At 36.2% G+C, this 60,948-nt stretch overlaps 2 protein-coding genes and 1 long non-coding RNA gene across 3 annotated transcripts in view; 2 read left to right on the forward strand and 1 right to left on the reverse strand.

Moving 5' to 3' along the window:
* The window catches only part of traf2a (Tnf receptor-associated factor 2a), a 9,533-nt gene extending 7,367 nt beyond the window's left edge, over positions 1-2,166 (forward strand). Inside the window, exon 11 of the mRNA XM_052556571.1 lies at positions 1-2,166. This exon is cut by the window's left edge and continues 893 nt beyond it. The gene's annotated coding sequence lies outside the window, so the exon portion shown is untranslated.
* A 6,710-nt stretch (positions 2,167-8,876) lies between these two features.
* Positions 8,877-10,813, reverse strand: LOC127958549 (atypical chemokine receptor 2-like). The gene has a single exon (XM_052557447.1). It carries the CDS (start codon positions 10,766-10,768, stop codon positions 9,860-9,862), a length of 909 nt encoding a protein of 302 aa, XP_052413407.1. The 5' UTR covers positions 10,769-10,813; the 3' UTR covers positions 8,877-9,859.
* Positions 10,814-57,419: 46,606 nt separating this feature from the next.
* On the forward strand, positions 57,420-59,052 carry LOC127957295 (uncharacterized). The gene is made up of 3 exons (XR_008153760.1): positions 57,420-57,470; positions 57,600-57,669; positions 58,376-59,052. It is a non-coding gene; the product is annotated as an uncharacterized LOC127957295 (long non-coding RNA).
* Positions 59,053-60,948: the final 1,896 nt, after the last annotated feature.

Here is a 60,948-nt window from a genome sequence, read left to right on the forward strand (position 1 = left end):
AGTTGAGGAGTCTGTGTGTGAAGGTGTGATATGTTTTTAGGCCTTCGTTTCCATTTTCGGTGTTCTTTGATGTATAAGTTTGCATGTTGGATCTGTGGAAGATACATTCAAGTTAGCAGCAGACCAGGTTTTACACCCTAAGCCTGAGAAGCGAAGGCAGTTTCATTGTAAAATCGCTGTCGAAGAAAACAATGAAATCATGCTGGTGTCAAAACCATCTAGTTTTTCTTTGGACCCCAAATGCCTCATCAGCCGACGTGGTTAAACGTGAATAAAAGATGCAGCCTTTGGCCTAAAGGTAGTGTAAGTAGGACAGATACTCTCGTGTGCTTTATTGTGACGTGGAAAGGCTGATGTTTGTTAGCATTTTGATGTTTTCCTGTGTTTTTGGGTGTTCCATTGATATTGTGCTGCTTTGAGCAAACATTATGGATGCCGTTAAATCTATATGACTTGCTTTGGACCGTGTCGATCAGTATAAACCAAGCAGATGTTTGAGAACTCGTAGGTGGTGATTCCTGACGTCTTTTTCGCAGAAAGGCTGTGGGGTTTGCATTCTGTAAATGTGCTAGAAAATGAGGAATGTGATTTGTTATGCCATTTTGAAGTAGCCTCAGTCCTTAATAGACAGTCAGTTCAATGCATTTAGTCCTTGGGATTTCTTTTGGTTCGTTTGCAACCAGAGAAGGCATTAATATACATATACAATGCATAACTCCTACATAAGGGCTTTTAGTATACAGTACGTCTTCCATGTGAGCTTTTTGGTCTGGTTATTTTCTGAAACCGAGTCTGAGATGCTTTTTTAAGATGCCTTCATGCTAACAAAGCACCTGGACCCAGCCTATTTTCAAACCAGTTCCCACAGATATCGAAATCTCTCTGTGCATGAGATGTTTTGATAGAGAAGAAGAAGAAAAACCATATTGTAAACTATTGGTTTACTTTGTAGACCACCATTTTATTTGTATTGCTTTATCTTTTTTATCTGTTGATTGAGATCCAGTATATAAATGTGAGTGTGGTATATTGTTTATTTAAGTATAAATAGATAAACTATACAGTGTACACGGTTTTACGACTGATGTAGCTGTGGATATAACAAATATGAATCATAAATATATATATATCATAGATTTATATCGATAATACATGTACTATTTCCTGTTGGGATGGTTTCAAAATCTGTTCGGGCTCTTTTTGGGCTTTGGTAAGTTCTCCTTCACTTTGGCAGCATCCTCTGAGGGAATGAGATTCTGAAAGATCTTCCGGATTTTCCTCTTTCTCTCGAGATACTGTCTACATGAATAACTCTCACCGCCGTAGATTTCCTCGCTTGCTTTTTGCCCCGATGAGATTTCCAAGTACTCGTTGTGAATAGTTCTACAGATGTGACGTGCCTCTGTAGCATAACTGCTTCTATACAAATGTTCTCTCTATATAGCTTTAGCTAACATTGCATGTGGCCAGGGTGTTGTATTGTAAATCATATTAAGGAGATTCTTTGAGAGTTTTGGAAAACAACTTTTTATTTGCCTATTATTTTGAGTAGATGTTAGTAGATGATTTACTAGTAGTAGTGCACATTTTAGCTTGTGCAGTTATACAAGTGTCCTTCCTGTTCTTGAGTGTGAAATCTACTGTTTGCATTCACTCAATCCGGGCTCATGTTCATATGCTGAAGAGGTGAAATGCTTGACTTTATGTGGGTGAGAGCCCCCTTTATCTGTAAGGAATAATATGTTAACTGACTCTGACTTGCATTTTATTTTTGGATAAGCATACACTAACACTAGAAATATGCTATTTTTTACGTTTTTGCATACAGTTGAGATTAAAACTCAATAATGATTTATGGAATCCAGGACTGATTTTGTTTTCTTCTTCAGCTGACTTCAGATTTGTATACTTTTTATTTCCGAGGTTGCATTTCATAGAGGTTACTTTAATAATCCGACTTTCTACGTAACTTTGTATGCCTTTCTCATGGTGTCTCAGTGCCACTGATCTTCCCAATTCTGTTTTACAGAGCTAGAGATGTTACTGTGAAGGCACTGTGGGTTTCTTCCGCTAATTGTTGTAGTCAATGTGCCAAGGAAGGAACCTCTGTGTGATTCATCCTGTGTTATGATTTAAAATAAAGTCTTTTCTGTTCTCCTTTCTCCAGTCTTGTATCGTGGTATGGTCTGTTGGATCACACTTGACCTCATGGGGGTGCTCATGCACCATTGATCATTTTGCACTGTGAGGGGTTATTTTAGGAAGAGTTGAGCTTAGCTGAGATTTAATTCCTGTTAACTGTGATTTATTGTGTACATATAATAATGAACAAATCAAAGGTACAGTATGTGTCCAAACGTTTTCTCTTCTTGCGTAAATGCATTTCTCACTCTGTATTCCAGGAAGTATCCTATGAGCTGTTATGGGGGTGTAATAAAAGGGCTTCTCGGACTGATTGCTTTCACAGAGTCCAGTAAAGTGCTCTTGAGTTCAGGGCTTCCCTGTTGGACTGAGAGCTACAGTATGAGGTGAAGAGGGTGATGTCTGAGCAAAGGCACTTCTGGCCAATCTCACAAATCCTGCGTTGCTTGATGTTTAGATGAGGCCCAGCTGAATGTGGTATGTTTTATCTGGTTAAAAAGTATTCAGCCACAATTCTTCAAGGTGATATAATCTCTGGAAAAAATATTTCGTAGTTCAGTAGTAGGAAAATATAGTAGATTTTTGTGTAAATTTCCAGACATGTAGGTCTATACTTAATAAAGATTTCAAGAACGCCAGTCATGATGAATCCTAATAGCTTACAGTGGAGCAAGTGTAGGGTTTATAAATTAGATTTTCCCCATTCCTTGAGTCTGTCATTGTACAGATTCAGTCTTTTGGTTTATGAAACAATTTTAATGAAAGTACAAGATGGAAGATTGCCTTAAAAGGGCTGTTCTGTAGAAAATATGTCCATGAACAAAGCCTTGTTAAACTCTTAAGTAGAGTTGCAGAATGGCAGAAAATATCTTACCATGGGAACTTCATCTTGGGATTTTTGGAAACATTCTAATTTTGATTTGAATTTATTGGGAATTTGGGGAAATGTATAAAACTGTATACAAACATAAATAAAAACACTTCATAGGCTCACATGCATGCAAACTCTGATGCTTTTTTCAAGATTGAAACAATGTTTATTTAAAATAGAAATCTCTTCTAACAGTACAAGTCTTTACTATTACTTTTTATTAATTTATCACATCCTTGTTGAATAAAAATATTAATTTATTTAAAGAGAGAGAGAAAGATACTGACCCCAAGCTTTTGAATGGTAGTTTATAGAATCCTTTAAAAAATTAAATTAAATTTATTAGAATGATTTCTGAAGAATCATGTGACACTGAAGACTGGAGTAATGATGTTTAAAATTCAGCTTTGCATTACATAAATGCATTTTATTTTAAAGCATATTAAAAAACATTTTAAATTGTAATACTGCACAATACTACAGTTTTGTTCTGTATTTTATATTTACTAGTCAAGCTTGAATCCCATAAATCAAATATATTTAGAAAATCTAAATCTAAATGTTGTTGATGTAGTATTTGGGCTCAAATGCATCAAGTGTTGCTTCAGTGAAAATGGAGGGGAATCCCCCTCAACTGTGACTGGGGGGATTGTGTGTGGGGGAGGGTCATTTTTAGACTTGTTTTATTATCTCACCTATGTTTGTTCAGTCAGTGTATTTGTTTTTAAAGCCTGATTTAGTTGCACAGTATATTACACACAGCACAATGAAGTTTTAAACATTTATTGTAATATTCATATCATTTACATGAATACTTACCAAGATAGACATTTTGTTAAGGATTTAAGAAATGATCTGTTCTTCATGTAGGGGGTGTGGCTTCAAAAGGGTAGAAATCTAGTTGTTTTAACTAAGATTATGCTGCAGGGTTTTTTTTTCTTTTTTAGGGGAGTATTCCTATTTAAATAATTTTTGTAGTAGCTCAGGATATTTTGCACACACAGACTTCATTATTTCCCCCCTATCATGTTCCGGTATAAAAGGGCAATGCCAGAGATATTTTCTTACTAGACAGTGTTGACTTAGGCTTTTTGTCCATGACTTTTCCCCTGGGCAAATCTGGAGCTCTGTATCACAGTCAACAGACCCTAATCTTAGGATTAGCAAGAAGGCATTCCCTCTATCACATCTTCCTCTCTGTGTGTAGTCGGCAGATAGAAAATGATGGGTCTGAAAGAAACAAAGCTGTCCAATGCCTGAGGCTCATCAGCACGGCTGGGTAAAAAAAAAATCGGATTCATCGCAATTGCTTCATTTACATGGCACTGATTTTTACAAATTCTAAGAGATTTTTTACTCTGTGGCTATTTTTAGTGGCGGCATGTTAATGCATTTGTATAGCGGTGTCTGTCCTGCAGATGTCACTGCGTTCTTTTGAACTACCCCCCCCCCCCCTTAACTGCATAGTTTGTGCCATATTGTTCATTTTGACATCCTCTTCACCATCTTCAGAAATCATATTTAAGCTGAGTGGTGAATGCAAGTTCACAGTCTGTATTGAATTCACAATTGAATTGCATGAAAAAGTATTTTCTTGATGCAAAAATAAACCTCGTGACCAGAGTAGTCCGATTCTTAAACATGGAAATTCCATTAATTTTCAACTCAAAATCAGCATAATTTTTAAACTAACTTTAATCTAAATGGGATTGAATAAAAATCTGAAATTAATTTAGTTGAATACTGTATGTCATTACCTAGCCTACTCATCAATGATAGCAAGACTGACTAATGCAGCTCAAGCATATGTAAGGCACAAGTTTCAATTTTCTCCTCTTAAACATTTTGCTTGATTATAGGCTCAGTGTATTGTCACATGACCAACAGTAGCATTTAAAAAAAAATAGCCACATTAGGATATGTTTTAAATGCTTTCATGGTTGCATGTAATAATGTGAAGTATGGTGGGGGTTTTTCTATTTCTTCTTGTTTATTGTGCAGAAAACGGATGACCTGAGTTTTAATCGTATGCTGTATTACTGAGTCCTGTTACATCATCCAAGCAGAGAGACTTCCTCTGAGTCTGTTTCCCCTGTAACATACTGATTTCCCATCATCTCAGCAGCCCTAAAGACATCCCCTGTGCTGGGGGTCAGGTTACCATTTAGGGATATACAAAGAACACCTCAGACATCCTCCTGGAGCCCAGAAACTGCTGATTTATCTTAGCAGTAACAAATTACACTTGCTGTTCCACAGGCTCCTTTAAGTATTGCACCTGATGCCAATGTCAACCAGCAAATCCTTTCAAAAGGAACAGTTGAAATCCTTAGAAAAATAAAAGGCAGTAACCACTCTTTGGGCTGTCTTTTATACAGCGACTTTTACAGAAGATAATTAAAAAATCAAGTTAAGTCTGTCTGATTGGAGATGGCTAATATGCTGTATGATGAATATGCACATTGTTTTCTTGCACAAAGTTACTATTTCTGGGTTATTCTTGGGTTCTTATTAGTGTTATTGTTGTTAACCTAAACTGCAACTATTGAATTTTTTTTTAGCTGAAATACAATGATAAATTTAAATGAAAATTTGAAATGTTGCCTTTGGAACTAAAACTATAATAAAAATATTAATAAAAATGACAAACGCTCACAACAAAATTACAAAAAATGAATAAACTTTTTCAAAATATTAACTATGCCGTAGGGCTGAAACGATTCCATTTTAAACAGAAACGCTCACCTTTTTGTAAACGGCATTTGACTTAGTCTCTGTACGTTCGAATTGTAAACTCGGAGTCGGTACTTCTGCCTACGTCAGGCATGACCCTTTCATCATAATTAAGTGTAACATGAAGTCATGGACGTGCATCGCAGAGCAGTGCAAGGTGAGCATTACTGTTTATTCTTTAGAAAATGGCCTATCGTTTCACTAGATAAGACCCTTATTCCTCATCTGGTTTCGTGTAGGGCCCTTTGAAGCTGCACTGAAACTGTAATTTTGACATTCCACTATAAGGAGAATAATCCTGGAATGTTTTCATCATAACCCTTAATTTCTTTTAGACTGAAGAAAGACGTAAAAATCTTGGATGACATGGGGGTGAGTAAATTATCAGGAAATTTTCATTTGAAAGTGAATTAATCCTTTAAATAGTGTATAAATAGGCCTACATCTAAATGCCTCTTCAGATTCAGATAAAAAATAAAATGTGTTTAGATATTGTGTATGGACTCTTGTTCCAAGTTACCTTCCTGTCCACTGATTTTTGCATCATACAAAAGCCACAAAGCCTTCCAAGAAGACAGTGACAATGTCATGCTTGAGCTTTAGTTAAGCTGAAAATTCAAAGTTAATTTGCGCAACAAATGCAATGTTTAGGACTGATGATGATGATTATTTTTATTACTATTTTTTTTTATTTATGACTTCGTAGATTTTTATATTTCTTGTTTTATGCTTTAGTTTTAGGTTTTAATGTTAACCTTTAAAAAAAAAAAAATATATATATATATATATATATATATATATATATATATATAGATATATATATATATATATATATATATATATATATATATATATATATATATATATAGATAGATAGATAGATAGATATATTTGTATTTGCATTTTGAATGTAATTTGGCAATTAAATGCATTAAATGAGTTTAGGTTTCACTATTATTAATGTATGCAATTTCAGCAATAAAAATAAAAAAAATTCTAGTAAGTTAACAAATTATTTTGAGATGTGTCTTATTTTCTCTTTTGTATTAAATATTGTTCTTTAATAAAGAAAAAATATGTTTTATCCAAATGTTCGATTAATCGATGGAATAATCGGTAGAATACTTGATTACTAAAACAATAAATAGCTGCAGTCCTACTATGGTATAAATAATACTAAAATCACACTGATTGTAATAAGACATATATAATAACTCCCCAAAAAGCAACCATTGTAGCAGAGTTAATGAACAGGTCCCACTAGCAGTCTGGTGCTATAAACAGCCAATTATTTCAGAGTATACTGGTCAACCAAAACCACATTAGATTGTTTACGAAAAGCAAGTCATTTTGTTTGTATATTGCTGCCTTGTACATCTTTTTGCTGCCTTGTACATCTTTACTAAAAGTGCAGTGAAAAGTGCACAAAAAGACTAGTTAACAGTATCTAGACCTATCCTCACTGTCTGCCTCTACGGTAAAGGGATAGTTCCCCTTAAAATAAAACTGTCATCATTTACACACCTTCATGCTATTCCAAACCAGTATAAATTATGCATAACAAATGAAGATGTTTGTAAAGTGATCTGTGGGGTCCAATCTTATTTGGACCACAGGTTTGGAACAACAAGAGGGTGAGTGAATGATGACTGAACCTTTATTTTTAAGTGAATTATCCCTTGCATGTGGTTGTAACTCTTACCTCATGGAGGCAGGGCTCTGAGGGATAACATGGCATGATTATGGTTCACAGTGGGGAAAGTTAGAGTGGTCTTTTGGGGAAGGTGACTGGACAGAATGGATCTACCTGATGAGAGAACATGGCTCTGCATGAATGAGTCATGCTGAGAGTGACTGGGTTTGCTAAGCCTTTTCCCACATGGAGTTTCCATGCCTTTGATGGCTGCTTTAAAATGTCTGACGGCAGCATTTGCATGTTTGATGGAAAATGTGTGTTCTGTAATCATGCCCTTTCCTGTAATACATCTTCATAGTGTGTGAGATTATGTGACTGTTTTATAAATGTATTTTATTATTCTTTAGTGACAAAAAGATTGTCTGTTGTCCATTCATCTGTGTGAAATAAGATATGTTATAGTTTGTTGGGAAGTTTTGTGTCAGCATCTTAAAACTGTAGGAGGCTGTCTTCAGGGAAAAGTTCTCCACTAAACCCTGGGAGACCTTTTCATGTGGTGGACCTCCAGATCTCATGCATTTTTCTTGGCTGACTTCACTTCCATGGCTGCTTCCAGTCTGCGGCTCTACCTCGTAGTTCTTCAGAAGATTTGGTAAGGCTTAAAAATGAAGTCTCCTTCATCTCCCTGCTTGTAATGACCAGTGTGGATTTTCATATGGCCATTGCCCCCCAATAAGCCTCATTAATCTATGGAAATAAAACATATAATTAGCTTTTCAAAAGAAAAAAAAGTGTGTCTATCTATCGCACCACTGTGTTATTCACTGTTGTCACAAATATGAGTAATTATAATGGAGTCTGGAATTACTGGACGTTTTCCCCTCATGCCACATAGAGAAACGTGTATTTCAGTATTTTGAAAGTTCTGATGTGTTTCAACAATTTTAAGAAGAGATGGGCACTTGAATTAGTGACTTAAGTTGCAATAGTCACTTCAGACTTGACTTGACAATAAGAGTTTAAGAATATTTTAAAGGGGTCATCAGATGCTAAATTAACTTTTGTTTTTGTTTGAACATGAATGTGTGTGTACACATCCACACTATAATGATCCCTATATTTATCCCTATTTTTTAATCCCCGTTCTCAAATCAGGCTGTTCTGAGGTTCCTGTCAGAATGATGTAGTTCTAAACAGGCCCCTCCCACGATAGTTGATTGACAAGGATGTCTTACCCTAGACCTGCTCTGAGTGAGCTGAGAGCTGTCGGCCATTGTGTCGACTCCAGTGCAGGGGAAGACAAGAACATCTCTGATTAAGCGATTGAGGTGTTTTGAAGCTGCATGCGTGCTGAAAACAGCTTATTTTGACAGGGTAAAGAGGGTGTTTTTTACACTACCACTGAGAAATTTTAACCAAAGTATATTATAGACTTTTCATTAAGACCCTGAAGAATCATATCATCTTGTGGAAAATTGGCATCCGATGTCCCCTTTAACAACAACTCGGGTCTTTTATAATTAACTACTAATATCATAAAGAATTTGTGATTTATTTGTATGGATTTTATTATATCCATGCCACGTATTTCCTGTATGTAGTGGTAGATCGGACCTATAACATGTCTGCATATTGTGTGTAAACTCCAAAATGGCAGAAGAGTATGAAATATGAAAGGAGTCACAATGCCATATGTTCTCACATTTCATTATCATGTCATTAGCAAAGAATATGGAAAAACAGAATGTATGAAATTTTATTTACAAGGCATAATTACCACCACCCCCGCTCCCAGCTGAAATTAACCCAGGTAATGTGAATAATTAAGGCTAACCACCACCATTTTCACTCATTTTTATTTTATTTTTTTTATTTATTTTTTTTGCTACAGAAAAAAAAATATTTTATTATTTTAATATATACATTTAACAGATTTTTTTTTTTTTTTTTTTGAAGGTGACAAAATGAAATTTTTACTTGAATTATTAGCTTTATTTGATTTACTCTACCAAACGGTACTTTTCCTCGCTAGATGCTTCATCAGTATGCTTGAGTTTTTCATGAGCTGAGCGATAAAAGGAAACAGCCAAACCTGAATGATGACCTTTTTCTTGCAAGAAAGTACATTTTCAAAACTTTTTGCCACAAATGCCACAACATTTAGAAATGAGGAAATCTTGAACAATGGGTTATAAGAGCCAATATTTATACACAATGTTAAGTTCAAAGTAAGCTATAATAGTACACAAGTAACACTGTAAGAAAAGCCTGTAAAAAGTAGGGCTCAATGTACTTTTAAAAGGAAAAATGTATTCAAATTGAGGAGACATGTTGAGGAAATGATTATGATGAAAATGAGTATGAAGAAACTCTTTGTATGCACTTCCCTAAATACAGTAAGTTAAAAAAAGAAAAACGCATAAGAAATCACTTAAAAAAATAAAACATAAAATACCCCTGGAAGTGCATGTTTTTAATCAGAGTGTGTTTTCTGTTATATTCTGATGTTGTTGCTCGTCTGAATGCTGTTTTCTTCTGCATCGCAGTGTACGGGCCGAGAAGGCGTACAGAAAGGGGTTCACACAACTGTTGATGAAGAAAAGAGCCCCGGTAACATTGTTGCTGACATCTGATTCCCATGACAATGCCATTAAGACAAAATTGTTGATCATACAGGGGGTGCTGAATATGAAGAAGGCCATTACGATTCTGACGGCCAGTTTTGTCAGCCTTTGGCTTTTGAAGGAAGCTGACTGACTTATCCGTTGATGAAGTCGAAGGTAGAAGAACAACAGGCTGAAGAGAGGCACAACAAACATCAATAGAGTCTCTACGAGTAAGACAGCTAGTTTTTCTTGATTATTTCTATAATCCTGATGACACTCTGGAAACCTGTCCTTCTTCTGCTTCACGTTTCGGAAATAAAGAGCATAAGAACCCAGAGCTCCACTGGATGTCCATATCCCAAAAATCAGCCCCTTTTGGCCCTTCTGTCCAAGTTTTGCCCATCTCTGTGGATACAGCACCTGCAGGTACCTTTGCACACTCAACAATGTGACAGAAAGCACACTACTGTAAAGGCTACAGTAGACTACATATGAAAATAACTTACAAAGTTCGTCACCAAAAACCCAGCCATTCAGTAGGGCATAGATCCACACAGGCAGAGAAATCAGACTCAATAGATCCGAGACAGCCAGACTCAGCATCAGTTTGGGGGTAAAACTGCCCTCCTTCAAATGTTGGGTGAGGATGACCAGCACCACTATATTACCTGGTACACCCAGAGCACAGCACAATCCCAGAACAGTGCTGGATACTAACTCGTCCACTGAGGTACGGGCGACCAGAGAGCTGTTAGAAATGTTCTGGTACTCCATCTTCATCTGCCAGTTGCTGATGTGAATATGAAGGTTTGCCCAACAACAGCTAAGGGAGATGATCGCTTTTACTCTTTTTAGTTTTAGTCTGGGTGTATAAGGTGCATGAATGTGGTTTGTAAGTTGCACTTCCTTCTCTCTTAAGCATCTAAAAATACAATGCAATACTGTGTATTTGGGAGGGTGCACAGAGGCCAGCTGCCGCATCTGTCAACATTATTTGACTTTTATCTAGACAAAAAGTTACTGTATCGTTCTGAATATATAAGGTTCCATTTTCAAGAAATGCATAAATGCTTTTTGATGACCGAATCCTGTCTCTTCTTGATCTTATTCCTTAAAACGTAAAAATTGGGAAAAATACACTAAAACTGGCAAATTTCTCACAAATTCAAGAAAAAGGGGAAAAAAATTATCCTGCACAATTAAGCAATTGATTATGGCTGTTTTCAACTTAAAAGAGCATAAAAAAATCTCCAAAGTTACAAAGCTCAAAGTCCAGTTCAAAAGGACATGACAGGAGGTTCCGGTTTAGTAATTGTATACTTGAACAGAGGAAATGTTTTTTTAAAAAGTAGTATCATTGTATTAAAAACAGTTTTGTTGTAGTTGTAGGCTTTATTAACTTATGTTAAAGTAGTTGTCAGTTCATACAACTGGATGTGTCAAACCGGACATGACAATATTCTCTTCTCTGGCTGGCTTGTGAGACAACACATCATGCACATTTCTCGCTGTTGGGTCAGGTTTTCAGTTCCATTTTCAGAGTATCTTAATTTATAGGTTAACTTTGAGATTTGAGGATATGATGACAGATGCAGGAGAATGGTGCCTTTTTATTCTATTATTATTTTTTTTTTTGGAGAAAGGGTCCTTATCAGAAGTGTGTATTCCCCAATACATTTGAACTTTTTTATTTTATATATATATATATATATATATATATATATATATATATATATATATATATATATATATATATATATATATATATATATATAATATAATTTATTTATTTATTTTGTGCTGATCACATAATTATTGAAGATTTTACCTATGCACTCAGCCCCAGCTCAGACCATCTAAAAGAAACTTTGAGGTTGCTAAATTGAATAAGTTCTGTCAAAATGTTGGCCTTCTTATGCATAGAGAATCATAAACCCTAAAGTTAGAGACTTTACATATTATTTGCAACTGCAATGGATGTTCAATAGATTAGAGTATCCCTGCATCACATTATTGGTGATTACAATCTTCACTGCTTAGTAACCCTAAATTCTTGGAGTTTATTGAAAAAGAATAGGTGTTTTTATGGAAACCAATAAGCAGCCTGATATATATGCATCTCTCCTCTGGGAAACAGTGAAGGCTTATGTTAGGGGCTCAATAATATTTTATTCTGCTGCATGCAAAAAAATTCTTCTGGAAAAAAACTTGAGTTCTCTTGTGTTTTGCAGAAATAATTAGATGCAACCTGCTCAGCCTTAAATCAAATCCTAACTAGTAGAATGTAGGATGAATAAAAAAATTTCTTTATTCAAGATAAACTTAATTTGAATGCTGACTATCACACATAACGAAGTCCAGTAGCCAAGGTATATGGTTAATACAATAATTTAATAATTTAATATTTTCTATAATAAATGACAAATTAATATAATAAATAATAAATGTGGCCCTGACAAAACTAAGTGAACCGGCTATGTCCTCTCTCCCGGGCACCGTAAAATAAGCACAGCTAGCGAAGGATCGAACACACCTGTTTCGTACATTTTTTAACAACCAAAACGTTTTGTTGTCTGTAGCGTAAGTACAGACATTCCTCTCGTTGATAGCAGAGGAGTGGCCAGCAAGAGCTTAATGGGGCGATGTGGAATGAAAACGTTTATTTTAGGAGTCATGGCAGTATAGGCCAGTGACAAAAGTGTATGCAGATTGTCCAAATGTTGGAAAACATCCCGATGGGAGAAATTGGTTCTCTAGGAATGACCCTGCTCACTGGATCCTAGAACTACATAGTGCAAAAGCCTCTTTATACAGAATGAGATTGAACCAAATGAATGGTAATAGTTGTATAAAAAGGATTATGATAGGCTGAGTATTTTCTTTTTCTTTTTCAACTTTCAGCTTCCTTTAAAGCTCTGTAAGGTACAGTACACAACCCTGCTCTCAAGGTCAGAAAAGTTGAGAGCAGTGCAGTTTTTCCCAGGAGAACGAGAGTAACTAATGACATGTCAGCAGGATCCTGGATTGGTACATGTCTGTAAAAATGGGCCCTGAGGTTGTCTTGGTCATTTCTCTTCTTCCTCTGCTGCATTCTAATTGGACAGGTTGGCAACAAGTGGTCTGAATTCACAAACATATGAAATGTGAAAGGGTGTAAAGCAAGGTTTGATGTGATTACTCCATGTGCAGTGGGTGGATATTACTTTCCATGTTGTTATGGTTCTTGACTGCAAAAATGTTTACACTGAGCACTTCAGTGATATCAGACATTAGCATCAGAGTTAAAAACTCCAGTATGTGTTCTCACGTGACCACATTCCTAATGCCACTAATGATGCCATTTAAATCCAAACAGAAAGCTGCGTTTCTTTTTTTTCCAAGGAAGAGTCTCACCAGTATGCAGATCACAAAATGAACAGTCTTTAAAGACCGCATGTGTCTTCTACAGAGTTTTTTTTTTTTTACCCCCATCTGGCAGTGTCTAAATTTACTATAGACACCAGAAGCTCCAATAAAGAAATTCCTTGCAGGAAGGGAGTCATTTGTCATTTTTAAGATTAGAAGCATGGCAAGAAATCTAGCATGCCTGCGTGGCAGAAAGGAGTAAATTATGAGGCTATCGGAGGGTTATCCATTGCATTCTTTCAGGACGGGCAGCTCACAGAGCTCATGGAAACTTGTCTCTGTGCTTGAGAGGAGTAATATTTATATCTTTTGAGATGACTGCCCACTGAAGGTTGTCAGTGAATTTGTATTCCACAGCTGTATATACATAGGTTTTTATTGTAGCTTAGCATTGCACAAATGGTCTGTGTCAGAATCTTTCAAACATATTTTAAGGCATTAGATAAAATAGGCAACTTGTTTATGCTGTGCCTTCTTTTAGCCAGATTTTAAGTCTAAGAACAGACTGACAAGCTTAATAGAAAAAGAAAACAATATGGCAGAGAAGAAATGTTCATTTAAAATATAGATACCCTAGTGAAACGTAAATATACTAAAATATTTTGAAATGAATATATATCATGCTAACTATGCAGCAAATGCATTTACATAGTTATGTACTAAAAATAAAATACCTTGCAGTTGTACTTTTATTATATTAAACTGGTATACTTAAAGTCTGGCACAAATTGGAGCATATCATTTTTTTTTTTATCTGAATTTAGTGCTTAATGTATTTTAATAGTGCTGAAGTCCAACTAAAGATATATTTGTGCTAAAGTGGAACTAAATGGCTTATATGTTAATAAATGTTTTAATAGCTTAATATGTTAATAGATTTGAACTATACTCAGTATGAACTAAATGTATTTTAAATATATAAATATTTTTTGTTACTAGGCTACTGATACCTTTCCGTACAAGAAAAGTGGCCATACTTTATTTTAAGGTCCAATTCTCACAATTCAACTATTAACTATGACTCTTGCCTCAAACTCCTAGTTTGCTGCTTATTAATAGTTAGGGTTAGGATTAGGGATGTAAAATATGGTCATGCAGAATATATGCTTTGGAAGTACTAATAATCAACCGATGGTAATAGGCATGCTAATTAGCAACTAGTCACAAGTGAGAATTGCTCCCTATACTGAAGTGTTACCAGTACCAATAAACAGTTCAGTGTTCAGTTTTGTAATTTATATTATATTTTTATGCTCATGCCAAAGGCGTCTCCTATAAGTGCTGCTTGCTTGTGAGGTTCCATGAAAATAAAGATGCTGCCTAAAGGTGCAGTCATATTAGCAAAAAAGGTTAATTGTCCAATGGTGTAGGAAGCACAGCTTGCACAGAAGTCACTTTCAAATCAAACAACTTTCTAGTGGCCGATGTGGCAAGAAAAAAAAGAAGCTTTCAATCACTTGCGAGCAATAGTAATTGCAACTGCAGCTTTAGAAGGATGACCATGACTATATGGGCTGTCGACAGCGAGGCAGTGCAGTAGGTTTTGGAACAGAACTACACATTGTATGTTTCATTTATGCCTTTGCCAGATGCTTTCTTGCTAAAGCATTCTGCAAATTGGCTTATTCATTTAAAACCATGCATTACGCACTAAAATACAGAGCCTGTTGCAGATCTGTTCAGCATTGTTCGTGTTGAGAATGACTTTATGAAAAGTTTAAAACCAACTGGAAACTGACAAGTTTTGGCTTTTACAGTAGACTGATTTATTGAAGAAAACCTGAAATGTTCTGGACCACCAGATGGTTGGAATGTATAGCTGGAACACGGCAGTGAAAGTAATTTTTATAAAGAATTCATCCAAGAAAATGATCTGTAGAAAACTATGTTTTTATCTTTTCTCTACTTGAAAAGCATTTTTGAAATGGGATGACTACTACAACCATTCACTCTATATTTCCCATTACAAGTGATTTTAGAAAGCATCAAGCAAATAAAAGATAGGAGTTTCATGATGATTTAATGCTTTTTTTTGGAACTTTGTTTTCCTCGAGTCTTCAAGAAGCCCTTTAAGCTCGCTATCAACTGATTCTCCTTGTAAGATGTCCTTGCACTCAACAAAGAATCCATTCTTCAGCGGTTTTATAACCTAGCGGAGGTTTGTGTGGTTAGATGTAGAGGAGGCTCTGTCTCTAAACTCCCTGGATCACCAGGCTTTATTTTCCTTTCAGGAACACGGCTAGTGTGAGACAGGAGGGCCTCTCGAAAAGGCTGTGTTTTTCTTGTCAACGGCTACTGTTTTTGTTCGAGGGGGCTTGTGTTCTCGCTGATCGAGCGTTGCTGACGTGGAGAGGCATGGTGCTAAATTAAGAATTTCCCTTCACATCTGCAAAAGCCTGCGAGAAAGGGGAAAATCATTCGAAAAAGCAGTAACTCAATATGGCTCTCATTAGGAAGTGTATTATGAAGGGGTTTATTGCAGGTCTGCAGTATGTTCAGCTTGGCGCAGACAGTCTAACAGATGTTAGCACTTTGTCGCATATCGCCGCCTATGTTGACTGTGATGTAAAAACTTGATCTTTATCAAGTAACATGCTTTGTCTTCACAGCTACTGAGAAACTTTATTTATTGCCTTTAGTCTTTGCTCTATGGGACAATGAGGACTAGACAGGAAAGTGGAGAGAGGGAAGGAGAGAGAGGGGCAACAGGTCCGGGAAGCGGCACAGGTCAGAACCAAACCTACGTTCCCGTGAGCATGTGCAACCACCCACTGTGCCACAGCTTCAGCCGCTACTGAGGAAATCGAAGGGGACATGAAAAACACAACTCAAAAAGTGGGTCATTAAGAAATAAAAGGGACGTCTGTTTTAAAGAAAGAATATAAATGCAGAGCAATGCACAGAACACATGATGTTGTTCCTCCTCTCTTGTCAGCTCTCATGAGGTATTAGGACGGAATGAGGACATGGTCTTACAAGGTGAATGGTATGATTTAAGACTGCAAATATGAAAAAAGTTAGTTGAAAATCTTTTTCGTTTTTTGTCTTTAAAGCTGAAGTAGGTAACTTTTGTAAAAATGTATTTGTGAAACCTGTCATTATGTCCTGACAGTAGAATATGAGATAGATAATCCGTGAAAAAATCAAGCTCCTCTGGCTCCTCCCAGTGGTCCTATTGCCATTTGCAGAAATTCATCTGCTCCCGGTAAGAAACAACCAATCAGAGCTGCGGTCCGTAACTCTTTGTGTTCAAGATTTACAAAATGTATATAATAAGCAAGTACACCATGAATCCATTTTCCAAACCATGTTTTTAGCTTGTCCTGAATCATTAGCGTGCACCTATAATAAGTGTTTATATTCTGACTATTTTAGATTGCTTCGGGGGTACCGCAGCGGAGTAACCCAGTACCGTTGTGATTCTTCATAGACATAAACAGAGAGAAGTAGCTCCGGCTACAATGTTCTTCCGCAAGACGCAAGCAGTTCTGTTTATTAACCGCTAGAGCGTCAAAAGTTTTTGACTACAGCTTTAAATAGGTATCTCATTTCAAATTACACTTTAGCAGTGTAGAGGAAGCTAATTTGAAAATACAGTGAAGATACTATTTTGATGTAGTTAATATATTTACATAATACAATTGTACTCATAAGTTGACATGCCCTTTGCAGAATATGCAAAATGTTGATAATTTTAACAAAATAAGAGTGATCATGAAAATTGCATCTTATTGTTTATTTAATACTGTCTTGAATAAGCTATTTCACATAACAGATGTTTATGTATTCTCCACAAGACAAAATAATAACTGAATTTATACAAATGACCTCGTTCAAAAGTTTACCCTTGAATCTTAATACTGTGTGTTGTTTCTTGGATGATCCATGACTGTTCTTCTGTTTTGTGATAGTTGTTCATGAGTCCCTTGTTGGTCCTGAACAGTTCAACTGCCTGCTGTTCTTCAGAAAAATCCTCCAGCTCCTGCACATTCTTTGATTTTCCAGCATTTTCTGCATATTTGAACCCTTTCCAACAGTAACTATGATTTTGAGATCCATCTTTTTACATGGAGGACAATTAGGAGATCCTGTTCTTAATGCATTAAGAATATATACTTTTTTTTTTTAAATTATGAATTAATTAATATATTTTTTGGTGTTTGGCAAACTAAGGTGCTTTTTTTTTTGTTAAATATCAGGGTGTTGATCAGCAGAACACAAAACACACCTGGTAAATGAATAGAGAGCCACATGCACTTTTTTATTTTTACTTTTGTGTGCTTTATTTAGCTTTAAAGTGAATCACAGTTTTCTGCTATTCACCCAACCGAATGTTCATTTTATTATCTCCCATTGTGTTCTACAGAAGATGTCATACTGGTTTGGAATGAAATGAGAGAGAGTAAATGATCACAGAGTAATTTTTCAGCGAACCCTTTGGGTTAGCCGCATTGCTTTTTTCATTTAGTTGAAAACTGCTTATTACTTTCAACACCTTCTCTTAATTTTTACAGATTACCTCTTTAGTTCTCCAGACGTAGCTTACAGACAGCGTTACACCTTTTAAAATAACCCTGCGCTTTGATCATGTCACTAACATAGTTTTCAGGGTCATGCACCTACATGGGCACCTGGAGCACGTCTGTATTTTGCATGGTAGGATGTTTTGTACATGATAATGACAGTTATTTGGTGGCTACACTTCTGTTTTGGAGGTCTGAAGTAGAGGCGTTTAAACAGTAGCATTGAATTATATAACAGAAGGAGGCTGAGAAAAGGAGAGGACAGCATACAGTAAGTGGTCCCTCTGTGGTTCCAGGAAGAAAGAGAGAGAGAGAGAGAGAGAGAGAGAGAGAGAGAGAGAGAGATGTTGAGTAGAGGCCTAGACACCTCTACAACATGGTGAACTCATTTTGCCCCTCTGCTGGATGCGGTAATAGATTGGGGATTTCACAGACCCAAAGCTGTGAATGCTCCAGCACTAAATTTTGTTTCAGTTACTCTGAGAGAAATAGTTTTCATAGAAGACAGCTCGAGTCGATTTCCCTCCGTCTTGAAGCCTTGTGGGACTTGTGTGAGGAAACAGTTTTTGTGTGAAACATTTGTTTCTCCTCATCTTGAATCTGAAACCTTGGGATGTTGTTATCAATCATCTCAAAAGAACCTGAAAATTAAATAAAACTAAAAAGTTAATACTGTAGGACTTTGTATGTGTTTGAGAAACAAGTGGTGGCCTACAGACAGAGGAAGTCAGAAATAGACATTGATGGATGACTAAAGGTCTCAGTAAAAGCCTGTAGCATGGCACGATGCTTTGTATAAACATACATAGGGGTTCACCTAGCCTGTGAAATGTATGCAAACCTTCTGGCAAGCCAAAGCAGGTCATGACCTCAGGGGGAAAACAAAGATGTACTGTTTGCTATGTATATGCTCTGAATTGACTCCTTCGATTAATACTATAAGTTTTCAAGTTAGTCAGTTTTGCTTTATTTTCACTCAGATACTTCATTAAAGAAGTTTAAATATGATTTGTATGTCAGTAGGTCTTGAGCTATATATCAGTGGAAATGTTATATTTTGTAATATCAAGGCACAAGAGCTCTTGGCTTATTATTTAAAACTTAATGTTAATCAAGTCATGATTTAGCCTTGTCTCAGTGCAGTTTTAAAACTCATGGCATGTCTTTTCCGTTTATTCACAAAGTACAAACTAATGTCTGTAGACATCTTGCTGAACTCTTAATTGGTGCCATGCGCGCTGACCCGTGCTAGCAAGTGCCCCTGTTTTACACCGGATTGACCCCACGAGGAAGGATAAATAGTGAGAAAGGTCATAGATCTCCATTTCTCTTTCAATCCCCAACTGTGTTTTGGAATCCAGAGGACTGTATAAAGATACCTTTTCTACAGGTTAACAGCTTCCTAAACCAGTTTCAGCTGCTAGACCACTGGGTAATATCTGCTGGCTAAATATTTAAATACAGATATAGCTTAGATGGACTGACTGAACTGAGTAAACCATATGTTTGTAATATGTCAGGATTCAACACCATTATCACATAGTTGACATTGTGTCCAAAACGTGAGAAATGTAGGGGAACTGCATTATTTTCTGTCTGCCTGCAGTCTACCCGGATAAAGTTAAGCCTGTGAAATTATATGTCCATTTACCCCTTTAACTTTCTGAAACTTGATAATTTCCAGATGCCACTATGGTTCTGGCCCCCAGCTATGCAACTTGAATGCAGATCACATATAAGCACTTCAACACAGTATTTTTATTATTCATGCAGAAATTTCCTTTTTGACAAATTATGCTTTGTGACTTTATTCTGGATGATGATGGATAAGAGCTTAATTTCTCTTTCCTATAGAGAAGGACAATTAGGTACTTATGAGAGGACACAAGGAGTGAAGACGCATATCTTTGTGAACACATTAATAATGGCAGGTATTCCTACAGTATGTAAACTGCAGTATAACATACATACATTTTCACACATTTTCTTTACACATAAATGTACCTTTACCCATACTGACAGAATGTCAAAGGTGTTTTATACATTAAGCCTACAAATATGAACGTGCTCTACTCCTGTGATGAGAACTGGTCCACACCAGTAGTATCGATTAACTTTTGCAGTGTTCTTTCATTGCAAAGCAAATCATTCCTATACAATATCTAATCCTTTGTTTCGTTTCCTCTCTTTTTCTTCCTGTCTCTTTATTTCTGAAAGCAGTCTATGGCTCCAGGCCTGAGCTTTTAAAAGCTCTCAAATCTGGAGCAGGAACAATCCAGCTGGGTCACTTTATTGTTGCGCTTCCCATATTTCCAAATTCCCTAAAACTAACAGAATTAGATTAGCTTGCTGGTCATAGGACATGGCCCATGGAATATAATTGATGGTTAATATAATGTGGATAATAGTTTAATATAATAGTGGATTACTTGAGGGTTTCTTGTTTCTTTAATTTCATTTGTTCAAACGCATGGGTTAGTAATCAAGTGAAGCACTCTATTAGTAATGTCATGTTTTGAATTCTTTTTTGAATTTTGAATGATAAAGGAGCATTCACAGAAACTGACATTCAGAATAAGGCTTTCCATCCTTTTAGTCCTTTTGTGACTTGGACTTAAATTCAGGCTCATGTCTGTCCACCAAATGTGAATGGAGAGCCTGTGAGGTCTTTTTGTCTCCCACGAAATAATTAAAACTGGGCGCTTAAAATCAGCTGAGCAGTGATGTCATCAGGGAAGCCCTGACCTCAGACAAAGCCCGAGGAGGGGAGCCCAGCCGTCTGGAACAGAGCGCTATTGTCAATGCGCCACTGTATCGAGACTTGTCCGATGGTTTCAATTGGATTGTGCTGGTGCTTTTTCGATGAGTCAGTTTTTCTGTGGTATCGGCCTCTCTTTTTCCACAGACAGTTTACTTTAGAACTTGCTTACACTAGAGAGAATGAATGAACAGACTATGAGTAAGGAGCAGCAGGAGTCATAAAAATCCAGCATGAGCGTAAAAGAGACAGAAAGGGACAGCTGTGTTTCCTGCAGTTTTCTGCTGGTAGTGATTGGGACACATTCCAGTGGTGCTCTGCTCCTGTGATTAGAACCGAAGGAGCAGCTGAAAATAAATCACCTGGCCTTCTGATGCAGTCTTTGCTCTGCTCATGTGTGTTTTCACCCAAGCATTTATATATATGCTATATAAACTTGAAGGCAGGAAGCATTCTGTCTTTTTTCTTACTTCATGGCCAGTTATGCAACTGTGTTTGGATACTTAGTTCACTAATACAATGTTCCAGCTTGCTTTCAAGTTCAGTGACAGAATATGTGTTTCGTTTGGCATCATGGCAACATACACAAAAGCTTGTTTTGCAGGAAATAAAGCAATAGATAAATAAGTCTCAGAATGAATTCTAAGATAGACGCAAAACCTATTAATCAGAAACAGAAGCCAAAAATCACTTTAGTAATTGAAAGAGATGGCAGGAAATGGGCAGTCAGCTACTGTAGTTATTGGATGCTTAAAGATAGTTACAATACTGTTCAAAAGTTTGAGGTCAGAATCTATATTTAGTTAGGATGCATTAAATCAAAGTGACACTGAATACTTTTACTGTTTTTACAAATAAATTCTGTTGAACATTCAATTCATCAAAGAATCCTGAAAAAATGCATCATGGTAGTAACAAAAATATTAAGCAGCCCAATTGTTTTTAACATTAATAAGAAATCCCTGAGCACCAAATGCCACAAGATCCTTCAGAAATCATCATTATATTCTGAAAATTAGAATGACTGAAGGATCTTATGACACTGAAAATTCAGTTTCACCATCAAAGGTATAACTTTCACCAAAAATTAATTGTCATCATTTATTCACCCCAAGTTCATTCTCAGACATATGACTTACTTTCATATTTGTTGTGGGTCATTATACCTTTCAAGTGGCAAAAGCACCATAAAGTATCATAGTAGTCAGCTCATTTGAGGCCAAGTCATTATTACTGATTTAGACTCGATCCTCTTCTGGTCTTCTATTTTGGACTAAAACACTGCCCTTAGATAACGTCACAGTGTGCCTCATATTATTGTAATTGAATGCCATGACTGTTATAGCACAGGACGACTGTATCTTCAGAACACTGACAGTGACTTTAGCTAAAACTGAAGAGACCGGCAAAACAGAAAAACTAAGGGAAACCTGGTTCTAATTATCGGAGTATAGACCTGTCTTTTAAAAGATTCTTCTGTATAAATGAGTCATTATAGTCTTGTTTTAATTTTCGTTTCTGTGGTGTGTAATGCATTTACTGGAACTTTTACTTTTCCGGTGAACACTTCTGTTTACATTTCTTTTCAATGCTTAAGTCATTATGTGCAATGCTGTTGAACCACTGAAGGATTGATATATAGTTTCTTGTCACTGAAGGTTTGAGATCTGTTTTATTAAATAACATTATATACTCGTATGTATAAATTATATATTTAAATACCATATACAGTGCCTTGCGAAAGTATTCAAACCCCTCAATTTCTGTCTTATTTTGCAGCCTTATGTTAAACTGCTTTAAATTCCTTTTTTTCCCCACATCAATATACACTCAATAAGCCATAATAACAAAGCAAATAACAGGTTTTTAGCATCTTTGCAAATGTATTAAAGATAAAAACTTAAATAATTCCATTGCATAACTATTCATACCCTTACCTGGGACAGTTGAAATTCATCTCAGGAGTATTCATTTTGTTTTTTAATGTTACCATACTTTGAGTGAATCTAACCTGTGGCACATTCAATAGAATGGGTATGATATGGAAAGGCACACATGCCTTAATAAAAGGTCTAACAGCTGAAAATGCATATTAGAGCAAAGACCCTGAGGTAAAAAAAAAAAAAAAAGAAAAGAACCTTCCTGTAGAGTTTAGAGACAGGATTGCATCAAACCAAACATCTGGGAAAGAGTTCAGAAAAAAAATTCTGATGCACTGAAGGGTCACAGAATTCTGTTGCCTCCATTATCCATAATGGAAGACGTTTTGAACAACCAGGACTCTTTCTAGAGCTGGCATCCTGGCAAAACTGAGCAATTGATGGAGCAATTGATGGAGAAGGGCTTTGGTTACGGTGGTGGCCAAGAACCTGATGGTCACTATAGTTGAGCTCCATGATCATACATGACCTACAGAAGGACAAACATTGCTGCAACACTCCACCAATCTGTGCTTTATGGCAGTGTGGCCAGACTCAATCCTCTCCTCAGTGAAGACACATGAATACACACTTGGAATTTGCAAAAAAAAAAAAAAAAACACCTAAAGGACCCAACTCTGAGAAACAAGAATCTCTGGTCTGAAGAGCCTCAATTCCAAGCATCCTGTTTGAAGGAAACCAGCTCTGCTCATCACCTGCAGAGTACCATCCCAAAAGTAAAGTGTGCTGGTAGCAGCCTCATGCTGTGGGGCTGTTTTTCATGGGCAGGGTCTGAGGGTCTTGTCAGAGTAGAAAAAAAGCTCAATGCACCAAAATTCAGAGATAATTATAATAAAAACCCAGTCCAGAGCATTCAGAACTTCAGACTGGGCATAAGGTTCACCTTTCAACAGGATAATGACCCCAAGCACACAGCAAGAGTGGCTTATAGACAACTCTGTGAATGGCCTTGAGTGGCCCAGCCAGAGCCCGGCTTGATCCCAATCAAATATATATTTGGAGAAACCTGAAAATGTGTGTCTGCCCCATCCAACCTAACAAAGCTTGAAAAGTGAACAGGTGAGGTGAAGAATGGCAGATAATTGCCAAAAGCTGATGTGCAAAGCTTGTCGCATCATACCCCAAAATACTTGAGGCTGTAAAGGTGCTTCAGCTAAGTACTGAGTTAAGGGTATGAATACTTATGCAATGTACTTTTTTTTTTTTTTTTTTTTTTTTTATATAATGCCTTTGCCATTATGGTGTATGGAGTGTAAATTGATGTGGGAAAACAATAGTAAAGTAAAAAGAAAAACACTTTAAAATAAGGCATAACAACAAAACATTATTGTTTTTTTTTTTGTTTTTTTATTATTTTTATAATGGCTTTGCCATTAGGGTGTATGGAGTGTAAATTGATGTGGGAAAACAATAGTAAAGTAAAAAGAAAAACACTTTAAAATAAGGCATAACAACAAAACATTGGTGTATGGAGTGTAAATTGATGTGGGAAAACAATAGTAAAGTAAAAAGAAAAACACTTTAAAATAAGGCATAACAACAAAACATTAAAAGAAATATGAATACTTTCACAAGGCACTGTATTCCTCATTAAGTCTTTTCAATAGATCTGATCATTTTTTCAGCATGAATGGATTAGTTGACTCAGATTCAAAGAGACAGAATTGATTTGCCACTTCCAGCCCAAACTCAATCTCCCACCGTCATGAGTGTGAAAATGTCCATATGCTGTGCACTACAACTGGCACTGTATGTGCACTCAGTTTGGCTCTTCTGCACACTGATATCATTAATCTGCATTAAACTTTCATTGAAATCACTGTTCACTCAATCAATAGCATGTGTTTCATTTACACTAGAGGAGGTCTTCAATGATGATATCAACCGTGATGGTCCTTAGATACACCACTTGTGATTGGTTGCTTGCATTTTGGTTCTGTCACTTGTTTACCCATGAGTCTTCACATTTGTAAAAATCCTCCAACCTAGAACAAACAATTATAGAGAATCTTTGTTGAGCTGTTAGAGATGTGGGTTGACAGGAAAGAAATGTCATCCATGGACACTCAGAATGTTGCTGGCAATTACAATGAAACTGGGTCATTCCCCACGGCTAGTTCAATACATAATTATGCAGAAACGCCTTGATCCAGCCTCTATTCTTACAGGCTCTGCAGCACACTCATGTGCTGTAGGAGTCACGCCTGGAGTGAGAACATTTGTTAGAGGTCCAGCTGTGCGTGTGCTCAGGGATGATTTTCACTTGAAGTACCTCTGCCCGATTATGGGCCATTTAGGAGTTCTCTTTTCTGTGCCAAGACTCAAATGACTGGGTTAAGTTATCCTAATGAATAAATCACTGTAAGATGCAAAAGATTTAACTTGGGGAGAGTGAGATAACCTGTTCCACTGTTTGCTAATTCAAAGAAAAATAAATGGATGTCCACTTTACATAAATATAATACATTTGCTATAATTCTAATATGTAGTAGATCTCCATTTAATTTTAATTGCTACTAATTATATTTATAGGATGCATTTCTGGATCACATATAACAGTGTCATCTCTTTTGTGCATAAAGGGATTCTAGCACATGTAAATTACATGCTATATTTGCACTGAAGTGTGCACTATTAATATTATAACAGCAGTGTTTACTGTATATTATATTTATATTTTAATATTTCCATATTGTGCATTTCAGCAACATTTCCAAAAACTTACTTTTACAAACCACAAGACCATAAGAAATTCTAATTGTAACTTATTCAGACAGAGGCAGCTATTATTTTCTACCTGGGAAGTATGAGAAACACCATCTGGTTTGAGTATCCTTTGACCTTTGATCTGTTTTGGAAGCACACATCTTTGAGAATTTAAGCACTTAAACTCACTTCCTTTTCCATCATTTAACAAGAGCCATGACAGGACAACATCTCCCAGTGATTAAAAATCTCTCCCGAGCACAGTATGGCTGTTGATAACAGAAGCTGCAAACATTTATGCGAAACAGATGTGGCTCTAGGCGTAATTATCGTTATTGACCATTATGTAAAAAGATCCCTTGAAGAGTTAGAAAGCCCATTTGAGATGGTTTCCGTTTCTGTTCTTTGATAACATTAAGTTAAATGTTATCTCTATACTAAAAGCAGATTAAACTTAATAGCTCAACATATTAAAAAAACTGTTTGACCTTTACACAAGATTACACTCCAAAGGATGAACACGTGTACCGGTTTATCAGATGAGCACTTGTACTCAACAGCATAAAAAAAGCTTTCAACACAAAATGTCTTTTTTTATTAAAAGATTATTAAAAGATCTGTCTCTAAATTCCACTTTAAAAGAACTAACCCTTTAACAGCCCTGACTGGGTTGCTACATGTATTTATTATATTATCCCTTTTGTTGTGTAAATCATGTTGGTCATAAACATAAACACAACATAAAATCCTATATGTGAGATTTCAGGAATACTGCCCCAAAAAGGAGATATCCTATTAAGAGAGCTTAATAAAATGTATTTAATCTAACAAATCAGTAGTGGTAAACAGACAGCTGCTTAGCTCATTCATATTGCCAATTCTTCCAGCATACCTCATTCACCTCTGCAGTCCCGTCTCTTGATGGGAGAGGAAGTGAGCTTAAGTTGTCAAGATGTTTCAGCCCCTCCATTTCTATGGTTTTTCACATCTGTTTCATACATTATATGATCATGTGAACACTTGAAATGTGTGTTTGATAACTTTGAGATGGCATTATAGAGGGAGATGATTCGCAATGAGAGAAATTCTGCAAGATTCAGATGGACTGTTTTTGCATATCGGGTTTGAATTGAGTCTGAGTCAAGCTTACGAGTTAGGCTTGTCTGTTTAAAGAGATTTCAAGAAAATATATATATTTAAGATACCAGGAAGGCTAAGCTATAGAAATATAATAGATATAGAAAATGAAAGACAGATTGAAAGTTATAATACTCTACACAAATTTTTGTATCTAAACAGATTTGGGAAATATACTTTTATTGGATACTTTGGTACTGGATATAAATGTCAATTGTTTTGATTTTTTTAAATTGATTTATTCTTTTGAGTTTGTTTGCCAGTGGTAATTGATAGGCCATTGTGAAGTGACACCCTTTCTCTGAGGTGACTGACTGTGTCCAGTGTCAGAGGATGATAAAATCTGTGTGTACTCTGAGGTGTGAGGTTAGCTGCACTTTCCTGAGGGTCTTAAAGGGCAATCAGGAGCTGAAAGTGGAGGGGCTGATCTCTCGGGAGCTCAAATTTCCATGTGTACACAGTGACTCTATTGAGCCCAACTATCCACCAAAGCACCACAAGCTCTCGGCGGGGCAGCAAAGCAATAAAGTAAGATGGATTGTAGTGTTTCATCAGAGAAAATGACCATTTATGTGTGTTCAACTTGGACATTTTTAGGATCTGAAATTTATGGAAAAGTTTGACTGGAAAAGGCTAATTAAGAAAAAGTGGTTTGAGTGTCTGTTCAAAACTCTCCATTTGGACAGATTATGTAGCAGTTTGATTATTCTTTTATTTATTTATTTATTTTCTCATTTTTCTTTTCACAATATCATTCCTAGAGCTATTTTGATAAGAGTGTTACGATGTGTATGTGTATAAATATATCAGATGACAATGGCGATGGCAGGTAATTTGGTAACATTTTACACTACATTATAACGAGACAAATCGTTGCAAAACAACTTTACAGAAAATTAAGTTTATACAATATATTTAGTAGCAGTTAAAGTACATATGGCAAAACATTTAAGGAAAAATCAATTAAAGACATAATCAAACAGAAGGTGAACACTATTAACAGAAATAATTATGTGATGCAATCAAACTTATAGCAATATTAGGTAGTTCTGTGTGACAGGTGACATAGTTTGCTAATACAATAAACGCCAAAACCAGCAACAACATTTGTAATGTGTTCGTTATTAAAGTGTCCTATGCTCACCAAGGCTGCATGTATCAGATAAAAAATACAGTAAAATTATAGTATTGTGAAAAAAATATTACAGTTTTAAATAACTGTTTTCTATATGAATATATGTTACATTTATTCCTGTGATGACAAAGCAGTCCAGTCTTCAGTGTTACACGATTCTTTCAAAATCATTCTAAAATGCTGATTTGGGCCTCAAAAAACATTATTAACATTGCTGAAAAGAGTTGTGATGATTCATATTATGTTGAAACTGTATGATGTATCGAAAGTAAAAAAAGTGTTTTTGAAATATAATTATTTTGTAACAATATGCATGATTATATATATATATATATATATATATATATATATATATATATATATATATATATATATATATATATATATATATATATATATATATATATATATATATATATATATCAATTTAATGCTTACTTGTGGAACAGGAGTATTAATTTATTTTAAATTAATCAAACTGACCCCCAAACTTTTAAACAGTTGTGCATATAAAAAAAAGTAATTCTAAGTAATCACATATTGTTAGCCATTAGTGTTAATCAGTTCAATAATCAGTGATTCTGTTAATCAGACTTACATTAAAACTAAAATGTAAATTAGTTTCAAATCTGCTTGTCACATAATGCCACTATTTAGAGGAATGGATCTTCTGGTGTGAACTCTTTTTCTACTGAGATAATTAATTATTACGTTTCAATTGTTCAACCATGGGAAAGTTTCAGGGATTTTCTTTGAGCACAGGAGCGAGAGGGAGTTTATTCAGCTTGATCTCTAAAAGACATTTCAGGAGATCTCCCCAGGGAAAGGGTACTTCCTCCAGGTCTGCAGAGCTCACTGAGGGATGTTCCTGTAGTGTGTTCTCGACAGCGCTGTAAGCTCGTCTGCTGATGAGGAAACCAGGTTACCTCAAAAATGTAGTGCAAGAAGTAGGAGTAAGATGTTAAAGTATTATTAATAATCATTTTATAGATACTCCCCTAAGTGAAAGAAATCACATACAATTGTTCTAACTGCATTTTCATAGTCATTTAGCCATCTAATGGGCTGATAGGCCTAAATAAGATATATGATGACTTTAGACACAATAATGTTGGTCAGAACAAACATTTATCAGTGCTGTGGAAACTATTTCTTATTTTCGGCAGCATAGTCAAAATTGCCCAAGTACACAGCATCTTTACTTACACAACAGATGGTGGCCCTTGAGTTATGATGATATGATGTGCTTCCTGAGATTTCACAGATGCTGTTGTTAAGAACTGTGAGCAAAAGACTTTGTCTAGTTAATATGTAATTCATGTCATCATATACATGCATCTTAGGAGGAAATAGAGTCAGTGCCTCCTCAAAACAATTAGAATGAGAAAATGTGTAACATAATAATACCACAATGGAAATGCCACAAAGTATATGTACAATCACAGAGTGTATAAATATATTTTGCCTCATTTGACATTATTGCATGCTCATTGAGATTCTAATCATGCTATAAATGTGAAGGGGATAACTTTGAAAACCAGCCTGAATTGCTTGAAATTAAATGTAGATGAGTAAGTTTTATTTCCTTCGATGGATTATCCTTCCCTCAAAACTAGAGAGGAGGCTTAACTAGATAGAGTTAATTTGTGTGTGTGTGTGTGTGTGTGTGTGTGTGTGTGCGTGCGCTCATGTTTTTGTGACATATCAGGACACAACTGTGTATAATGACATGGGTATGACACAGGTATTACAAAGGAGAGGGTGACTTGTGAGGACATAACCCATGTCCCCATTTTTTCAAAACACTTATAAATCATACAGAATGAGGTTTTTTTGAGAAAGTAAAAATGCACAAAGTTTCCTGTGAGGGTTAAGTTTAGGGGTAGGGTTGGTGAAGGGCGATAGAATATACAGTTTGTAAAGTATAAAAACCATTAAGCCTATGGAATGTCCCCACTTTTTACAAAAACAAACATGGGTGTGTGGTAATAGCTACTTCCCTTCCCTTCAGCTCGGGACAACCTCTGCATTGGCTCCTGGGCATGACTTGTTAAAAGATGAAGGAGAGGAAAAGTACACAGATGGGATTGTTATTGCACATTGGATGCCATGGCAACAAAGCTAGAGATTTAAAGACAGTAACTCCCTCGATATTTTATTGTAACACAAAGTCCTACGTACTTTCATTCAGGTGGGATGCATTGTATTAATCAAAATGGACAGTTAAGACATTTGCAGTGTTGTAAGATTCAAACTTACTATTCATGAAAGAATTCTGTGGGGGAAAAAATATGTTTCACAGTTTACACATAAATATTAAGGAGCACAACTGTTTTCAGCATTCATAAAATTAAGAACCGTGTCCTAAATTCGAAATAAGTCTGTAATGATTTCTGAAGACTGGAGCAGTGACTGCTGATAAATCAGTTCACATTCATCATCACATGAATAAATTACATTATATTTCATAATATCAATGTTTTTACAACCTTGGTGAGATTGTTACTTGTTTCAAAAACTTTAGAAAAATTAAAACAAATGGCAAAACCAACAGTTATTTCTAAAAGCTATGTGTTCATTTAAACGATATCAGTCAAAGCAATATACTTGAATACAGTGATTATAACCTTGTGTTATTGGGTTCTATTCAAGTACATACTCCTATAAATATGTTAGCACAATTTAGAGATGTCTAAATGACATATGACCTCAGCAGGAAAAGTGATTAAAAGCTCTCTGAGTGTCATGAACAAAAGAAAGCTGACAATCTAATACAGAAGGAGACCCAAACTGACTTGGCAGGAATCAGAAAAAGAAGCAATGGCCTTACAGTAATCTGAATCAATGAGACAAAATGTTACAGCTAATTTTGAATTAGACCAGGCTGCCCTCTGTTACACATTCATTTAAAGACATTTCTCAATGAAAAGCTGAAATTGAACAGGATTGAATTTCCTTTCATGCTGTGATTACAATGGGACAATCATGGAGAGAGAAGCCAGGAATATGATTCCCAGTGGACTATAGTGTGAATCTCCTCATGTCTATCCACTCTTAGGCCTTAATGATCCCCAATCAGTTTAGTCTAACCCTAGTCTCCAGATAAACACATTTCAGTGGCTCATTCATTTTCATGAGTTTGGAAGATAGGCCCTACTCATTGCAGCTGTCACTCCTGATTTTTCCACATCGCACGGACACTCTGTCCAACATCATAGAACACAGGCTCCTATTCAGACCAATTTGACCTAATTTCATCTCTGGTTTGTGGCTGTCTCCCATCTTTACAGGTGCAAAATTTGGCCTTATTGCCATAAATAATAATCCTGCTTCAACCTCATATCCTACAGACGTCTAGAAGCTCTAGAGCTTGTGTCCTCTGTTCCCTTGGCAACCAAATATAAAACCTCAGAAAGGATAAGAAAAAAGCCATGCACTGGCCAAAGGAGGGATGCTTTATGAGTTTTGGATGGGTGCATTTGAACAAAGACAGAAATATGGTCCTTTTTCACCGGGTGGGAAAAAATAACCCTTGACAGTAATACAAGCTGGGCCCCTTCAGATAAGAACCTTCCCCTGTGGTTCAGTGATAGCAGTTTATTAGAATTCTGTGTTACTCCTCAGAGTCAAGATAGGCTGGAAAGGCTTTGAGTAAATAGACTTGTTTTTTTAGTGCTGATACAAGGGATTGGAAAACAAATACATAATGGAATGTTACCGTCATGTAATTGCTGCTAATGAAAGCATGAAAGGATGAGGACTATTATGAGGTTACCTCTGCCCATGGCTAAAATTCGCCTTTGAAAGAATATCTGTCCATTTGAAAAGTCTTCATGTTTGATATTCTATTCAGTACTAGGATAAAACAAGGAATATGATCCGTAAAGGCTTTGTATTTATTTGACTAATGGAAAAACATTGTTGCGGTTGCTCATGGAAAGCTTTGATCTTCTGATGGGCATTTTTTTTTCAGAACGTTTTTTTTGGAAAAATTAGATAGTTTACTCAGAGAATAAACCAAAACCTCTTACCCCACATCAAGGGTATAGCTTGGGAAAACGGAGACGCTTTGAATATTGGTGTAATAGATATTTCCTCCAACTCTGGCAGTGATATATCTCTTGGTGAGATAATTGAAAAGCCAAACAGATATTTTCTGATGTTTCTTTTGTGTTCATGATGGATGCTTTGCTAAGTACAATATTTGCCAGATATGTTTTTGTTATGATAATTGATTTGACAGACTCTTTTATCCAAATGTATTTGAGATATGTATTTGAGATATACATTTCGTTAGTCCAAGGGTTCCCTGGGAATCAAACATTGCCACTGTTTGCTCCATGCTCTACCAATTGAGCTTTAGAAAATTAAAATAGGGACCTATAAGTCATAAAAAAAGTCTATAATTATTCATTAAATCTATGAAGTACAAAGAAACCTCTGTGATTTTTCTAAGTATAATAAAGGAGGGTTGTCTCTTGTGTTATTCTGGATGATCTTAGACAGAAATGTCTGAAAGGTAGTTCTCCATGTTAAATTGCCATTAGCCTTGGGGGGACGACATAAATTGTGCACAAGTTTGAATTGGCCAGTTCATCTTGGATCGGTCTCGAAACATGTGTAGGGAAGGGGACAGTTTATTTATTTTTACAAACAGCCATCTGTCGTGGCAGATTGCAAAATGGCTACCCTCTAAATATGATCTGAATCCAGAGCAGGACACTACCCCAAAGTAAAATACACTGGGGCTTAAAAACTTTCCAGAATAACTTAATGGCCTAAATATCACTTACTGTACATAGACATTTGTTGTCAAATTGACTATTAAAACTCAATTACAGTAAGCATATGTTTTACAATAGCCAAATTGCTACTAGTATATCGACCAGATGCTTTTCCTGTGTGTTCCTTTCAGTTCATCGTTTTTACGGTACATCACCAATCTGTTGATGACCGGAACAGACAGCAGGACAGAAAAAAAGAGTTCATAGTGGAGAGTGCAGCTAGGACAATTTTAATAAGAATTAAATTGTTTATAATTGAAATTAATACATTTATTTTGACCTCAACTGCACAATCATTACTAAAATGTCAAATGTGAGTATTTGCCACTGAATGGAAATACATGTGTTATCTGTGTAACTCTTAAAGGTTAAAGTTATCATGGTGTGAAATAATACACAAATGCAATATATCTTCATGAAGACCTAATAAGAAACAGGCAGTCTAATGCTCTTTACATTCTTGTTTCCTTGTGCCCTAAAATGTGCAGCCATTTATTTTCATCAATTGTTGAAATCCATGGATATCCTTTTTGATTTGCCCTATGCTGAGCTAAATGAGATACTGTATCTTCATGAAATTACAGTTTTTATGTGGACCTCACAAGCGGAACAAGAGGGTTTGGATTACAGAGCTGTCAGTCAATCACTCTGGTCTAGATATGGACCCACCAGGAAACGAGCAAACAGATGGCTTGGTGTCTTGAGAATGAAGCTTCCTCACCCACCCCCAACAAACCCCGAAAATAAACCATTGGTAAGATACTGTAAGCCCCTTGGATTTGTTTAAACTCCTCATCCAGACTTATGCAGAATTCGCCACAATTTACTGCTGGTTCTTAATCTTGTGAATTAACCATTCTGACTGATTCTCGCATCTAGATTTTTGGAATTCCAGGATTTTCTGATTAATTACAGTATGTTACTTCTGTTATGAATAAAGATACAAAACAACTTCTCATTTTGAAATGACATCACAGATTTCACTGAAGCCACTTTGCAAATATTTGGACACAAGCTTCATTTTTGGGGCAGGCATCTGATCCTGTGGGCCTAAAGCTGTTGAGGGGACTGGGTTTATAGTCAAGCAGGTGTCCCCACCGACATCTGTCTCAGTTCTCAGGGGAACCACCAGCAGATCAGCAGCAACCTTCAAACAACAGAAGACGAGGACTGATGAACTTTATTCCCATCTGAAAAGGTACATTTTTTTTTACTCTACTAGGTGGTAAACTGTATTTGAATTGCATTTTGGGCAGAGAGGAAGGGATTTAGATACCCCCCCCCCCCAAAAAAAAATTATCCCTTTCAATTTGATACATTCATACAATTTTCTATCAAATAGTGTATGTTCAATTTAAAAGCTTTCTGATAATCCAGAAATTAATAGATTTCCAACCTCGTGAAATCGCTGTGTTTATGTCGTTTCCACAACAAAGCAATAAGTTGCTTAATCAAATATTTATTTAGTTTTCATTACCAATTTTCTTGTGAAATTTAACTAGGCAGAAAAAAAATTCCCAAAAGCCTACTCACCCATGTGAAATATTGATCTATGCCCATCTAAAATTAAGCAGTATTCTGTCTTCATACATTTCATGTGCTCTTGTTGGATTTGGCCAGGATTCTGCTTATTTCTCCCCCCTCTTGACCTGGATAATAAGATTAAAAAGCCCTCTGATCAGTAATGCATGCAGCATCTCGGAGGGAATATTTTGAAAGCTCTGCGTGTGTTTGGTGTATAATGCTGACTGTAAATCACAGGAAGACTGACACTCACTCCATGGTGATTACACAGTGGCACTGTGAAGATGTGGGTCATTCTCTGAAGGAATGGTGCATAGTGGGAAGTGAGGATAGATGAGAGGAGAGCTAGCAGAATGGAGAAGGCCTGAGCTCTCATAAGGATTCCAGGCATGCTCAGGAGGGATATTGAATCCTGGTCTTATGCATGTCCTGTAAATAAAAATCTACTGCAAATAAGTGACTGCCACGCTCTTATCGCTTTTTCTGATCCAACAGAAGGGAAAGGGAGAGCAAGAAACCAAATGATCGGGTAGAAATGCATTGTGATTCTTTATTCTGTTTAAACAATAAAGTGGCATTGTTGGCATTTGGTGTTAGAGAAGGCTTTGCAGTAAAGGTCAGTAAGTTTGTACCTAGATGTAGTTTAAAATGAAAACAGAGCACCACAGACATATTAATGACTCGGTGTGAAGGCTCTTATGGGCAAACGTCAATGGTGTACTGTGGATTTGGTGAGATTTTATCCACTTATATTGTACATTGGGGTCCAAAATTTTTCACAAATAAATAAATATTTAATAAAAATATAATTAAAAAAGGAAGTAAACACTGAACGCTGTAACTGCTGGGAAGTTAGTGTGCATTGGGAATCATCTTTTTCAAATAAAGCAAGGGTAACACTCATTTTGCATACAACACACAGAGAAAATGACATGAATATGGCAGTGGGCAAATCATGAAGTGCAGGATAATTTGAAATCAGGAGTTTAAAGTTCAAAGCATTCAATTCACATGGACCGACTGTCACACAGAGAACACATCATCATGGATACAGACGCTCACTTCACAAGATCTCACAATCAGATTCGACTAAGTTTTCAAGTTTATTAATTAAATTAAATTTTCATTAGCAATTCAAAGATTTGTTTAAATGATATAAATGCATATCAGCTTAACGCTGACGGGGAACGAGAAAGTGTTATAATGTTTGCCTTTCTATTACAAATAATATAAAAACAATTGTTTTTTATACACTAACACTTTTTGTATACATTAATTTCATTGTTTAACAGTTCTATCTGATTATTAGACAGACTTCTATCCACATTAGACAGAACTGTTAACAAATGACAGCAAACAAGAGGGGGAATGTGAGCTGTGTGCACTCAGGTGCTGCCTTTCTCAGCACCATCAAAATAAAAATGCCAAATATCGTCCGATATATCGGCCTTGGCGATACATCGGTCAACCACTAATTTTGTGCAAATGTCACATGGACATTTAAAGCTGCTTAAATTTTCATTGGTTTGGTATTCCACTGCACACTTTATAAATAGCAATGAACTTAGATCCAGTGTTGCTGGGCGTAGGATGATCAGAGGCTGTGTCATTCTCTGGGCTAGAATCAGCCTGTCTGGATGTGGGATTAAGGGGTGAGGAGGGACATGAAGCTTTTTAGACAGCTGAAAATCTTCAAGGACTCTGCATGCAAAGATGGACTGGTTGTGATTACCAAGCCCTGTATTAGTGGTGCTATTACTTGTTGAATCAGGCTCAAAGTTGTCTTTGTGTTTTACAGAGAGAGAGTGTTGCTGTGTGATGCTATGGATACATGGCTTAAACTATTCTAACAAACCAACAAGTGGAATATTTCTGTGGCTTCCTATGTGTTGGAGTCCCTCAAAGCTTCCAGGGTATGGTCTGAAATATTTCATCAGGGTTTTTGCTGTGTTGGAAATGCTTCAAACCACAAACCAACAACACACACACACCTCTTCTGAAGTTCAGCATAAATTATTGTGCTCACATTGCTGATTTGTGCATGACATCATGAAGGATGTGGTGATGTTCAGGTCCAGGAGTGGAAAGGATGGTAGCTTTCTGTTCAACTGTCAAGTTCACTAGCCTAAAATTAAGAGCTCTCTGCTCAATCATTATGAGTCAGTGTAACCTTTCAGTAGTTTTATCTTGTGCCTTTTTATATATATATATATATATATATATATATATATATATATATATATATATATATATATATACATTTACATTACATTTATTCATTTAGCTGATGATTTTATCCAAAGTGACTTTTGCTGTATATGTCAGAGGTCGCATGCTTCTGGAGCAACTAAGGGTTAAGTGTCTTAGACTAGGGGCTAAGTGTTTCACAGTGGATTCGTACCCGGGTCTCTCACACCAAAGGCATGTGCCTTATCCGTAGCATTGAAAGCAACTAATACAGTTCCAGTTCCCTAATTTAACATTTTACTGACCTGATTGCCAATCAAATTATGAGCCAGACGTGCCAATTTACTGTTTCACCTCAATTCAATTTAATCCTGACAATCCATTATATTTTTTCATAGAGACGTTGGTAATCTATGACAGTGATTTCATCCCTGTTTTTGAACCTTGGTAAATTCAATGATATAGGCATGATTTATATGGATTATCTTTTATACAGTGTTTGTTTGTACTTGTTTCAGAAATAACAAAGCCTCAACAAGATTTATTTTCCTATTTGTAAAAGTTAGTGCTCCTGTTTCACAGTTATCAGTAGGAACGGAAGGATATGACATCGCCTATATGCATTCATTTTGCTATGATATACTGGGAAAAGAGCTAATAGCCTAGCAAATATTGAATAAGCCTCTGAGCTGTCATAAACAATGATATACTTTTGCGAGTGTGTCCTTGTACCGCCTCTGAAAAGTAAACTTTTATAAGCGAACCAAGGAAAGCTGTTCACGATAAATGGCAAGATTAAAGGCTAACCAGCTTCCACTCTCAGTGCTACCAGATATGATGGAGATTTTGTCCTCCTGTTAGTATTTACTAAACTTAACAAGAATATATGAGATGAGTTGGTTGCTAAACCTCACAAAAGAAAACCCATAAGAATCATGACTGTCCAAAGATAATAAGCAAAACAGTGCGCTAGGAGAGACACAGAGGCACTGTGGAGAGTGGCTTGCCAAGAGAGGCTTTCTGAGGTATTTGATTGCAGAATTGCTACTGAATTACCTTGGCAAGAATGCAGGTTACACTCCATAGATGAGGAGAGGAACTCATGCCAGGAGAGCAGTGGGTATCATTATGCTATCATGTTTGCAGTGTTCAATGTGTTTGCAAGCAATACACTGCTTTACTGTTTTGTTAATGGCTTTTCTTCTTTTTCTTTTATCATCTCTCATGAGTATGTCGAGCATCGGTGGTTATTATGTTTTAAATGAAAGATAATTAGTCTACATTTCTGCACACAATCAACCTTAAGCACTGTGAGAAAATGAAGCTTCTTAAATCCCTTCATAGATAAAAAATGGTCCTCATTTATTCACACTCATGTTGTTCCAAACCTGCAAAACAAGGACAGTTTACAGTCTCCACATCTATCAAGCTCCAAAAAGGACCACCAACATGATAAAAGCAGTCGATAAAAGCCTCTTCTATAACAAAAAAATAGAATTTCTCCCTTTTCTAATAACACTTTCAAGGTTTTTTCCTCCCTTTTGGAACTTGACAGCCACTGATACTATGAACTGTCATTGCATATCATTTGTATCATTTAATAAGAACCAATTCCAACCAATTCATCGTTAAGAAAAGCTTGTCACATCATTTACCATCCCAAATTACCAGGCCCTTTTATATAAGGCAACATAAGTACTTATAAGTAATGACTTATAAGGCTTTACAAATAATTTGATGTGTAAAAAATAGCTACCTTTATGCCATTTTTTGTCAGGTGATGGATTAGACCAAAATTTCAATGGGAGTTATATATGTAATGATAGGTTTTGCAGAACCAGAAAAGTCATGATCTGCCATGCAAAATGAGAACCAAATGTGAGACACTGATCTTGAGAGTTTTTAAAAGTACAAAACACAATATTCAGTGTTTAGGGTTCATTCATTTGTGCATTCAGCTAGCTAAAATAAGAAATTCAAGGGTTAAGAATTGCTTGATCATCCATAGAGCATTTGAGCAGCCTTAATAGCATCATTTGATTGAAGGATAGCCTGTTGTAGTGTGTTAAATGGATATTTTGGCTCAATGACTCCTGTTTATATCTGTCCAGACCTCTTCCCTGACTGCCAATGGCTTCTTTCTGTAAGCTGACCCTAATGGAATGGTCATAGTTGGCGGGATCAAGAATATAATTGCCCTTAAAAGCCGAAAAGTGACAGGAGTCTGCTTGGACAGAGGATTCCTTGTTGAAATAAGCAAATAAGCTTAAGTTTAAGTGTACCCATTGCTAAGTCAGCACATGTCAGCACTGTCTATAGACAGCAGTTCATTGCAGGCATAGTTTACAAAAAGAATCGGAGAGGTTAAGCTCAAATCAAATTTGCTTGATAAATTTGCATTCTCAAATGTCTTGACCAGTGGACCATTCTCAGGCTGTTTGATTTGTTTTGTTTCAGTCCCTATGAACAACACTCTTGGCTTTTGCTACAAAATTGTATGAGACTAAACATTCACAATGAAATGTTCTTTGATGAAATGCCCGTCTTGGCTCCTGAAATGAATCTAAAAAGGGCTGTGAGCTGAGCTTGCGTGACACTTAACGGCCAGCTACAGCAACTAAAAACACACAGAATACACACTACCCAGCTGTCCTGCTGCTCCCCACTGGGTCCTGGCACAAACAAAACTCATTTGGCCTCAGTTCCCCTGGATTGAACACGGTGTCCACGGAGAGAGAGCTTCATCTTTCCACAGTCAAGTGCACTTGGCAGCCAATTAATGACAAAAAGATGTGGAGAAAAACACCTTCCACAGCACTTTTTGCTATGGCTGTTTCTTTGGGCAAGAGGAAAATTAACCATTAAAATGGACCGGTAATGCATCTAACTCCTCCAAGCTCAATCAAGTTGTTTTTCTTTGACGAATATGTGAAGAAATTGAGTTTTAAAACGGAGAGTCTGAGTGTTATTTACAGCTAGGGACTCTTGAAGACCTTTTCTTCTCTCTGAGAGAGTGAAACATTCTGCTATAGGATCCAGTGCCAGCTGAAGAGCATCAGTGCCAGCTCCTTTTCATTCTTCACAACAACCAATGGCATTATTTAGTCTGCTGTGTTGCTAAAAACAGGCCCATCGATGCTCAACGACACTCAGCTTTCCAGATCCATGGGACCGTGGTTAAGCATTCTGACATCATACTCTCTCAGACGCTCTTAAGTAGCAGATGACCATTCTGTCACTTTGTAAACAGGACAGAAGGAACTTCTTCTGAAGATGAGAACTGTCCATGGGAAACAGGTGAACTCCCGATACTTGCAAGATATTCTGAATGACCATGTGATACTGTAACCGACATTAGGAGAATAGTGTTCCATTAAGAGTGCACTCATTTTATTAATTTTTTTAATTATTTTGTTATAACCATGACTCGTTGGGAAAAAAAAACGTATGTTTTAGCAAAACTCAAAAAATATGTATAACCGTACAGCACGATTCACTGCAGTTTCCAACAGAAATGAAAAAAAATTGGCAGTGAAACACCAGTGATTTTTATTCTTTTTCACACAAAATATACTTACAGGGCATTGATTAATTGATCATCTTTTATTGATTAATAAATATTTGTTATGACCACAAAATAATTTTACCATAGTGCATGATTTATAAACACATTTAGAAATTTGCATCAAATCATCAACTTTATGGATTTTCTCATACCGTAAACACCCGGTACATCACTGTGCTTTCAATATAGGGCACTCGGGTATGAGTCTTGTAAAACATGAGTCATAACACTTAATAAAACAGTTCAAATAGTTGTAGAAGCCAGCTAAAATGTCATGGAACTGTTATACAAAAATCGCTTTAATAAGGTGTTTGAAAACAGTTGTGTGGCAGCAGTATGTGAAAACAACCAGCCTATGATGGTAAAAATCCACCCACTCATTTTTCTATAATCCCAGTAAATCATAGTTTCTACAAATGAGTGGTTCAAGATTCTAAAAAAGGCCTGCCCGTTTGTGACTATTTCTGCCCTATTAGCAGAAACACGGCACTGTGTGAGAAGCAGCAGTCCAGCATTACTGTTTTCTTACTGGAGATATATCATGTCAGCTCCAAAGAAGTATTACAAGTATTCCAAGTATTCCAAATTGCATTTCTGAAAGAGCTTCTTAGCATTCTGTAAGGCTAATGTTGCTAAAGCTACCATTGTCTCTGCCTCTTTTCTTGATGCTGCCTTCACATGCTATCAGAATGATCATAAATAGGAATCTTAATTAAACAGAAAGAATAAAGGCAGTTACTTTGTTTACTCTTCTTTGAATCTTTTGGTCTGTATCTTTTATTATGCATCACAATAATTTGAAAATTTAGGCAGTTGACTTGCTGCCTCGTTTCCATATGAGACAATAACTTTTTTTGCACGAAGCGTTTTTGCACGAAGGCACCTAAAGAAACTGATTTCAGACAGACTTCTGAGGCAGCATAATTGTTTAATGATCTACAACAAAAAAGCTTTTTTAAAATAAAAAAATTTAATTAAAATATTTAATCGCTATAATATGGATTTCCTGCTATACTATACATCAGGCTTTAGATAGAGTAGAAGCTCTCTCATGATATTTGAATTCTCCACTGTAAGACGACCTCATGCATAATGCAGTGCAGTGATTGGATCATAAAAGTTCATTCTCATGAACAATACTGAGAAAAGCTCAGAAAACTGATGACGTAGATGTGTACTCTCCAGCCACAGCAACCAATTACCACTTCAGATTAATGGATACATGTCACTTTTCGAACGTAGGCTCGATGCTTTTTGAACTGGAAGAACGAAATTCAAAAACTCCTGAGTGTACATTTTAAAGAAGAAATTATGTTGATTTGTGGTCCAGAGGTGTGCAGCAGCCACTCTGGCGTGTTCTTGACTCTGTGGCTTTGTGTTTGTTGTCTGTGTTGCCTCATCCAAGGCTTTCTTTCCTATCCACCATTGAACTGTGCAAAATGGCCAGACATTGGCCTGGTCTGGTGGTAATCAGAGAAGACTGTCTGCCCTAGAGGACAAATAGGATTAAGCATGGCTTGGATTCTTACTCTCTTCCCAATGACAATAAAAGCACAACCTCCTCAGCTTTCTTCTAGCAGACTTAAACAGTGAGGTCATTTTCCAAGTGTCTCCTGAAAAGGTATCCTTCATCTGATAGTCAAACCTGACCAGACATGAGGATTGCAACGGCAGCAAATCAATCACCAAAGTGTTTAGCTCCACTGAAAAAAATCCTGATTTAGAAAGAAAGAAAATGTGAATGCTGTGACTCATGCCTACAGGATGAGGTAGCTTAACGTTGCAAATGATCAGGGTAATGTTCTGGACAAATACCCCTTTCTCCACAGAGATTATACATGGAAGTCTTGGAAAAGGTGATATGCCCAGGGTCTGAAGAGTGTCAACGTGTGTTCATATGATCATGCTCCTTGACTACATCAAACAGATTCAGTAAGATAAAGTAATATGATTAAGAAAACTCTTTTGTCTAAGTAATATGTTCATGATCATATTTCCCTCTGTATCTGAGATGTTTTGCTCTGAAGTCTAATGTTAAAAATAAGTGGCTGCAGAAACCGTTAGACAGTTTCAGATATGTGTAAGGATGAGGTGTTAATGAATTAATGACAAGAACTGTCAAGTCTGCTACAAGATACTACACTGGAAGAACCTTCTGTTCAAACTTCTGAAGAAAATGCTTCTAAGAATATCTTGAAGAAATGTAGCATTTGTGTGTACACATCTGTGTGCATCTTAATTAGACATCTCTTCAATATATTACATTTTTAAATTAAATTTATGCATTTAACAGATGCTTTTATCCAAAGCGACTTACACTGCATTCAGGCTAACACTTTTTCCTAAAATGTGATCCCTGGGATTCTAACCCCAAACATTGCGCTTGCTAACACAATGCTCTACCACTTGAGCTACAGGAACACGTCAATAAGCAGGTTGACACGTTTAATCACCTATGTGTATTAAAATATTTGTATGTTTTTGAAAGAAGTTTATTATGACAGCATTTATTTGAATTAGTTTTTTGTAACATCATGGATGTTTGCACTGTCACTTTTGATCGTTTTATCAAATTTAAACATGCTTGCTGAATAAGTTGAAAAAAAAAACAAGACAAAAGAAGGATGCTGGTTAACACACAATTTAATTTTTTTTTTTTTTTTTTTTTTTTTTTTTTGGTCTTGAATGGGGAAACAGATAAGAGTTGTATCTTTTTTTACCACTATAAAAATCACTGGAAATTAACATAAGTAACTGATAGTGACTTTCTTTAGGATTAAGCACAAAAGACTGCATCCACAACAGAACAGGTAAATATTAAAATAATCCTAAAAAATAAAAATTTGTGCTCCCCTAATCATCTTAATATGTAAATCTGCACATTGCTGTAGTTATATTCATGTATGGCGTTCATGTGCATTCTGGCTTTTGCACAAACACAAGCAATCATACCAGTAGATTAATAGAGCATGGAGATGTGTTTACTGCTGCTGCTTTAAGAGCTCCCAGGAGGCAATAATAACTCTGCGTGTCAATAGCAGGGCACATCACAGACGGCCAGTATGGTGCTACCATATGCCAGTCTCATGAGGAGGGATCGTGATAAAATTATCTCAAACAGGGCTGTGGAGAAAGGGGATATTGGGTAGACACACTCTTTCACTGTAGGTGATAGAAGTAAGAGGTAAGAGAAGGAGTGGAGGGGTCCTGGGTCATTGCGGTGGGTTTATATTTCAGGATTTGATGATGTATTGCAGATCTTTTGCTATTATAAATGCTTTCACAATGCAGGTGATTGTTTTTGAATGGAGACTGAAACCAGGCATGAGCTTACTGGACACAAGAAGATACTGAGCAATCTCTATCTGATCCCTATTACATGTCATGCTGGGACTGGATGAGCCCATATATACATCCCAGAGTCTCTCAATCAGGCTATGCTCTAATACTCTCAGGGCATGATTGGAGCGTCGGGCCAGGGCTGCAACCTGCCGTTTGAGGCACTACATGAGACTGACTGTGAAAGGGAGCACTATGAATATCCATGGCTTACCTTTTCTGGTTGGATACAGATGACTCATTAATGCTTTGTGGAGGGATGTGATGTTCCAGGTACTAACCGATGGGAGGTCATGCAGACCAGTATAGATGTTCAGTTTAATCCTGCACAGCAGGATTTACTTAGCATTTTTTGACAACAAACTCCAGGTTTTGAGTCAGATCATTTAAAAAAATGTACAGCAGTTGATATAGTTACACTACAATGTGCATATTAGGGGTGTAATGCACCGTTTTATTTATGTATTTATTTGAGGGCGTACCAGAGGTGGTAAAAATGTTATTATATTATTCACTCATTAATTAATATGTATTGATAATATATTAAATGGCCTATATTATTAATATTTAACATGCTTTTCATGATTTTTTACAAATGAGTTGAAATGACATACAGCCAATTTGATTGTTCTTAACTATTTAAAAAAAAGTTAACATGAAAACGGTTTACAGGTTTACAGTGTAAATATCAAAACGGTTTACAGTGTAAATATCAAAAAATAAGTTTGAAAAAAATAATAATTTTGAATAGCAATTATGTTTGTGCATATTAAATGTTACAGTTAACTCTGCACTTACCTGTATATGATTAAACACTAACATGTGCACTGAAATGTAAAGTGCAGGATTTCCAGGACTAAGCTGGAAGTAATACGCATCTTTCAGCAGCGGCAGAAGAATGTGTACGTGCTGCTGTGTGTCTTGTCCTTCCTCTTTTTTGCACCTTGAGACTGAAACAGTGTGTTCTTTGTCTTAAACACTGCATAGTGGCACACACAGTTGAAGTTACGGAAACAAAAACAAGAGGGCCACCATGTCCATTCATCCTTCCGAGATACTCTCCCAGCATTTCAATGCACACCCCTTTCTCTAATGGACTTTGCAGGCGTCTGCAGCCCAGCCCACAATGGCATTGGGGGTCTGCTGTGCACGTCAGTCACACATGAATGAACCCTGTAAGCCTTACCCCTTCAGTCTTCCTTTCTGCCGCCGAGTGAATATTGAGATAAATGGATGCACCAGTCATTAGATGGGCTGGGTGGGGGTTAAAATCAGCATTGAATAATACAGAGTTCTATTATACAACTCAGCTAGTTTTTAAAGGGGGGAAAAAGTCCAGACATTGCCACTGGGTTTTCAGAAAGACAGTTGTTGAACTTTTAAGTAATTCACCTCTGTTAATCTCCACTGAGGATGTTCTGATTGAACGTTTCCTCTGCGTATTCCTAGACCCGTCGCTGCTTTAAAACTACCGTCGGAAGCGCTTGCTGACTGACAGGCGGAAAGAGAAATAAGGGAACCGGAGGAGAGAGGGAGAGTAAATTAGGATCCGAGTGGTGTTGAGGTCTTAGACCCGTCTGAGGGGACGGCTGATGACAGTCGAGGTGAGAGCCGAGCTGCCTCTGTGCACTTTAATGTCAATCACGCTCTCTCACTCATACATCTTTTCACTTTATCAAGAAATCTTTTCCTCTCTGATCTCCGTTTCCTCGCTGTCTAGGGCTTCTTTCACATTCTTGACTCTGGTTTTAATGCCCTTCAGAGATGTTCAGTTCTTTCCTCGAACGTGCTGTCTCATTGAAAACGAATAATCTACAGATGTTAGATGGTTCCACTGGCTCCAGGAGAAGTGGTTTTTGGCTCTGTTTTTTGCATTTCTTTAAAGACATAACTGGGCCAAATACAAATGTTGAGGTTTTGTAAGTTTCCAAGTTTATTTCACAACTTTACATATTGTGAAATGAACTTGGGTTACATATATCTGAATATGCATCTGCTAAATTAAATTCTCTCAGTATTTATTCATCTTTTCAGTTCCAAGTCAATTTTTGAATTTAATTAAATTAAAACTGAAATAGCAAACTGAATGCAAAATTACTTTAGAGAATCACAATTCATTCACATCAAGTAGAAAAGCATAAAAAGTGTGAAAATTATTTAATTTTGACACTTAATTCTGTTGAATTTTCTGTTGCTTCAATAAAGATTCCACTTTCCCCTGGTGTGTAGCAATTGAAATTCATATTCACACTCACGAATGAAAGGATGAAAGGGAGTCAATTTTACAATTCTAAATATGTACAGTTATTTCTGCAGAATACTCATGCTGTTTTATCCATTTCTCACGGACACGGCCATGTTCTGTTCCTCTGAATATCTTTGAATGTTTGAGCTGGCAGCCAGTCAATGAGGACCGCTGATTTAACTGCTGTTTGAATAGCTCAGACTCGTTTGATGAGTTTTTGAGTGAAAGGTCTTCATATGTCTCTCTCGTGTCTTCACCACCATAGTTTGTGGAGCACCGTGCGGTAGGATGAAGAAAACACCATGATTAAACTATGTCTTATGGTTTCTGGCCACCACTATGTCTCCATCTTCTCTAACCAAACCTTAGCTTTGAAGTTAGGCATTAAATTACTGGGGAGTTTTAAGGGCTTGTTGTTTTAAGGACAGAGATTTTTGCTTGGTGTCAGCTTGTTGCTATGAAACGCCTTCATGGACATCTCTGTAGACTTATGCAATTACTCAGAGATCCATCAACTTAAGGATTCAAACTCACCTGGGTGCATTGTTATGACTATAGAGTCTACACGATGATAGATTGAGGGAAAGGCTATTTGGGCCAATTGTAATTTTGTAGATCTCCGAATACACAACAAAGGTCATGCCCTCCAGCAAATGTGCATCTCCAATTACACCTAAAAGCGCTCTTCGAGCCCATCAGTCTGGGAAGTTGTACAGCAGTATCTTCCACTAAACTATTTTAGCACTGAAAGTTAAAAATACATTTGTGAAAAGATGAGGACATTTGTGAATGTGTTTTACGGTGGAGTATATCTGTCATGGTTTGTAGAAACTGGTTGCCCTTAATAATCAAAACACAAAAGTAATATGTTGTCATGGTAACTATGGTAGGTGATATATCTCTCTGTGATTGCTTTGGAAATACATAAGAATTTTCCTCAGAAAACCAGGTGGTATTTTCTCAATATATTTTCATTAACAATTTGCCTAGAGGGGTGGAAAATTAAATTGTGCAAACGGGAAGTGGAATTTAAATTTGCCTACACATTACATTATATGAAGTAGGGGGGGAAACTACCACATGTTTCTCACAATTGCTCTACTTTATTGAATAAACATTTATATAGTGATATAAATCAGTTTAGTGATTTCCTGGTCAAAAATGGCTCATTACTGATTTCCATATCTCTATAGTGAAAATAAAGAAGCATAGTGAGACTATCAATTAATTCTAAACATAACTCAGTTGGAAACTTTTACAGTGAAGTCTATTTAGACAATAAATTAAAACAAATCCATAGTTCAACAGTTCACTCTACAAAGTGCATTTTGTTCTGAAAGTGAAGTGCTGGTATCTATTAGAGTACAGCAGATATGTTACAGTCGTATTAAGACACAAAAGATGTTTGTGAGTGTGACTCCATACGACTCAAACTTCTTAAACCAATTTATTGGATGACATCATGCGCCATAAACAAATCAATGAAAAATGTGTGGAAGAGCAGCAGTTTTTCTTTGTTTCTCTCAGGCAGGACTCGACATTTGGCAGTGTGAGATTCTAGAGGCCACAGGAGGTGACTATATATTAACTTTCAGATGTCATAAATTGTCAGGTTTCTCAGACAATGGTGTAACCTTTCGCCAGTTACTCCATAAGGGGGGGGGCTTAGCGGGCTTGTGTTTGGTAGAGACCACATATATCCAGTGATTCTTAGAGAGATAGTCTTTGAAAAATGAGATTCAATGATACTGATCTGCTTTGTTCAGCAAAGGAGACCGAAAATGCTTTAGAGGTGAACAATGTTCTATTACCCATCTCTATAGCGTTATAGCAGAATTCCTTGTAGCAAAAAAACATATTTAACTATGTGTTGTTTTAATTCGTTAATACCTGGTGAGGGGAGCAGGAAAGGAATTTAATTCTTGGCCTAGATTTGTCAAAGTTCCTGTCTATGCATTTAAACACATTGTGGAAGTGTTGGAGCCTTCGGGAGGAAATTGCCTTGGCTCTCCATTATTGAACAGAAGCCATTGCTGTAATTACAGCCTGAATCTCTGAACAATAGATTACAAACGTTACATGTTCCAGAAATAGAAACATGAAAGAATGCCAGAGCCATTACAATATAACAAAACAGTTTATTCAAGACACAGTCATGAAAGATAAACCCAGTCACTGTTCATGATTAAATTACTTGGGTGTAATATGAAAAAAGGAAACAATTTGTACTTATTTTCTAGTAAATTTTTTTGGTTGACTGTAGCCACTGCAGATGTGGCTGTTAATAAATGACTGAGAGAAAGGGATATGCGTGCAATGTGTCCTAACCTCCATATCCAAAATGTAATGAACTCATTACACCTCATTTATAGATATGAATGAATTGTATGAATATATGAATCATGTGTTATGAATACAAGTGTTAGAGACAAGTCATGTCTTTAAAAAAATATTAAAAAAAACACAAATTGGAGGCATTGTTTAAAATAAAACACTGTATTAACAACAATAAATATGCATTTAAAAGCCTGTATATGTGTATATATATATAGGTGTGCGTGTGTGTGTGTGTGACAGAGAGAGAGAGAGAGAGAGAGAGAGAGAGAGAGAGGGTGTGCATGTGTGTGAGTGAGTGCGTGCGTGTGTAGTTATAAAAGTCAGTGGGGTATACAACTACACTGGTCTTTAAAATACATTTTGCAAGTCATAAGGGTTTGGCACAACATGAGGATGGATTTTCTATCCGTTTATGGAAGTGGAATTAAATAATTTGATAGATGAAGTGCTGCTACTTTGTATTCTTGTGGTGCCATTTGTTTTTGTTTTCTGTGGCTTGTCCCTGGATAAATGTTGAACATGAGCTGTGCTTTGAGAGAACTGACAAATCTGCATTGAATTTATTAAATTCAAAACATGCTTCATTATGGTTTTTAAGGGCCATATGTAGGGTATGAAAATAAGGAATAAACCTAAACAGCACCACTCCGGGAGGTTTGTGGGGCCTCTTAGAAATTTGAACTGGTAGTTTCTTGTAAGGGAACACTAGCGGGATTCCAGTGACCCGTCCCCCCAGTAAAAACTGGAGAACTAGTCATTTAACATGGTGAAGGGAAAGAAGTAATTTGCTGCAGATTTCAGTTTTGGACTTTTGTAAAAACTAGAGATCCATGCAAACGCAGCAATTAAGGTGTATGCACGGCAGATTTCTCCATGTTATTTTAGAACACCTGGGTCCCCTGAGAGCCCATGGAGATTCGTGGAGCATTGCTGCTGGAATTATTTTAAAGCTGTAATTGCACTTGCTTTTTCCTTTGGGAGAACTTAAACACAAACAATAGGTGTGATTGGCACCTGAAGGTGACCTGAGATGCTTTTCTGTTCAAAGAAACTAAAGAAAATGATAAAAATATAGACTTTTCTACAAAATGATGTGGACTGCTGAAGGGACAATATATGTTAGACATCTGGACTAGGCCAAGCGTATCTTTATATTTCCTTGTGGCAGCAAATATGGTTTTGATGACAGTCCACAAAATGTGACAGTTTTAAAATAATTGCATTGTATTGTAACACTTGGGCAGAATGATTCTGTTGTACTCTTAACTTTTTGCTTTTAATTGCACACAAGTGTTTTCTCAGGTCAGGTCACAAAAAAAATTTTTTAAGGGATAGTTTATATTAAATATTATCATCATTTACTCACCTTTAGGTTGGTTCTACCTATATGATACTCAGATTTTTTTACAGTTTGTTTATTGAATAATTTGTTAATTAATCAAACATCACTAATTCTTTGATGGACCCAACGAAGAAAGCTAGGATAGTTGTAGATGTTGTATATTATTGAATAATCAAAATCAAAATGTATTGTATGGCTTCAGAAAACATGGCATATAGAGCACACAAGTTACAGTATATGAAACTTATATTATCCATGAATGGTGCTTTTTTTAAAATATTTTTTTTTTTAACCTTTTTTATTTTGGTGTGAACTATTCCTTTTAAGAATTATATGTAAATCTTAGATCTCTGGAAGAACAAAGCGATTTCTTAGAAGCATCAGCCTTGGCATTTGGTTTAAAAATGTCATGTACATTTATATTGAAAATCAGACTTCAAGTACATTTAAAATGTCATGTACTTTGAAAATCACATTACCATAGACCTCTTCTGGCATTGATCTAATGGCACAGGCTTTTCATGGAAGCCGTCTCAATCCACAATCCTTGAAAAATCACAGCGTTATCTGTTACCATCAGATCTCGACATGAAAACTGAAGTTGTTTGGACAAAGCCTCAAAGCAGTGAGCTCCACTCTTGATCCCTGATTTATTATGGCTTCAGGACAGTGTTCAGTAACAAACATAACGGGCTCACCAGCGCTTCCTCTGCCCTCAGGTTAGTGCAGAGTGACTTATGTTTGCTGCTGTGAGTGTCAAAAAGAGCTCTATGGGTGAGGTGTCTAAGGTTCAAATCAGGGTGAGAGGCCACATTTTATAACTACTGTATTGTGGTGCTCCATAGTTACATGTTATACTGTATAACTTCACTCACAAGAAAATGAGAAACATGCAGAAAGAAGTGATTCAAATAATCTAATCATAGTTTGAATGACACTTTATATAGGAAGGTCACCTGTCTTCACATAGTTGAAGCCGCGGCAATTAAATTTCAAAGGTGAATAAAGCAATCTAACTCTCATGTAATGTTATAGTTTGTACTTTTAGCAGAATGTATCTGTCTAAAACAAACCTAGTTTTGTACAGTTGGTTTCTGATATACACAATATTCAAACCATCTTCAGAGTACAGTTCTTTAAAGGGATATTTCACCCGGGTAGATAACAGTTGTGCATCAACTAAATTCTTGCATGACTTTCTTTCTTATGTTGAACACAAAAAGACATATTTAAAAAAAAGAAAGAAAAAGATTTCAATTAAGTAAGTCAATGGAGTCCAGTGCTGTTTTGGACTCCATTGACTTTCATTGTGGACCAAAGCCAATTAAAAATTCTTTACAACATCTTCTTTTGTGTTTCACAGAAGAAAGAAAGTCATAAAGGTTTGAAACCACATGAGGGTAAATTAATTAACCGACAGAAGTTTCATTTCCTTAAGGTTGATCCTACATGATAAATCCTAATCAATGACTTCCTATCGACTAATTGTCTAAACAGTCCTTCTGCCCACCATTACAGTACATCATTGTTTCACATTTTCAGAGGTTATTGTTGAACACATTTCAAACATAGTCAAACATTAAAGCAGGTTTCAAGAAGAATATGCATAACATTTGTAGTATGGATGCTGTGCCATGTGCTGCATATGAACTAATGTTAAGTGCATGGATGTGTGAAAGTGGATGGATGTGTCTGTGTGTGTCTGTGCGCGCGTGTGTGTGTGTATGTGTGAGTGAGTGAGTGAGTGAGTGAGTGAGTGAGTGAGTGAGAGAGAGAGAGTTTGTTCCGAGGAGTTGACAGAACCAGCTGACGTGCTGAGGCGTGACTTGTCCTCTATTTAGCACCCTGCAGGATTACTCCCATAAGGGATGTGGATGTGCAGATGACAGAAAGAAGTGATAAGAAGCAGAGAGAACGAGAGAGCGGGAGAGAGAGTGAAGGACAGGATCTTGTAGAAGACGGACATCGTTTGGAGGTGGGATGAAGTAGCGGCTTTGCCAGGGAATGATATTTCAGAGGTCTTGTGTGAAAGAACACATTGGAAAAGCAGATACATAAATGGCAGGTTATCACAGTGAGAATATGACATTTTAAAGTCAGTCTAGATAACACAGAGGTGCATTTACCTTATTGAGTATATCATATTTGTAGATATCACTGCTTAGGCTTCTGCAATATTTCAAACTTTGATACATAGCTCTCTTCCAAAACTTAGTAAAGTGAACTGCCTCCTAAAATGAAACCTTTTAAAATGAATAGTTCATTGCTTTCAATGAAGTTTGTCATTAACAATGGTGCCCGGTACTATAAAACTAGTTCATAACATAGACTTGTATTTAGTATTGTAGTATTTAGTGCTGTATTTATTTGGTAAACAATAATAACCTATGTTGAATCACAATGACATTTTAATCAGTAAATTTCAGTATGCAAGGAAATATGATATAAGATTATTCATTTGAGTTCATAATTTAGAGTATTTGTATTCAACATCCCGATACCCCGTAGAAGACAAGTGGTTTGGAAGATGGATGGATGTACTTAACATTTCTCGTGTCATCTTGCACTTTTTTTTATTTTTACTTTGCGTCAGGGAACTCGTCTATGATGACTTGAAATCATGTATGCAGTTTTTTCAAATGTATTTTATTTAGTTAGTCATATATAATTATGTATATAACTCATAAAATAAAACTGCCTAATCAGCATTAAGGGAGCAGGCGTTTGGCTGAGACAGGTGCAGAAAGACAGATACAAATGAGGTGTGTGTACAGGCTACACACACACTTTGCAGAGGCTGACACTGTATGTAATACTGAGTTGACTGTGCAGTGCTGACGGAAGACAATTCCAGACCGATCTGGGATCTGCTCCTCTGTCTCTCTCGTAGTACTGTAGGTATTGTATACCTTTTAAAAGAATGGAGCTGGTCTAAGATCAGCATGAGAAAGACATCCATCAGGAGCATTCCCAGCAGCTCTCTATAGAGATAGCTGCCATAACCTCAACTCAGCTCATCTGCCCAGTAAAATACCCCTTATCCTGCTCTTTGTTCCTTCCCCGCCCTCTCATTCATCTAAGCAGAGATGCCTAGCAGAAAAGAGACAAAGAGCCAGTGAGAGTGAAGACGATCCACAGTTCAGACAGATCACAAAGCCCAAGTCTTAAAAGAGACTATCCAGGAAATCTCTTGTCATGCTTGCAGTGCAAAAAGCCCCACATTGCTCTTTCAATCCATTTAGTGGCTAGCTATCCTCACCATGGCAAAAACATATTTTCTGAAAAATATATATATAAAAAAGAAACACTTAATAGAGTATTAGACTGTTAGGTTAGGGTAGAGTTAGTGGAATTAGCGGACATGTTATTAAAAAGTTACTTAAGTGTTAGCAGACAGTCTACTAATATGCTATCAGAATAAAGTGTTACCTTAGATTTTAACCGTATAGACTTGTTTTTGATGCGTTTTCATTGTTTTGATGTTTAATTTAGTTCATATTTACTTGTAAATTTTTTGGACTAAAACTATTTAGTTATCATTTATTTTTTATATTATTTATTTATATATGATTTATTTTCAAAATATATAAAAAATACATTTTATATTTGTGTTTAAGATGTTTTTAAGAGATATAAATGTATTATTTGTTCCACCTGATGCGCATTTTTTTATGTATTTTGTCATTTGGTGGTTTACATACAATTTTCATATTTAGAATTTGTTTTGAAAAATATAATTACCTAACCCTCATGGCCAACATATAAACAAATGTATGCATATGCCATATAAGATAAAGTAGAAGAAGAAGAAAAAACACTACACATACAAAATGTCAATAATAGACTTATTTTTAGACAGTTATCAACTACAGATAAAAGAGTTTCCTAAACTACAGGATTTGTAGTCCTCTGCTTGTGAAAAGTCAACTTTGTAAAGCTTTGCTGGTAACGCTTTAAAATAATGGTCCGTTGTTAATAAGTAGCTACGTAGGAAGTAATAGGTAGTACTACATTAACACTTAACTTAATACTATTAACTAATATAGAAGCAAGATTAACTAAGCAGTAAGTAATAGCTCATTTAGGACATAGATAGTTCCTTATTAGTTATTTGATAATTACTAAAGAAAAATATCGTCATTGAGAACTACTTTGGAACTATGGCCAACTAATGAAGAATAACCAATTAATTACTAATCACAACAGCTACGTCTATAAAGTGAACAATTAGCTTCTTTATGGAAACGTATATATATATATATATATATATATATATATATATATATATATATATATATATATATATATATATATATACACACACACACACACACACATATATATATATATATATATATATATATATATATATATATATATATATATATATATATATATATATATATATATATAGCCAATCCATATGATATATTTAATGAGCTCCACTAAGTTCAATGTCTCCAACTCTAATAACTTTAACGTTAGTGATATCATGCTGGGGAGGGCTTCTCTTCAGGAAGTGACAATAAATAATGATGTTCTCTTGTCAAAACATATTTGCATCCTTCATGAAAACATTGACTGCATTTATAGTGTTAAGCACAAAACAACATCTTCCAGATTACAATGTGTCTGGTAGAATATCACTAGTTCCTCACAGAAATATATGGCTGTACAGTATGTGTCAGATAATTTTATTGTAAATTACTTGTGAAATCCATGACTCGAGTGTTCAATGTGATCTCATGACGTGTGTATTTTTACGTTAAATGTGGTTCTATCACACGTATATTTAAATACGTTTTCATGCACATAGAAACGTACAATTTATACGTATTTATAGCAGTAAAAAGTACAAATACATGTTTTTATTCAATTTATTGAAAGCAGTTTACTCGTCTATTTAATAGGAACTAACATTTCTGTGCATGCTGCAAACCATAGATACACACAAAAGCACAGCATACAATTACAGATCACATCCATTTTATTTGTTTGCTGTACTGCATATCTTTAGAATCCAGATGTTTGCAAGGAACATATCCAAATTCAGCCCTTTATCAATGGTTCTTCATATTCATTCTCAGCAACAGCGTCCGTCACAGTCAAAGCTGAGCTCGCGCTCGTTATGAATTTGAAAATAGCGCCAGTGCGCCACATTACGACATGATTTACGGCACTGATATCGAACGCTCATTGGTCCTCATCCAATTCGTCACAGATTGCGACATGTTGTGTTTCAGTTTATGACATTTGAATACTGCGCCAGTGCGCCTTCACGGAGAGAAGACAGATACATAATTTCATGGATTAATAAATTAAATAATTCTGCTCTGTACCCTATAAAAACTATTACGTCCATATAGAGGACTGCGACTGGAACTCATTATCATTTGAACTACTTTTGGTACCACTTTTGATATTTTCGCAAAAAATAAATCATTAACGTTACGTTTGTTTGTTTGTTATTTGTTTATTTATAACAGTAACGTTATGTAGTTTTAAGAAATGTTGTCTTTAAAATAAAAAATCTTTCACTTTAAAATAAATGGTCCAGATCACTAGTAACGTTAGTTCATGCGGACTGACAAGGTAACACTTGAGTAATTAGTCAGGAGTTAACATGTTTTACACTTTAAAATAATGGACCAGATCACTATAGTAGTTCCTGCGGACTGACAAGGTAACGCTTGAGTAATTAGTCAGGAGTTGACATGTTTTTCACTTTAAAATAATGGGCCAGATCACTATAGTAGTTCCTGCGGACTGACAAGGTAACGCTTGAGTAATTAGTCAGGAGTTAACATGTTTTTCACTTTAAAATAATGGGCCAGATCACTATAGTAGTTCCTGCGGACTGACAAGATAACACTTGAGTAATGAGTAATGGATTTCACAAGTAATTTACAATAAAATTATCTGACACATACTGTACAGCCATATATTTCTGTGAGGAACTAGTGATATTCTACCAGACATTGTAATCTGGAAGATGTTGTTTTGTGCTTAACACTATAAATGCAGTCAATGTTTTCATGAGGGATGCAAAGATGTTTTGACAAGAGAACATCATTATTTATTGTCACTTCCTAAAGAGAAGCCCTCCCCAGCATGATATCACTAACGTTAAAGTTATTAGAGTTGGAGACATTGAACTTAATGGAGCTCATAAAATATATCATATGGATAGGCTATATATATATAAATATATATATATATATATATATATATACGTTTCCATAAAGAAGCTAATTGTTCACTTTATAGACGTAGCTGTTGTGATTAGTAATTAATTGGTTATTCTTCATTAGTTGGCCATAGTTCCAAAGTAGTTCTCAATGACGATATTTTTCTTTAGTAATTATCAAATAACTAATAAGGAACTACCTATGTCCTAAATGAGCTATTACTTACTGCTTAGTTAATCTTGCTTCTATATTAGTTAATAGTATTAAGTTAAGTGTTAATGTAGTACTACCTATTACTTCCTGCGTAGTTACTTATTAACAACGGACCATTATTTTAAAGCGTTACCGCTTTGCTGGGTGTACCAAAGCTTAGTCTTGTCTGTGGCATGCAGTCAACATGTGTTATTGTGCTCCTAGCTTGTCGGACTGGAGACATAAACCTCTAGGACACCTTAATCTCTGCAGAAATACACCCTGACACACAGTTTTGCGCCTCTACCTGCTTCATATGAATAAATCATCCATCCAAACTGGCGGTCTGTCTCTGTATTCAGCACTGGCAGCGGTGCTTCATTCCCAGCCCTGCCGGAGATATGGCTTTATACTCTGCGGACCTGGATAGACGCTCATATTGAGCTCAATATTTCCTGAGTCGATAGGGTGAAGAGAAAGACTGCACATTTGTGATAAAAGTGCCACAACATGCCTTAACTGATGTATTACCCCATTTATTTGGTGAAGGGAAGGAGAGGCAGGGGACATTGGATAACAGTGCAGTCTTTTGTCACAACTGGTGAAAGTCAGAGGACGTACACACTTTTTCTTCAGAGTTGTACGTGATGGTGGGTTGGGGATTACTTGGTATCTGTAGGACATTGCACAATGTCATCAGAGCTGTTTACGGAAAGGCAGATGGAGGAGGACAGAAGGAGGGATGGGGTGTCTTGAAAGAAAAGAAGGGGAGATGAAGAGAGGAGTGAAATATCAGACATTCAGGGAGAGTTGGACATCAATCACCGTGGCCTGTCATACACTCTAAAAAACGCTGGGTTGTTTTTTCAACCCAACTGCTGGGTTGAGGCCGTTGGATAGGACTTTGGGATGTTTTAACCCAAGTTTGGGTTGAAAATAACTCTCTTTTTTAACCCAGCGGGCTGGGTTGAGGACGCGGACGTGAAGGAGAGCACGCACGTCACGTCAAAATCGTACGTCTCCAGTGCGAGCAGCCGCCATTTTCTCAGCGTGATAGAAGCGAGAAGCGAGTGAAAGACTATGGTAAGTAAATATTCAAAATGTAAAGTTATCTTTTATTGTTTACCCGGTTGTATGAAAGGCGGAAGGTTTTATGAAAGGCGGAAACAAAGGAGCTTAACGTTATATATATATTTTAAAAAAAAAAACGGACGCGGTTTTCGCCTCAGACACGGAGGTCTTAACTGCCTCATATAACGTTACTGAACGGAGGATGTACTTTTAATATAACGTCTGTGAATGTATTTTGTCATATTTACACAAGGTTTTACATTATCTGTACTTTTTGAGGCGTTAACAGACGGTTATGGTCACGGTTACGCTCATGTGAATTTGTCTTTTTTTTTCGCGGTTAAACTGAATGTATGTTTGTCTCCTAAAGGAAACGGCATTGTGTAGTAAAGACTAGCATAATTATTTTGAGGCTGTTGAAGTGGTAACTGTTAAAAGTATGTTTTACATGTAATATTTCAGACTTGTCCAGCTCCTGTCTTCATTGTCCTCGCGCTGAGAGTTAAAGACACAGAAGCTGTTTGTGTGAGGAGTCACAGACCTGTGTGAGGATGAGGAGGAGGTGTTCTTCTGAAGAGAGGGACAGACGGGTTAAGGAGAGTAAACTTCAGAATAACATCAAGTTATCTTTATTTTTACTTAGACTAAAATAATGTGTGTGTGTTTTTTAGATGTTGAAATCCAGAGACAAGATAACTTCATTCTTTTGAGACTGATGTAAGTTAAATTATTATTACTTTTTTTTTTTGAAAATTAATGTTTCTGTTGTGTCCTGTCTGTTAACTTCACATTTTGATGCAAAAACAGTGTGATTTTATATATGTATGTATGTATATGTTAATATTTTATTGAAACCATTGATGTCCCTCTTTGCAGAACTCAAACTAACTGGAGTTAAGGACACACAAGTCTGCTTGTGTGAGGAGGAGGTTTTCTCAGCTTCTTCTGAAGAGAGGGAAAGATCGTTTAAGGCAAGTAAACTTCATAATTTCATGTTATCAGTTGTTGTTGTGTTTTACTAAGAGTAAAATAATGTTTGTTTTTTGTTTTTGTAGATGTTAAAAGCAAGAGACATGGGAGAGCATCATTCCTTTGAGATTTTATGTAAGTTTATTTTTAGAAAATAATTTTTTCTGTTGTCTCCTGCTGGTTTACTTCACATTTTGATGCAACAACAGTGTGATTACATGCTCATTTCATTAAGACCATTGATGTCTGTGTTTTTTATTGCAGAACTCAAACCAACTTTGGAGTTGTCTTGTCTGATTTGGAGAGTCATCATTCTTGGTCTTCGCTCTTAAAGGTAAAGTTCACACAAAAAATCATTTACTTGCCCTCAAGTCATTCCAAACCTATAAGACTTTTGTCTGTCTTTACAACATAAATTAATATATTTTTAGTTTTCTCATAATATTTGTTAATCCATTTATAGTTTAGATAATCAGTATTTTCAAGCTTCATAAATATAGAGTTATTGTAGAAGTAAATTCTGATATTTATATATGAATACATCTTAAATTATATGATAGCAAACATGTATGTTCAAAATAAAATACTGATCTCCCAGACCAGCAATGGAGGACACAAAAAGAGAATATTAAATATATTCATACGTTTTCCAAAAAATGAGCAGAGTTTGTATGAGTTTTGAAAAACATGGGGAGAGTAAATTATGACCATTTTAATTATTTGGTGAACTAACGGTTTGAAGAGCAGCCCTCCATGTACATGAATATTGTGAGGTATGTGAAGGTCATGTCTGTTTTAATGTTTCAGTAAAGAAGCTTTCTGAAAGCAATATTTATTCAAACAATATCGCATGTCCTCACACTAGTGCTGCCATTATAGCCTCCTGGAGCGCTGTGGTGGACTGAGACCTTAAACAACCGCACAAAGTGTTGAAACTTTAAAACCGATTATTTACCTATCCTTACGGATGTGAATACACCTCTACCTGAAAATGGATAGTTTAATTAAATGTTTAATTTTTTCAAATGTGTTTCTCTTAGGCCACTGATGAAGAGCAGGCGGTGACTGGGATGAATCCTGGTCAGAGAGGAGAATCTTCTTTCCCCTAAACAGCAGTGGTTTTAAAGGAGGACGCTGCCCTGGATGATGTAGATGTCACATACTGTTCTGATGGGGTTTCTTCATGATTACATCAGTTATGCTAAAGAGATCATGAAAATTGACCGTGATGCATGATCTGTATTCATGGACTATGAAACAAACTGTAAGTGTATAATTTGTTAAAAAAAAAAAGTTAAATGCTTTTTCTGTGTTGTTTAGTAGAAGAGTTTACACTCTGTCATTCATACACCTGTCACTTTCTTTCACACACACACACACACACACACACACACACACACACACACACACACACACATGCGTCTGTTAAATGTTATAATATCAAAGTTAATGTGATTTATTTGTGTACTGTCATGCCAGAATAGTTGGAAAAAAAACTAACTAATTGTAAATTTATTGTATGTCTTTTCGTATATTTTTATACAATATATACAATTGAACAAAGTCCAATTGGATCTTAAGTTATATTCATCAAATGTTCAATGCTTTGTTTATGAACTCTGTAGCTGTTAATGCCATCCTTTTCTGCATTTCTTCTAACATGTTACTTTTTGACTTTTTTCTTGTTTTTAATAAATATTTTCCTTTTGGTAATTATTATTTGTGTGTAAAAGTGATATTTAAAATGAACAACATTTGTAGGTTTAATGCCTAGCTCAATTTGGGTTAATTTTAACGTAGAAATGCATTGTTTCCACACATGGCTGCACTCTGCGAGTTTATTTTCTGCCAGCAGGAGGCGCTAAGAGCGGGAGGTAGGTTTCTCCGGTAACGGCTGCAGAGCGGTGCTGAGCTCACAAACGCTGCCTTATCAAGCACATGCGAAATGATATCGAACATTTTCTAAATACAGTAGTTTTCCTTCTGAAATACAGTGATAAAAAACACCCGCTCTGTTTTTTTTAAACCCTGCAATATAGTCATTTTAAACCAAAAAAAGGCAACCCAGCAGGCTGGGTTAAATATGATAACCCAACTGGTTGGGTTAAAATAACCCAGCGCTGGGTTCGTCCCTTTTTGACCCAGCGCTGGGTTGTCAAAATAACCCAAATTGGGTTGTTTTCAACCCAGCAGTTTTTAGAGTGTAGAAGAGGTCTTAACGTGTGTCTCTTCCCTCTGCTTTTTGTAAATTTGTGTTGCATGAGACATTTAAAGAGGTACGTATTAATGAATACCGAATACTAGAGCAAGAGTTTCTCAGTAGGGGAGTAGAAGAGATGCATTATAAACCTTATCAGCCGAACTCATGAATATTAATTAGATGACATCATTCTCACCCAGTAGTTCTAACTGATAGGCAGGTAAGTGGGCACTAATTGTAGCTTTGCTCTTAGAATGTGACAATTATTTCCAAAAAGGAGATCAGGGAGACAAATACTGAAATGTTACCACAGCCCTGATTATTGCATACACTTAAAATAGGCATGATATGACATAACTGAATAATATGTTGCTCTGAAATTCCAGTAATGTTCAGTTTGAGCTCATGCACTCATTAAAATTCATATTTGAAATACCTCATATGTGACCCTGTCTGCTGTAAACATACTGTAGCTATTTCAGATCTGGACCGTTTTAGAATCCGTTTAAATCCACCAATCTGTTGTCCTCTCATCTATTGATACTATAGGTTCTCTTATATAAGAACTACAAATGGTTAATAATTTTAAGTTTTTCAGAAAATTCAAAGTTTCATGCATCTCGTATTTGTTTATTAAATAGTTTACTGTAGGTAAATCATGTTTTCAGCGACACATAATAGTGTACTGTCTAGTATTAGCTTCCCACCAGTTTTCCATCAAATCAGAGCAGAAAATATACAAAATTCTGTAAATTTTGCATGGATCTGCACGTAAGTAGTAAAGACTTATAGTCTCAAAAATATTGTGTTTTCCGTATAAGAATTCTTTTGAGACAGTCATAATTAATTATGTTTTATAATTATTTGTGAGTAGATATGTATATAAGAATTAAACCTGCATTATACAGAACATGAATATTAATCAACAAGGCTGCAAACTTTGCTGGTATTTGCATAAATGTTAATGATGTATGAGTGTCTGTGTTGCCTGTGTCTCAGGAGCTATGGGAACTGAACATTCGTCCATCTCTTGTTCACTCTAAAGAATCCTCTTTGAGCACTGATATCTCTGTCAACCCCCAACCCACTGCTTTCACTGCACTCACAATGTCGTGAGCTGCTCTGAAGGATACAGCTTATTTGTTTTTCTATAATTTGGTCAGTGCTGTTGGTGTTAAGGGAATGTGTAGGCATTTCCATTTCCCTGCTGAAAAAAAAACAACACAAAAAAACACCACGTCTTTCTAAAAACATACAGAACCGAGGAAGAATGAATGATGCCTTCTAAATTACCCTGAACGATAGTAAATGTTCTTTGAGGCTGCACCTCATTCTTTTCCATCTTATCATCCAAACGGATAAAAAGACCTTCAGTGTGTGTGGTAAAAACAATAGATTATGCAGTGTAGTGTG

Source organism: Carassius gibelio, chromosome B5 (assembly GCF_023724105.1).
Source record: "Carassius gibelio isolate Cgi1373 ecotype wild population from Czech Republic chromosome B5, carGib1.2-hapl.c, whole genome shotgun sequence".
In the NCBI taxonomy this organism is placed as follows: Eukaryota; Metazoa; Chordata; class Actinopteri; order Cypriniformes; family Cyprinidae; genus Carassius; species Carassius gibelio.

Bases quoted from the DNA above. Each gene is read 5' to 3' on its own strand.
- LOC127958549 (XM_052557447.1), bottom strand. From the start codon at position 10,768: ATGAAGATGGAGTACCAGAACATTTCTAACAGCTCTCTGGTCGCCCGT.